The following is a 72,089-nucleotide window of genomic DNA, read 5'->3' as shown; positions in this document are numbered from 1 at the left end:
CTGCATCAGATGACCTGGCCTCCACAATCCCCCGACCTCAACCCAATTGAGATGGTTTGGGATGAGTCAGATGGCAGAGTGAAGGAAAAGCAGCCAACAAGTGCTCAGCATATGTGGTAACTCCTTTAAGACTGTTGGAAAAGCATTCCAGGTGAAGCTGGTTGAGAGAATGCCAAGAGTGTGCAAAGCTGTCATCAAGGCAAAGGGTGGCTATTTGAAGAATCTAAATATAAAATATATTTTGATTTGTTTAACACTTTTTTGGTTACTACATGATTCCATATGTGTTATTTCATAGTTTTGATGTCTGCACTATTATTCTATAATGTATAAAATAGTAAAAATAAAGAAAAACCCTTGAATGAGTAGGTGTTCTAAAACTTTTGACCGGTAGTGTACATAAAGACCATGCTTTTGACTATAGATAAGGGATATGAATGAATGGGTGAATGAATGGATGGGCGAATGAATGGATAAATGAAAAAAATTCAAAAAATTCTACAGCTGCACCATCGAGAGCATCCTGACTGGTTGCATCACCGCCTGGTATGGCAACTGCTTGGCCTCTGACCGCAAGGCACTACAGAGGGTAGTGCGTACGGCCCAGTACATCACTGGGGCAAAGCTCCCTGCCATTCAGGACCTCTATACCAGGCGGTGTCAGAGGAAGGCCCTCAAAATTGTCAAAGACTCCAGCCACCCTAGTCATAGACTGTTCTCTCTGCTACCGCACGGCAAGCGGTACCGGAGTGCGAAGTCTAGGTCCAAAAGACTTCTCAACAGCTTCTACCCCCAAGCCATAAGACTCCTGAACAGCTAATCATGGCTACCCGGACTATTTGCACTGCCCCCCCACCCCATCCTTTTTACGCTGCTGCTACTCTGTTAAGTATTTATGCATAGTCACTTTAACTCTACCCACATGTACATATTACCTCAACTACCTCAACTAGCCGGTGCCCCCGCACATTGACTCTGCAACGGTACCCCCCTGTATATATAGCCTCCCTACTGTCACTTTATTTTACTGTATATATAGCCTCCCTACTGTCACTTGATTTTACTTCTGCTCTTTTTTTCTCAACACTTTTTTTGTTGTTGTTTTATTCTTACTTTTTTTGTTTAAAATAAATGCACTGTTGGTTAAGGGCTGTAAGTAAGCATTTCACTGTAATGTCTGCACCTGTTGTATTCGGCGCATGTGACCAATAAAATTTGATTTGATTTGATTTGAATGGATGGATGTATAAATGAATGGATGGATGGATAAATGAATGAATGGGCGAATTAATGGATAAATGAATGGATGGATGGATAAATGAATGAATGAATGGATAAATGAATGAATGGATAAATGAATGAATGAATGGATGGATGGATGGATGGATGGATAAATGAATGAAGAAGTGTGACTACCTACCGGTCTCCTCCAGCGATGGGTTCCCCTACTATGGTGATCAACAGCCTGGGCATGATGCCAGCATGGAGAGGCAGTTCGTACGGCACCGGCTGAAACAGACGTTACATTTCATCATCAGATCAGGAATAATACAATAACAGGTCTAAACTTGTGTCTTATCAACATCTCTAATGTAAAAGTGCACATTTAGAGATACCACAGTACTTCACCCCAATTACTGCACTGGAAAAGCACCGTATAAATCCAATCAATTATTATTATTATTAGTTACCACGTCCAGAGTGGTCAGTAGCGACACTAAAACGTACCCCTCAGGCCAATATAATGCTATTGCAGTTTCTGGAAGATCAGCACCATTTTTACAGCCCTGCAGCACCTCCCTAGCCTGATCCACCATATTGATCACTGCATTCAATGTAAGCTCGTGAGATCAGGATGGTCAGACGAGGCTAGAAACCCCCCCCCCCAAAGAGCCACACCACGTGTACAGAGATGCTGCAGGGAAGACTAGGACAGAAGTGCACCAGGAAGCAAGCAAGCAGCAACGTGTTGTGTTTTAAAATCATGCATTTACTCACCAACATGACTCCTGGAGCGGCTGGTCCCCCGTATGGTCCCATGGGACCAGGACCAAAAGATCCAGGGTGGCCGGGCTGGGGAGGGAAAACTCCACCACCCCCAGCACTCCATGATCCAGGGGGGATTGGGGGGAAGGCCCCGCCAGGGAACCCAGGGAATGTGCCTCCTGCAGGGGGGAAGGCAGCTCCTGGACCTCCAGGCCCATACATCCCCCCACCAGGCTGGGCTCCTGGGTAAGCCACGTTGGGGTAGGGTCCTGGGGGTGCTCCAGGGCTAGTCTGGAAGGGTTCAGATGGGTACTGCATGGGGCCTCCAGGGAAATTACCGGGGGCTCCACCAGGGGGGAACTGCCCAGGGAACTGTCCAGGTGCTCCGGGTCCTGCTGGGTATTGTCCAGGTGCTCCGGGTCCTGCTGGGTACTGCCCAGGTGCTCCGGGCCCGGCTGGGTATTGTCCCGGTACCCCTGGTCCAGGCGGGAACCCACCAGGGGCAGAGGGAGCTCCAGGATACTGCCCTGGTGCTCCAGGACCAGAGGAGAACGGTCCTTGGCTTCCAGGGAACTGCCCCGGGGCCCCTGGACCAGACTGTGGGCCCCCAGGGAATCCCCCAGGAGCAGAGGGCTGTGTTGGGGCTCCAGGAGCTGCACCAGGCCATCCTGGGTTAGTGGGCGGCGGGGCGGCTGGGTTGGGGTTACTCGCTTTCTCAGCTTGGCCCGGGACATTGTCCGCTATGGCATCTGCCAGCTGCATGCCAGAAAAACAGGGAGATTCATTGGTACCATGATCTTCACCAACACATTAACCAGCTTAAATAAGGTATACATTGATGATAAACTTGATTGATAAAAAATTACTAACTCACCGAGAAATCCATGTCCTGAAAGGTAACGGGGGGAAAATAAAGTTGTTAGGCTATGGTAAGCTTCAGACCTATCACTTGACTTATAACAGTCTGAAGTAGTTAGCTAGCTAGCTATCACAAGCTACCTAGCTATAAGCTTTTTATTTAACTGGATTACAGGCTGGTTAGTGTTGTACACATGCAGAAAGCTAGAAGCTAGCTGTGTGGCTAGTGGCTTGATGTACAGTTACGTAGCTAAATAGCTAGCAAACATTAGCTAGCTAGCTAGCTAGTTTGCTAGCTAGCTGATTAGACATATTTATGATGTTCAAACGATCAAAGTACAATCAAGACATGGTTTAAAAGTATGGTAGCTAGGTTGTTCAACGTTACCTCGACAAAAGAGGGACGTCTTTCAACAAATTCTAAAGTTAAATACAATAACAATGTTCCCAGTTGAGAGATTATAAATACTGTACCAAACTCCTGAAATGAAGTGCAGTCTGCACTCTGCACACGCCTAGAATATGACGTAAACATTGGGCGGAACCGAATGGGTGCGTTCCAGAGTCATATGCATTTTCTTGAATTGAAACCAGTCGGCAGTTGAAGATTACCGCGGAGTAAAAATAAATACAATAAGTATATCTACCTTTTATCCCTCAACTTTCTATGAGTAAAACTCAACTGGTACAGTGTGACATGATGCGAAAATATGCCAAAGAAAGACTTTCAATTTGTGTGGGGCAGGATACTGTTTTGTGTGCTGGAGATCAAGAAGTGTCCGTGAGAGAAAGGCAGGTCGAGTTTGCCCAAATCAAGAGTAGTAGCCTACAGAAGGTGTCGTATGCTGAGGCTGTGAAGAGAGTAGGCTAGTAGAGGTACATGGGTCCAGGGTGAACACACCGACTGCGTCATTGCGCAAAATAGTATGCAGCATCATCTAGATATGTGTGCAACAAAAGTTCAACATTTACCTTCTGCTACCATTTCTGTCAACCCGTTGACGCATACAGTTTGACGCATACGTTCGATAAAACCAACGTATGCGCCACACAGAACGCACTGCAACCGCCTCCCGCAACGCAGTGCTGGAAGGCAAACGCAGCGTTCCATTGGAAATGAATGTACTTCTGGTGTACCCAAAACGCAATGACGCAGTCGGTGTGCGTAAGCCGTGGCCAATAGAGAGTGATAGGAATAACGTGTGTTCATAGCCATGGTTATCAACTGTACCGCAGAAATAGAACCTACATCACAGAAAATAGATGTTGTGGTGGCAGCTGCAGAGAAGTACTTGGGTGTACGAGACTTTACTGCAGATGAGTTAACAAGGTGTGTTGAATGACAGCGTTCCATAGTGATGTGCGGATTGACTCAGGACGGGGCGGGCGGGTTTAGGGTCATGAAATATTGTGTGGATGAAGGGCGGGTGGGTGGCGGGCAGGTTGAATAAAGGGAAAACAATACCTTAGAAAATCCATAAATGTATAATTATTGTACAATTTATATCGATCCACGGACGCTAAAGGGGCGATGTCGGAGTTTAATTCAATAAGAGAAAAGCTGCGAAATGGAGAGTTGAAAATAAAAAGAAGGGAGGTCCAGAAAAGTAATGTTTGGGAAAGTGGTTAAAGAGGATGATAGCAGTACCTGCTTTGTTATGTGTGATGATTATAAGGCACTACAAATGCGACAGACAAGATGGGGACTTCAAATAGGCATATGGCATATCAAGGGAACTGTAGACTACCTCCTACTGTTCAGATGGGTTAAATGGAAACTGAAATCTGGACACTGACTGTAGGTCTATAACCTCACACATAGCCTTAATATGAACTCCTGCAGAATGAAGTATTTCTTGCAGTAAAATGATACACCAAATGTTGGCTACATTTTGACTCGGGAACAGGAGTGGAGAAATATGATTTCTTTCTTTCAGCTTCTTGAGAGAATGCTAATGCACAGTTAGATACCATCTGTCGAGGTGCTATCATTATCAACGTCATAAAAGCTGATATTATTTCAACCACATAAAATATGCATCCAAGTCAAACTGAAATCTTATCAGAAACATATTGGGTTGTTTTCATAGCTTTCTATTTCCTTACAACCGGTCGAACTGATGTCATTTGGAAATTTTGCACAGAAAATCTTTCCCGTTTTATTTTGCTATTGCATTTTCTCCCCGGTCCCTAAACGTCTTTGCTCTGCGAAAGAAGCGGAGATGGAAGAGGAAAGAGAGAACCAACTTTACCATGGCAACTAGATTCAAGCGTTCATTCTATTGATTTATGACATTATTCTGGTTAGCAAGGGTTTATTTAGCCCTCAAGGGCAACATTTAATGCAGAAAAAAACTGCATGTGTCTAATTATAGACAAGTTGACTAACAAATACCCTACCAAAATGTCAGAAATTATAAGCAGAAACGTATCAGGCAAAAAAATTCCTGAACCCCCTGTCAAAAAATCCTTCAGCAGTCTCTTACTGAAGCCTACAGGCATGTTCTATATTCGCGGGTTAGGGTCGGGTGCGACCCTCAGATTTTCACTTTATCACAATCACTTCATGGCCAAAAGTATGTGGACACCTGCTCGTCGAACATCTAATTCCAAAATCATGTTGGTCTCCACTTTGCTGCTATAACAACCTCCACTCTTCTGGGAAGGCTTTCCACTAGATGTTGGAACATTGCTGCGGGGGACTTGCTTCCATTCAGCCACAAGAGCATTAGTGAGGTCGGGCACTGATGTTGGGCGGTTAGGCCTGGCTGAACTTTGTGCATGGTAGCATTGTCATGCTGAAACAGGAAAGGGCCTTTCCCAAACTGTTGCTACAAAGTTGGAAGCACAGAATTGTCTAGAATGTAGCGTTAAGATTTCCCTTCACTGGAACCAAGGGGTCTAGCCCGAACCAGGGTTAGTTGGTATAGTGGTGAGGTTTTAATGGGTGTAGGGTTAGTTGGTATAGTGGTGAGGTTTAAATGGGTGTAGGGTTAGTTGGTATAGTGGTGAGGTTTTAATGGGTGTAGGGTTAGTTGGTATAGTGGTGAGGTTTTAATGGGTGTAGGGTTAGTTGGTATAGTGGTGAGGTTTTAATGGGCGTAGGGTTAGTTGGTATAGTGGTGAGGTTTTAATGGGTGTAGGGTTAGTTGGTAGGGCAATTTTTCTTCCCTTTTCTCCGTCCTTTTTCCCTTCCCTTTTGTGTCACAAAGTGTAATGTATTCACACTCCAGAACAGGGCTAGATTAGGTAAATAGATGACTGCCTCACTCCAGTACAGTAGGTGGTGCTGTACGCACCTTTCAGTTGGTTGCGATCCGCCAATACAAAATTAAAGAAGAGGAAGAACAACAACAACAACAACAACAACAACATACTGTTCTGAAATTTTTTAGGTCAGGTGGTCAAAATGGCGGAAGCGGAGATGGAGCTTGGAGCTTGAACCGGTTGGTGGTGGAAATTAAGAATGGACTTTTTTCCAAATGTCGATGTGGGAAATTTTGGCTACTGTTTTTAATTCCCCCTTTGTATCTGGTAGAAGTAGCCTACATTTTCTGAGATTATGTACGCCCGATTTAGTGAATCCATTGAAAACCTCCAAGCTCATCATTAAGATCGAGGCCCTGGGTCTGAACCCCGCCCTGTGCAACTGGGTCCTGGACTTCCTGACGGGCCGCCCCCAAGGTGGTGAAGGTAGGAAACAACATCTCCACTTCGCTGATCCTCAACACTGGGGCCCCACAAGGGTGCGTGCTCAGCCCCCTCCTGTACTCCCTGTTCACCCATGACTGCGTGGCCAAGCACACCTCCAACTCAATCATCAAATCTGCAGATGACACAACAGTAGTAGGCTTGATTACCAACAATGACAAGACAGCCTACAGGGAGGAGGTGAGGGCTCTGGGAGTGTGGTGCCAGGAAAATAACCTCTCACTCAACATCAACAAAACAAAGGAGATGATCGTGGACTTCAGGAAACAGCAGAGGGTGCACCCCCCTATCCACATAGACGGGACCGCAGTGGAGAAGGTGGAAAGCTTCATGTTCCTTGGTGTACACATCACTGACAAACTGAAATGGTCCACCCACGCAGACAGTGTGAAGAAGGCGCAACAGAGCCTCAGGAGGCTGAAGAAATTTGGCTTGGAACCTAAAACCTTCACAAACTTTTACAGATGCACAATTGAGAGCATCCTGTTCGGCTGTATCACCGCCTGGTACGGCAACTGTACCGCCCACAACCGCAGGGCTCTCCAGAGGGTGGTGCGGTCTGCCGAACGCATTACCGGGGGCAAACTACCCGCCCTCCAGGGCACCTACAGCACCCGATGTCACAGGAAGGCCAAAAAGATCATCAAGGACATCAACCACCCGAGCCACTGCCTGTTCACCCTGCTATCATCCAGAAAGCGAGGTCAGTACAGGTGCATCAAAGCTGGGACCGAGATAATTAAAAACAGCTTATATCTCAAGGCCATCAGACTGTTAAATAGCCATCACTAGCACATTAGAGGCTGCTGCTGCCTATTGAAATCAATGGCCACTTTAAGAAATGGAACACTAGTCACTTTAATAATGTATACATATCTTGCATTACTAATCTCATATGTATATACTGTATTCTATACTATTCTACTGTATCTTAGTCTATGCCACTCTGTCATTGCTTGTCCATATACACTACCGTTCAAAAGTTGGGGGTTTCTTAGAAATGTCCTTGTTTTAGAAAGAAAAGCAATTTGTCCATTAAAATAACATCAAATTGATCAGAAATACAGTGTAGACATTGTTAATGTTGTAAATGGCTATTGTAGCTGGAAACTGCAGATTTTAATGGAATATCTACATAGGCGTACAGAGGCCCATTATATCAGCAACCATCAGTCCTGTGTTCCAATGGCACGTTGTGTTTGCTAATCCAAGTTTATCATTTTAAAAGGCTAATTGATAATTAGAAAACCATTTTGCAATTATGTTAGCACAGCTGAAAACTGTTGTGCTGATTAAAGAAGCAATAAAACAGGCCTTCTTGAGACTAGTTGAGTATCTGGAGCATCAGCAATTGTGGGTTTGATTACAGGCTCAAAAAGGCCAGAAACAAATAACTTTCTTCTGAAACTCGTCAGTCTATTCTTGTTCTGAGAAATGAAGGCTATTCCATGCGAGAAATTGCCAAGAAACAGAAGATCTCGTACAACGCTGTGTACTACTCCCTTCACAGAACAGCGCAAACTGGCTCTAACCAGAATATAAAGAGGAGTGGGAGGCCCCGGTGCACAACTGAGCAAGAGGACAAATACATTAGTGTCTAGTTTGAGAAACAGGCGCCTCACAGGTCCTCAACTGGCAGCTTCATTAAATAGTACCCGCAAAACACCAGTCTCAACATCAACAGTGAAGAGGCGACTCCGGGATGCTGACCTTCTAGGCAGAGTTGCAAAGAAAAAGCCATATCTCAGACTGGCCAATAAAAATAAAAGATGGGCAAAAGAACACAGACACTGGACAGAGGAAGATTGGAAAAACGTGTTATGGACAGACGAATCGAAGTTTGAGGTGTTCGGATCACAAAGAAGAACATTTGTGAGACGCAGACCAAATGAAAAGACGCTGAAGGAGTGCTTGATGCCATCTGTCAAGCATGGTGGAGGCAATGTGATGGTCTGGGGGTGCTTTGGGGGTGGTAGAGTGGGAGATTTGTACAGGGTAAAAGGGATCTTGAAGAAGGAAGGCTATCACTCCATTTTGCATTTTGCAACGCCATGCCATACCTTGTGGACGGCGCTTGATTGGAGCCAATTTCCTCCTACAACAGGACAATGACCCAAAGCACAGCTCCAAACTATGCAATAACTATTTAGGGAAGAAGCAGTCAGCTGGTATTCTGTCTATAATGGAGTGGCCAGCACAGTCACCGGATCTCAACCCTATTGAGCTGTTGTGGGAGCAGCTTGACCGTATGGTACGTAAGAAGTGCCCATCAAGCCAATCCAATTTGTGGGAGGTGCTTCAGGAAGCAGATTACCTCAACAAATTGACAACTAGAATGCCAAAGGTCTGCAAGGCTGTAATTGCTGCAAATGGAGGATTCTTTGACGAAAGCAAAGTCTGAAGGGCACAATTATTATTTCAATTAAAAATCCTTATTTCTAACCCAGTCAAAACTGTTCGCTGCTCTGGCACCACAATGGTGGAACAAGCTCCCCCACGACGCCAGGACAGCGGAGTCACTCACCACCTTCCGGAGACACTTGAAACCCCACCTCTTTAAGGAATACCTGGGATAGGATAAAGTAATCCTTCTACCCCGCCTTACCCCACCCAAATAAATAAATAAATAATAATAATAATTGTAAAGTGGTTGTCCCACTGGCTATCATAAGGTGAATGCACCAATTTGTAAGTCGCTCTGGATAAGAGCGTCTGCTAAATGACGAAAATGTAAAATGTAAATGTGTATACAGCCCCGAGCCGACTAGGTGAAAAATCTGTCGATGTGCCCTTGAGCAAGGCACTTAACCCTAATTGCTCCTGTAAGTCGCTCTGGATAAGAGCGTCTGCTAAATGACCAATATATATATATATATATATATATATATATATATAAATCATTGGTTGTCACTAGTTACCACAGCCACAAAGTCACAATTGGCTATATTGTAAAAGTTCATGAAAACAAAATTGTTTAAAACAAAATTGCTTTTTGGTGTTAATTTAAGGTTAGAGTTAGGCATAAACTTAGCAGTGTGGTTAAGGTTAGGTTTAAAATCAGATTTAGCCATTTGTGGCAGTTGTAACTAGTGACGACCGAAATAGTGTTCTGTACTGCCCTCCCCCGGTCCAGACAGAAACATTTAGTCTGCACTTCAGGGAAAATGGTAAGTTTTTGATGAGCTGGGGTGAAACATCTCACTCAATGTATTTTGATAAGGCTTATTTTCAAGTAGCAACCGTTTGATATCCACATTGTCCGTCTGTATAATCGCCTCTTTAATTCAAAAGGGGCTTCTTTTTTTGTAAAATGCTTTCAAATATGCAGTTGTTCCACCCAACTCATTGTGATGTGCTTCAACATGTCACGGTGTGGAGTATAGCAAGCTAACTAGCTGGCTAGCTGATAAACCCCAGGCATTGTCTGAGAAATGTAATTAACCTAATCGAAGAAGTTAGCTAATATCAGATTGTCAACGTGCTGTGCTCATTCTATGTGGCAGCCAGATTTCATAGCATGCAAGCCAGCTAGCTTTGCATTTCGTGTAGTTTGACTTTAGCTAGCTAGCTCGCTCAACTTGGCTTCAAGACAGATTAAACTCAGCATTGTCAGGGATGCGCATCTCTCATATTGTACAGTAATATATTTACTGTAGTTAAATCAGTACACGTCGTTACTTCCTGCCTGTGACAGCCAACTAAGCATTTACCGACGTCGGATGCGTCTTTTTTTTTGTCCTGTCCAGACCTGCCCTCTTTTTTTGTCTATTTTTTTGGTGCAGTCCTGACCGGCCTTGATTTCAACATCCAAGGATGTTGTTTTTTGGTGCAGTCCTGACCGGCCTTGATTTCAACATCCAAGGATGTTGTTTTTTGGTGTAGTCCGGACGGGCTTTTATTTGGCCCAAACACATAGACGTCTATGTTTGGTTAAGATTTGATCCGGCCTTGATTTAAACTTCCACAGATGTTGTTTTTTGGTCCGGTGTGTACCAGCCTCTATTTGGCACAAACATAGATGTCTATAATCGGTTCAGATCACATTTGAACCAATCATAGACATATATGTTTCACAAGTTTGGACAGCACAGCAGAGTACCATATATTACACCGTACAGTAGAGCACAGTAGACAGGTCTGGACAGTGTAACCATTTTACTCGCATATGCGCCTAAATATTTTCTAATTTAGGAGCACGAGTGCGCCTAGAAAAAGGAAGGATTTGAGCTTTAATACCTCAAATATTTTTCATTGTGTTCCTACAATAAAGGTCTGCGTAGAGCCCTGGTAGAGTAAAGAAAAGTCATGTATAATGTACTCTATTGTACCGTACTTTGCTCTACTGTACTCTATTCTACTGAACTAAACTATACACAACAGTACTCTACTGAATGAAAGTACTATCCTGTACCATACCGTACTCTACTGTATTAAACTGTGCCGCACTGTACTATGATGTTCAATCCTGTGAAACATAGCCTAGACATCTATGATTCGTTCAGATTTGGATCTAGTCCGGAACCAACCAAATGTGTATTTGTTTGGGGCGGCGCTCATTAGAATAATACCCAGCATGCTTTGAAAGTGTTTGTTTTTACATTTACAATTTGGTCATCCATCAGACACTTTTACCCAGAGCGTCTTACAGTCAGTGCAGTCAACTAAGGTAGATGAACAACAACATATTACAGTCATAGTAAGATTATTATTATTTTTTTTACTGTTACTGAGAATGTTTTTGTAGTTGAAGGGGTCTGTTGGTTTATTCTGTAGGTTGGGCTACTTTGAACATCATCGCTGCCAGTTTTAAAGCTTTTGACAGATGGGAGCAATAATAAATATATTGTGTCAATCTTCAGTTGGCTCCGCTTTCCTACATTAAGAGGCTTGAAAAATTATTATTGTGATATAATGCTTACTTTATTGAGAATGTATGTGCAGTTGAAATTTGGCCATAGAATCAATGACGGCAAAATACGTATTTTCAACGTCTGTAAATGACGGGTTTTCAACTTCGAATATCCGGGAAATACATATTTTCACCTTTCATTCAGCACCTAAAATGCACCTGATTTGAATGTCCGGAAAATACTTATTTTCAATGGTCTGGAAAATATGTATTTTCACCTTTCATTCAGCACCTAAAATGCACCTTAGGTGAACGTCTGGAAAATACAAAAAAAAAGGTGTATTTTCAGCGTAATTTTGCTTACTGGGAGTGGTCTGTCAAATCCAGAGCAGGCCATTGAACAAAAGAAGTGAACCAATCGAAAACAATGATTCAGGGCCCGGTTTCCCAAAAGCATCTTAAGGTTAAAGTTCATCGTTAGAACCATAGGATCCTATAATGCTTTTGGGAAACCGGGCCCTGGAATGTTACATAAATGAAGATGCATGCTTATTACATTTTTAAAAAAAATCATCCATGATCTTTCACAGATGTAACTGGTATGACCATGGCAGCAATTTTTCAGAAGTTGATGGAATTTGCAAGTTCAGTGATTATGACGTCAAATGTTTTGAGTTGTGAATGACCTCCTGACCTCCTGAATGACCTCCTGACCTCCTGAATGACCTCCTGACCTCCTGAATGACCTCCTGACCTCCTGAATGACCTCCTGACCTCCTGACCTCCTGAATGACCTCCTGACCTCCTGAATGACCTCCTGACCTCCTGAATGACCTCCTGAATGACCTCCTGACCTCCTGAATGGTTCTGTAGTGGCTACAATCAAAAGCTGTCAATCATGTGTCAAATATAAACTGCGTCCCAAATGGCACTCTATTCCTTATATACTCCCTATATAGTGCACGACTCCCTATATAGTGCACTACTCCTTATATAGTCCCTATATAGTACACGACTCCCTATATAGTACACGACTCCTTATATAGTGCACGACTCCTTATATAGTCCCTATATAGTGCACGACTCCTTATATAGTCCCTATATAGTGCACGACTCCTTATATAGTCCCTATATAGTGCACGACTCCTTATATAGTCCCTATATAGTACACGACTCCCTATATAGTACACGACTCCTTATATAGTCCCTATATAGTACACGACTCCCTATATAGTGCACGACTCCTTATATAGTCCCTATATAGTGCACGACTCCTTATATAGTCCCTATATAGTGCACGACTCCTTATATAGTCCCTATATAGTGCACGACTCCTTATATAGTCCCTATATAGTACACGACTCCCTATATAGTACACGACTCCTTATATAGTCCCTATATAGTACACGACTCCCTATATAGTGCACGACTCCCTATATAGTCCCTATATAGTGCACTACTCCCTATATAGTGCACGACTCCTTATATAGTCCCTATATAGTGCACGACTCCTTATATAGTCCCTATATAGTGCACTACTCCCTATATAGTCCCTATATAGTGCACGACTCCCTATATAGTGCACGACTCCCTATATAGTGCACGACTCCCTATATAGTGCACTACTCCCTATATAGTCCCTATATAGTGCACGACTCCTTATATAGTCCCTATATAGTGCACTACTCCCTATATAGTCCCTATATAGTACACGACTCCCTATATAGTCCCTATATAGTGCACGACTCCCTATATAGTGCACGACTCCCTATATAGTGCACGACTCCCTATATAGTGCACGACTCCCTATATAGTCCCTATATAGTGCACGACTCCTTATATAGTCCCTATATAGTGCACGACTCCCTATATAGTGCACGACTCCCTATATAGTGCACGACTCCTTATATAGTCCCTATATAGTGCACGACTCCTTATATAGTCCCTATATAGTGCACGACTCCCTATATAGTGCACGACTCCCTATATAGTGCACGACTCCTTATATAGTCCCTATATAGTACACAACTCCCTATATAGTCCCTATATAGTGCACGACTCCTTATATAGTCCCTATATAGTACACAACTCCCTATATAGTCCCTATATAGTGCACGACTCCTTATATAGTCCCTATATAGTACACAACTCCCTATATAGTCCCTATATAGTGCACGACTCCCTATATAGTGCACGACTCCCTATATAGTCCCTATATAGTGCACGACTCCTTATATAGTCCCTATATAGTGCACGACTCCTTATATAGTCCCTATATAGTACACAACTCCCTATATAGTCCCTATATAGTGCACGACTCCCTATATAGTGCACGACTCCCTATATAGTCCCTATATAGTGCACGACTCCTTATATAGTCCCTATATAGTGCACGACTCCCTATATAGTGCACGACTCCCTATATAGTGCACGACTCCTTATATAGTCCCTATATAGTGCACGACTCCTTATATAGTCCCTATATAGTGCACGACTCCCTATATAGTCCCTATATAGTGCACGACTCCCTATATAGTGCACGACTCCCTATATAGTGCACGACTCCTTATATAGTCCCTATATAGTGCACGACTCCCTATATAGTCCCTATATAGTGCACGACTCCCTATATAGTCCCTATATAGTGCACGACTCCCTATATAGTGCACAACTCCCTATATAGTGCACAACTCCCTATATAGTCCCTATATAGTGCACGACTCCCTATATAGTGCACAACTCCCTATATAGTCCCTATATAGTGCACGACTCCCTATATAGTGCACGACTCCCTATATAGTGCACGACTCCCTATATAGTGCACAACTCCCTATATAGTCCCTATATAGTGCACGACTCCCTATATAGTGCACGACTCCCTATATAGTGCACGACTCCCTATATAGTGCACGACTCCCTATATAGTCCCTATATAGTACACTACTCCCTATATACTCCCTATATAGTACACTACTCCCTATATAGTCCCTATATAGTGCACAACTCCCTATATAGTCCCTATATAGTGCACAACTCCCTATATAGTCCCTATATAGTGAACGACTCCCTATATAGTGCACGACTCCCTATATACTCCCTATATAGTACACGACTCCCTATATAGTGCACTACTCCCTATATAGTGCACGACTCCCTATATAGTGCACGACTCCCTATATAGTGCACGACTCCCTATATAGTGCACGACTCCCTATATAGTGCACTACTCCCTATATAGTGCACGACTCCCTATATAGTGAACGACTCCCTATATAGTGCACGACTCCCTATATAGTGAACGACTCCCTATATAGTCCCTATATAGTGCACGACTCCCTATATACTCCCTATATAGTGCACTACTCCCTATATAGTGCACGACTCCCTATATAGCGACTCCCTTTTACCGTTACTGAGAATGTTTTTGTAGTTGAAGGGGTCTGTTGGTTTATTCTGTAGGTTGGGCTACTTTGAACATCATCGCTGCCAGTTTTAAAGCTTTTGACAGATGGGAGCAATAATAAATATATTGTGTCAATCTTCAGTTGGCTCCGCTTTCCTACATTAAGAGGCTTGAAAAATTATTATTGTGATATAATGCTTACTTTATTGAGAATGTATGTGCAGTTGAAATTTGGCCATAGAATCAATGACGGCAAAATACGTATTTTCAACGTCTGTAAATGACGGGTTTTCAACTTCGATGTCCAGGAAATACATATTTTCACCTTTCATTCAGCACCTAAAATGCACCTTAGGTGAACGTCTGGAAAATACAAAAAAAAAGGTGTATTTTCAGCGTAATTTTGCTTACTGGGAGTGGTCTGTCAAATCCAGAGCAGGCCATTGAACAAAAGAAGTGAACCAATCGAAAACAATGATTCAGGGCCCGGTTTCCCAAAAGCATCTTAAGGTTAAAGTTCATCGTTAGAACCATAGGATCCTATAATGCTTTTGGGAAACCGGGCCCTGGAATGTTACATAAATGAAGATGCATGCTTATTACATTTTTTTAAAAAATCATCCATGATCTTTCACAGATGTAACTGGTATGACCATGGCAGCAATTTTTCAGAAGTTGATGGAATTTGCAAGTTCAGTGATTATGACGTCAAATGTTTTGAGTTGTGAATGACCTCCTGACCTCCTGAATGACCTCCTGACCTCCTGACCTCCTGAATGACCTCCTGACCTCCTGACCTCCTGAATGACCTCCTGACCTCCTGACCTCCTGACCTCCTGACCTCCTGACCTCCTGAATGGTTCTGTAGTGGCTACAATCAAAAGCTGTCAATCACGTGTCAAATATAAACTGTTCCAAATGGCACTCTATTCCCTATATAGTACACGACTCCCTATATAGTGCACGACTCCTTATATAGTGCACGACTCCTTATATAGTCCCTATATAGTACACGACTCCCTATATAGTGCACGACTCCTTATATAGTGCACGACTCCTTATATAGTGCACGACTCCTTATATAGTGCACGACTCCTTATATAGTCCCTATATAGTACACGACTCCCTATATAGTACACGACTCCTTATATAGTCCCTATATAGTACACGACTCCCTATATAGTGCACGACTCCTTATATAGTGCACGACTCCTTATATAGTGCACGACTCCTTATATAGTGCACGACTCCTTATATAGTCCCTATATAGTACACGACTCCCTATATAGTACACGACTCCTTATATAGTCCCTATATAGTACACGACTCCCTATATAGTGCACGACTCCTTATATAGTGCACGACTCCTTATATAGTCCCTATATAGTACACGACTCCCTATATAGTACACGACTCCTTATATAGTCCCTATATAGTACACGACTCCCTATATAGTGCACGACTCCTTATATAGTGCACGACTCCTTATATAGTGCACGACTCCTTATATAGTGCACGACTCCTTATATAGTCCCTATATAGTACACGACTCCCTATATAGTACACGACTCCTTATATAGTCCCTATATAGTACACTACTCCCTATATAGTGCACGACTCCTTATATAGTGCACGACTCCTTATATAGTCCCTATATAGTACACGACTCCCTATATAGTGCACGACTCCCTATATAGTGCACTACTCCCTATATAGTCCCTATATAGTGCACGACTCCTTATATAGTCCCTATATAGTGCACGACTCCTTATATAGTCCCTATATAGTGCACTACTCCCTATATAGTCCCTATATAGTGCACGACTCCCTATATAGTGCACGACTCCCTATATAGTGCACGACTCCCTATATAGTGCACTACTCCCTATATAGTCCCTATATAGTGCACGACTCCTTATATAGTCCCTATATAGTGCACTACTCCCTATATAGTCCCTATATAGTACACGACTCCCTATATAGTCCCTATATAGTGCACGACTCCCTATATAGTGCACGACTCCCTATATAGTGCACGACTCCCTATATAGTGCACGACTCCCTATATAGTCCCTATATAGTGCACGACTCCTTATATAGTCCCTATATAGTGCACGACTCCCTATATAGTGCACGACTCCCTATATAGTGCACGACTCCTTATATAGTCCCTATATAGTACACAACTCCCTATATAGTACACGACTCCCTATATACTCCCTATATAGTACACTACTCCCTATATAGTGCACGACTCCCTATATAGTCCCTATATAGTGCACTACTCCCTATATAGTGCACGACTCCTTATATAGTCCCTATATAGTGCACGACTCCTTATATAGTCCCTATATAGTACACAACTCCCTATATAGTCCCTATATAGTGCACGACTCCCTATATAGTGCACGACTCCCTATATAGTCCCTATATAGTGCACTACTCCCTATATAGTCCCTATATAGTGCACGACTCCCTATATAGTGCACGACTCCCTATATAGTGCACGACTCCCTATATAGTGCACGACTCCTTATATAGTCCCTATATAGTGCACGACTCCTTATATAGTCCCTATATAGTACACAACTCCCTATATAGTCCCTATATAGTGCACGACTCCCTATATAGTGCACGACTCCCTATATAGTCCCTATATAGTGCACGACTCCTTATATAGTCCCTATATAGTGCACGACTCCCTATTAAGTGCACGACTCCCTATATAGTGCACGACTCCTTATATAGTCCCTATATAGTGCACGACTCCTTATATAGTCCCTATATAGTGCACGACTCCCTATATAGTCCCTATATAGTGCACGACTCCCTATATAGTGCACGACTCCCTATATAGTGCACGACTCCTTATATAGTCCCTATATAGTGCACGACTCCCTATATAGTCCCTATATAGTGCACGACTCCCTATATAGTCCCTATATAGTGCACGACTCCCTATATAGTGCACAACTCCCTATATAGTGCACAACTCCCTATATAGTCCCTATATAGTGCACGACTCCCTATATAGTGCACAACTCCCTATATAGTGCACAACTCCCTATATAGTCCCTATATAGTGCACGACTCCCTATATAGTGCACGACTCCCTATATAGTGCACGACTCCCTATATAGTGCACGACTCCCTATATAGTGCACGACTCCCTATATAGTGCACGACTCCCTATATAGTGCACAACTCCCTATATACTCCCTATATAGTACACTACTCCCTATATAGTGCACGACTCCCTATATAGTCCCTATATAGTGCACAACTCCCTATATAGTCCCTATATAGTGCACAACTCCCTATATAGTCCCTATATAGTGAACGACTCCCTATATAGTGCACGACTCCCTATATACTCCCTATATAGTACACGACTCCCTATATAGTGCACTACTCCCTATATAGTGCACGACTCCCTATATAGTGCACGACTCCCTATATAGTGCACGACTCCCTATATAGTGCACTACTCCCTATATAGTGCACGACTCCCTATATAGTGAACGACTCCCTATATAGTCCCTATATAGTGCACGACTCCCTATATAGTGAACGACTCCCTATATAGTCCCTATATAGTGCACGACTCCCTATATACTCCCTATATAGTGCACTACTCCCTATATAGTGCACGACTCCCTATATAGTGCACGACTCCCTATATAGTCCCTATATAGTACACTACTCCCTATATAGTGAACGACTCCCTATATAGTCCCTATATAGTGCACGACTCCCTATATAGTGAACGACTCCCTATATAGTCCCTATATAGTGAACGACTCCCTATATACAGTGGGGAAAAAAAGTATTTAGTCAGCCACCAATTGTGCAAGTTCTCCCACTTAAAAAGATGAGAGAGGCCTGTAATTTTCATCATAGGTACACGTCAACTATGACAGACAAAATGAGGAAAAAAAATCCAGAAAATCACATTGTAGGATTTTTAATGAATTTATTTGCAAATTATGGTGGAAAATAAGTATTTGGTCAATAACAAAAGTTTCTCAATTCTTTGTTATATACCCTTTGTTGGCAATGACACAAGTCAACACGTTTTCTGTAAGTCTTCACAAGGTTTTCACACACTGTTGCTGGTATTTTGGCCCATTCCTCCATGCAGATCTCCTCTAGAGCAGTGATGTTTTGGGGCTGTCACTGGGCAACACAGACTTCCAACTCCCTCCAAAGATTTTCTATGGGGTTGAGATCTGGAGACTGGCTAGGCCACTCCAGGACCTTGAAATGCTTCTTACGAAGCCACTCCGTTGTTGCCCGGGCGGTGTGTTTGGGATCATTGTCATGCTGAAAGACCCAGCCACGTTTCATCTTCAATGCCCTTGCTGATGGAAGGAGGTTTTCACTCAAAATCTCACGATACATGGCCCCAATCATTCTTTCCTTTACACGGATCAGTCGTCCTGGTCCCTTTGCAGAAAAACAGCCCCAAAGCATGATGTTTCCACCCCCATGCTTCACAGTAGGTATGGTGTTCTTTGGATGCAACTCAGCATTCTTTGTCCTCCAAACACGACGAGTTGAGTTTTTACCAAAATGTTCTATTTTGGTTTCATCTGACCATATGACATTCTCCCAATCTTCTTCTGGATCATCCAAATGCACTCTAGCAAACTTCAGACGGGCCTGGACATGTACTGGTTTAAGCAGGGGGACAAGTCTGGCACTGCAGGATTTGAGTCCCTGGCGGCGTAGTGTGTTACTGATGGTAGGCTTTGTTACTTTGGTCCCAGCTCTCTGCAGGTCATTCACTAGGTCCCCCCGTGTGGTTCTGGGATTTTTGCTCACCGTTCTTGTGATCATTTTGACCCCACGGGGTGAGATCTTGCGTGGAGCCCCAGATCGAGGGAGATTATCAGTGGTCTTGTATGTCTTCCATTTCCTAATAATTGCTCCCACAGTTGATTTCTTCAAACCAAGCTGCTTACCTATTGCAGATTCAGTCTTCCCAGCCTGGTGCAGGTCTACAATTTTGTTTCTGGTGTCCTTTGACAGCTATTTGGTCTTGGCCATAGTGGAGTTTGGAGTGTGACTGTTTGAGGTTGTGGACAGGTGTCTTTTATACTGATAACAAGTTCAAACAGGTGCCATTAATACAGGTAACGAGTGGAGGACAGAGGAGCCTCTTAAAGAAGAAGTTACAGGTCTGTGAGAGCCAGAAATCTTGCTTGTTTGTAGGTGACCAAATACTTATTTTCCACCATAATTTGCAAATCAATTCATTAAAAATCCTACAATGTGATTTTCTGGATTTTTTTCTTCTCAATTTGTCTGTCATAGTTGACGTGTACCTATGATGAAAATTACAGGCCTCTCTCATCTTTTTAAGTGGGAGAACTTGCACAATTGGTGGCTGACTAAATACTTTTTTTCCCCCACTGTAGTCCCTATATAGTACACTACTCCTTATATAGTGCACGACTCCCTATATAGTGCACTACTTTTAACCAGGGCTCTATAATAGGGTGCCATTTGGAACACAGATCTACTCTGCTTTGAAAATAGGATTCTAATTCATAACAGTCATTTTTTCTTGGGCCCGTATTCATTAAACTTCTTAGAGTTGTGCGGATCTAGGATCAGGTCTCCCCCTGTACATGTAGTAATCTTAACCGAAAGGTTACTAGTTCGAATCCCATAGCCGTCAAGGTGAAAAATCTGTCGACGTGCCCTTGAGCAAGGCACTAAACTCTAATTGCTCCAAGGTCCCTGGCCGTGTCCCCACCCTCTGAGGGTGTCTCAGGGGGAGTTGGGATATGCAAAAAATACATTTCAATTTCACACATACGCATAATACACACTTGTACATATGCGAAACAGGACAAATATAAGCACCCACCAAATTATTATTATTATTTATTATCTAATAGGCAAAACTGGTCCTTGATCCGCACTCCAACTCTGAGAGGTTATGAATACAGGTCCAGATATATTTCCTTTATCTGTTAATTCCAGAGTGAATCATTGGTTGTCTGTGACGTTGATGGAGCCCTAGTTAAAAAGCTACAGGAGTTCCGCTTCCGGAAGGACACTAACAATGCTGCTATCATCAGTAAGTGTCCTCCTAATCATAAATAATTTAAAGTTGACAATGCTGCCGTCATCAGTAAGTATCCTCCTAATCATAAAGAATTTAAAGTTGACAATGTTGTTTTTTTGCTTCCACACACATGGGGCCTGAGATCCAGTCAGTGTTTGTAAAGGACCATTATGTTGATCCATGCTGGTTTGTCACACCCTCGTATTACCCTTGGGTTTGGCTACATAGATTGTTTCTGTTGTTCTCTTATAAATGAATCAAATTATACATCCTCTCATTGGATTGTTTATAAGAGGAACGTTTGTCTGAAGCTTTTGAAGGCCTCATATTTGTTTTTGTCTTTCTCAGTGAAGATTGACAAGGACAAACAGCTCGTCATCCTTGATGAAGAACATGAGGTACGTTGCCAGATTGGTTGTTGTATGACGACGTCAGTGTTTATAAAGTGTCTTATCCGCAGACCTCTTAGAGCGTCTTCTATGATGTAGCCTGAACCTACTGTGGGACAAGACATCTTTAACCTTGAATACCTTCTCTCTCATTTCTAGGATATTTCTCCTGATGATCTGAAGGATGAGCTGCCCGAAAGACAGCCAAGATATCCTTTGGTCAAAGAATAAAGACATGTATTTACAAGATGCTAGAATTTTTTTTCTCCACATTCTGGGCTGAATCCTAGTCCGAGCACAGTCAGATTGGGCGTCATCTGTGACTCTTATCATCTTTGTTTTAATCCTAAAAGTTCTCCTTAACCCCCTTCACGTTTGTGGTGTATAGCTACAAGTACCAACATAATGATGGACGAGTTTCTTACCCCCTCTGCTTCATTTTCTCTAGTCCAGTGGGTAAGATAAGATCCGGTCCTCAACATCCTTGTAGCAACACCTGTTGGGCCCATTTTTATAAAAAGAAAGATACATTCAGTCTGCCATTTTTAACTGACGAGGGTGCATGCTAACTGAGGTAAAATGGGATGTATTCATTAGTCGCAGACCAAAGCAAAAAACGGAAACCGATTATCGTTCACTCTAGGAACCAAAGATACAGAATGAAACGGGGAGGGACCTACCTGAATTTGTCCAATAGAAACTCTAGTTTTCGTTGCAAAACGGTTTCCGTTGAAAAAAGTTTTGAAAACAGACCAAACGTCTGCTACGGTCTGCGACTAATGAATACACCCTGATTAATGGATAGTAAAATACACTACATGACCAAAAGTATGTGGACACCTGCTCGTCAAACATCTCATTCCAAAATTATGGCCATTAATATGGAGTTGGTCCCCCCCTTTGCTGCTATAACAGCCTCCACTCTTCTGGGAAGGCTTTCCACTAGATGTTGGAACATTGCTGCGGGGGACTTGCTACCATTCAGCCACAAGAGCATTAGTGAGGTCGGGCACTGATGTTGGGCGATTAGGCCTGGCTCGCAGTTGGCGTTCCAATTCATCCCAAAGGTGTTCGATGGAGTTGAGGTCAGGGCTCTGTGCAGGCCAGTCAAGTTCTTCCACACCGATCTCGACAAACCATTTCTGTATAGTCCTCGCTTTGTGCACGGGGGCATTATCATGCTGAAACAGGAAAGGGCCTTCCCCAAACTGTTGCCACAAAGTTGGAAGCACAGAATTGTCTGGAATTTCATTGTATGCTGTAGCATTAAGATTTCCCTTCACTGGAACTAAGGGGCCTAGCCCGAACCATGAAAAACAGCCCCAGACCATTATTCATCCTCCACCAAACTTTACAGTTGGAACTATGCATTCGGGCAGGTAGCATTCTCCTGGGATCCGCCAAACCCAGATTCGTCTGTCAGATTGCCAGATGGTGAAGCGTGATTCATCACTCCAGAGAACGCGTTTCCACTGCTCCAGAGTCCAATGGCAGCGAGCTTTACACCACTCCAGCCGACGCTTGGCATTGCGCATGGTGATCTTAGGCTTGTGTGGGGCTGCTCGGCCATGGAAACCCATTTCATGACACTTCCGACAAACAGCTGACGTTGCTTCCAGAGGCAGTTTGGAACTCGGTAGTGAGTGTTGCAACCGAGGACAGACGATTTTTACGAGCTACGTGCTTCAGCACTCGCCGGTCCCGTTCTGTGAGCTTGTGTGGCCTACCACTTCGCGGCTGAGCCGTTGTTGCTCCTAGACGTTTCCACTTCACAATAACAGCACTTACAGTTGACCGGGGCAGATCTAGCAGGGCAGACATTTGACTAACTGACTTATTGGAAAGGTGGCATCCTATGACGGTGCCACGTTGAAAGTCACTGAGCTCTTCAGTATGGCCATTCTGCTGCCAATGTTTGTCTATGGAGATTGCATGGCTGTGTGCTCGATTTTATACACCTGTCAGTAACGGGTCGTGGCTGAAATAGCCGAATCCACTAATTTGAAGGTGTGTCCACATACTTTTGTATGTATAGTGTATGTTGTGTTACGTTGAAGTGATTTAAGACATGCCTATAGTGGGTTTTAGTTTGACCCACAGAGATGCATATTATCTCTATGTCCTAATTCTATTTCTATGTTTTTAACCACGTCTGTTTTTCTCAGGATGTAAACCAGAGCAGCAGATGATGTACGCTGGAAGCAAAAACAAGCTGGTGCAAACTGTTCAGTTGACTAAGGTTAGTGACCAAACTGTTTCTTTCATCTTTGGAGCTCATTTTTACCTGGATTTAGCTGTATTTATTACTAGTTTATTACCACGATATTACATCCTACAGTGTAGTACTCTATTAGTGTGTGATTACATAAAATTGGCTCCAAGATGTTGGCTTTATATCTTGTAAAAAGAGGCGTTATCAGTCTTCTATCTGCTCTCTCTCTCATTTCTTCCAGGTGTTTGAGATCAGAAACACAGAGGACCTGACAGAGGAATGGCTTAGAGAGAAGCTTGGGTTCTTCGGTTAAGACGAGGCCATCTAGTGGTGAATGGACTGAATGGTCAAGAGGAGGAACTAGACTGCATAGAGAGCCTGTGTTGTCTGTCACTTGGGGAGAAAACACCGTTTGCTTACGTTTCCCTCCTCTGTGCCGCTACTTATCCCCATACAGTCTCCCTCTCCCCAACAACATGTGCCAGTTTCCTGTGTCTATATAGAATAAATACTACCAGTCCTACTGAGGGGGACAGAGCATTCCGTCTACTATACAAGCAAAACAAGGGAAATTGAAAGGAATTGTCATGGCGACAATTGTTTTAGATTTAGAACTATGTTTGGTTATTACACAATTATGACTTGATTAGATTCTAACCACTTTTTTGTTTTTTAAGGTCAATTCTTTTTAAACCATTTCTACTGTAATCAAAAGAAAGGTTTTTTGATAGTAAGAGGGGAGCTATGATTTTGGGGACCTGTTTTTTTTTTTTAATCAAGTCATAAAGATATTACTTGTGAGAGGAGTGTGTGTATGTAGAAAACACTAGCATCTACTTTGATTCTTCCTGATACTTTTTCAAGATGGAAGTGTCACTAGGCTTGAAGCACTTTGACTCGCATCGCACAATCATAGCCATACGTTGAATTTGGATGTAAAATGTATCTTTGACTATCGTGGACTTCCTCTTTCTCGTTCTGCTTGGACATGTCAGTATAAAGAAATACGTTCATTTTTCACGTTATTACATTTAGATGGCACCGTATGACAACAAAGAATCTTAATCCAAATTACAATACAACAACAAAAAAGACAGGTAAAATATAATTCGCAGACTGATGGGTGTAGACATTCTCTTTACTGCAGTTTGGGGGGAAAGGGTTAAAGGAATTATGCATATTAATGCTGTTATTCAATAAGTAACAATTAAAAAACCAGCAGCTAACATCCTTGAGAGTCGCAGACCGTTTTTGTGACATAAAGGACAGTGAGATTTCTCTGTTCATCTTTGTTTAGAGGAGAAACGGTGTTATACTTTGCAGTGAGGTAATGTTGTGTTTCCAAATGGCACCCTATACCATACATCATGTAGTGCACTACTTTTGACCAGAACCCCTATGTGCCCTGGTCAAAAGTACTGCACTATATAGGGAATAGGGTGCCATTTGGGATGTAAAAAAAATTATTTTCTACGTGTCTTACCATCTGCTGAAATGTGCCATTTAAAAAAAGCATAATAAGACTTTAAACATCCAAACGGATGAACTGTACTGGAACATAGTCCTGTTTTTACTCTGAATCGGGCAATCAGCTGGTGTCAAATAGTGGTTTACTAACTTTTTAAAACTATTTGGTCCTTCTCGAAAAATGCGTAATAAGTTATTCTAAAGATAACTATAATGTGGTAAACTGCAGTACTACAAGTGCATATGTTTACGTCAGTGTGTCTTTGTCCGACAGTTTGCATTATGACAACAACAAAAACACCCCAACAAAGCCTTCAGCGGTGTGTCAGTTTGTACTGCTTGTTCTTTGTCTAAACAGGGAACGTATCCTCAACAATGAATTCAATATTGGCGTACTTTGATCGACGCAAGCAATAAAATATAGAGAACACGCACGGGGGTGTATTCAAAGGGAGAAGTTGCCGAGAATGTGTGTTTGGGTTAAACACCACAGTAGTTGGATATGATCAACATCTTGATGAGGGAATGATGGGTCGTGTTCTAAATGGCACCTTCTACTTTTGACCACAGTCCTATGGTCCCATAGTGCGCCATAGAGAGAATACGGTGCCGTTTGGAACGTATCCATAGAGATAATCATCCCTGGATAGAATTCTTCAACCTGCATTCATGCATAAGATACAGCTCTGCTAGGGAACTAGTAGAAACACGTGGACTATTTAGTGTCTTGGTGACTCTGAATTGATGTATTTCTCCTGTAATAGTTCTGTACTTTTCTGAGATCAAATTCTTTATTCTTCTTTTCTTAACAAAACAGCATTTCAAACATGTAACATATTCAGCTCCCTAATGGGGTCAGTGAAACTTGTGAAATATTTGTCTTTTTCCATGCTTTGTAACAGTTATCCCAATAAAACAAAAATGATGTTTAATGTTGTACACTTTAATATCAAACATCACCAAATACCATGCATTGAATGTCATTCAATATAAACTGATATAAATGTTTAAATCATATGTTCTTCAGAATGGGCAACATACACTGAGTGTACAAAACATTAAGGACACCTAATTAGCATTCAGCATTCAGGGCTCAAACCACCCAGTTTATAATTGTAATTACAGTGAGGGAAAAAAGTATTTGATCCCCTGCTGATTTTGTACGTTTGCCCACTAACAAAGAAATGATCAGTCTATAATTTTAATGGTAGGTTTATTTGAATAGTGAGAGACAGAATAACAACAAACAAATCCAGAAAAACGCATGTCAAAAATGTTATCAATTGATTTGCATTTTAATGAGGGAAATAAGTATTTGACCCCTCTGCAAAACATGACTTAGTACTTGGTGGCAAAACCCTTGTTGGCAATCACATTGTCAGACGTTTCTTGTAGTTGGCCACCAGGTTTGCACACATTTCAGGAGGGATTTTGTCCCACTCCTCTTTGCAGATCTTCTCCAAGTCATTAAGGTTTCGAGGCTGACGTTTGGCAACTCGAACCTTCAGCTCCCTCCACAGATTTTCTATGGGATTAAGGTCTGGAGACTGGCTAGGCCACTCCAGGACCTTAATGTGCTTCTTCTTGAGCCACTCCTTTGTTGCCTTGGCCGTGTGTTTTGGGTCATTGTCATGCTGGAATACCCATCCACGACCCATTTTCAATGCCCTGGCTGAGGGAAGGAGGTTCTCACCCAAGATTTGACGATACATGGCCCCGTCCATCGTCCCTTTGATGCGATGAAGTTGTCCTGTCCCCTTAGCAGAAAAACACCCCCAAAGCATAATGTTTCCACCTCCATGTTTTACGGTGGGATGGTGTTCTTGGGGTCATAGGCAGCATTTCTCCTCCTCCAAACACGGCGAGTTGAGTTGATGCCAAAGAGCTCCATTTTGGTCTCATCTGACCACAACACTTTCACCCAGTTCTCCTCTGAATCATTCAGATGTTCATTGGCAAACTTCAGACGGGCCTGTATATGTGCTTTCTTGAGCAGGGGGACCTTGCGGGTGCTGCAGGATTTCAGTCCTTCACGGCGTAGTGTGTTACCAATTGTTTTCTTGGTGACTATGGTCCCAGCTGCCTTGAGATCATTGACAAGATCCTCCCGTGTAGTTCTGGGCTGATTCCTCACCGTTCTCATGATCATTGCAACTCCACAAGGTGAGATCTTGCATGGAGCCCCAGGCTGAGGGAGATTGACAGTTATTTTGTGTTTCTTCCATTTGCGAATAATCGCACCAACTGCTTGGCGATGGTCTTGTAGCCCATTCCAGCCTTGTGTAGGTCTACAATCTTGTCCCTGACATCCTTGGAGAGCTCTTTGGTTTTGGCCAAGGTGGAGAGGTTGGAATCTGATTGATTGATTGTTCTGTGGACAGGTGTCTTTTATACAGGTAACAAACTGAGATTAGGAGCACTCCCTTTAAGAGTGTGCTCCTAATCTCAGCTCATTACCTGTATAAAAGACACCTGGGAGCCAGAAATCTTTCTGATTGAGAGGGGGTCAAATACTTATTTCCCTCATTAAAATGCAAATCAATTTATAACATTTTTGACATGCGTTTTTCTGGATTTTTTTGTTGTTATTCTGTCTCTCACTATTCAAATAAACCTACCATTAAAATTATAGACTGATCATTTCTTTGTCAGTGGGCAAGCGTACAAAATCAGCAGGGGATCAAATATTTTTTTCCCTCACTGTATAAACTGGGTTTGTTTGAGCCCTGACTGCTGATTGGCTGACAGCCATGGTATATCAGACCATAAACCACGGGTATGATAAAACATTTATTTTTACTGCTTTAATTATGTTGGTAACCAGTTTATAATAGCAATAAGGCACCTCTGGGGTATGTGGTATATGGCCAATATACCACGGCTAAGGGCTGTATCCAGGCACTCCGCGTTGCGTCGTGCTTAAGAACAGCCCTTGGGTGTGGTACAGTGCATTCGGAAAGTATTCAGCCCCCATGACTTTTTCCACATTTTGTTACGTTACAGCCTTCTTCTAAAATGGATTAAATACATTTTGTTCCTCATCAATCCACACAATTCCCCATAATGACAAAGCAAAAACAGGTTTTTAGAAATTTTTGCAAATGTATTACAAATACAAAACTGAAATACCTTATTTATATAAGTATTCAGACCCTTCGCTATGAGACTCGAAATTGAGCTCACTCCTGTTTCCATTGATCATCTTTGAGATGTTTCTACAGTCCACCTGTGGTAAATTCAATTGATTGGACATGATTTGGAAAGGCACACACCTGTCTATATAAAGGTCCCACAACAGTGCAAGTCAGAGCAAAAACCAAGCCATGAGGTCGAAGGAATTGTCCGTAGAGCTCCGAGACAGGATTGTGTCGAGGCACAGATCTGGGGAAGGGTACCAAAACATGTCTGCAGCATTGAAGGTCCCCAAGAACACAGTGGCCTCCATCATTCTTAAATGGAAGAAGTTTGGAACCACCAAGACTCTTCCTAGAGCTGGCCGCCCAGCAAAACTGAGCAATCGGGGGAGAAGGGCCTTGGTCTGGGAGGTGACCAAGAACCCGATGGTCACTCTGACAGAGCTCCAGAGTTCCTCTGTGGAGATGGGAGAACCTTCCAGAAGGACAACCATCTTTGCAGCACTCCACCAATCAGGCCTTTATGGTAGAGTGGCAAGAGGAAAGCCACTCCTCAGTAAAAGGCACATGACAGCCCGCTTGGAATTTGCCAAAAGGCACTCTACCAGGACTCTCAGACCATGAGAAACAAGATTCTCTGGTCTAAGGAAACCAAGATTGAACTCTTTGTCCTGAATGCCAAGTGTCACATCTGGAGCAAACCTGGCACCATCCCTACGGTGAAGCATGGTGGTGGCAGCATCATGCTGTGGGGATGTTTTTCAGTGGCAGGGACTGCCAAGACTAGACCACCCTCTGAGACTAGTCAAGATCGAGGGAAAGATGAACGGAGCAAAGTACAAAGAGATCCTTGATGAAAACCTGCTCCAGAGCGCTCAGGACCTCAGACTGGGGGCGAAGGTTCACCTTCCAACAGGACAACGACCCTAAGCACACAGCCAAGAGAACGCAGGAGTGGCTTTGGGACAAGTCGCTGAATGTCCTTGAGTGACACAGCCAGAGCCCGATCGAACATCTCTGGAGAGATCTGCAGAGAAAAATGGGAGAAACTCCCCGAATACAGGTGTGCCAAGCTTGTAGCGTCATTATGGGGTATTGTGTGTAGATTGATGAGATTTTATAATTTTTTTATCCATTTTAGAATAAGGTTGTAACAAAATGTGGAAAAAGTCAAGGGATATTGTGTCTTGAGTATAATTTGAAATGTTGACACAAGAAGAAGGGGAGGGGTGGGTGGCGAGGGTATAGGCGCATCTCGCTCCAGAATGCACTCAGCTCGCCAGAATGCACTCAGCTCTCCAGAATGCACTCAGCTCTCCAGAATGCACTCAGCTCTCCAGAATGCACTCAGCTCTCCAGAATGCACTCAGCTCTCCAGAATACCCTCAGCTCTCCAGAATGCACTCAGCTCTCCAGAATGCACTCAGCTCTCCAGAATGCACTCAGCTCTCCAGAATGTACTCAGCTGTCTCCCCTGCCAATTCTTCCTGCATTAAATTTTTCATTGTGTGAATTGCTTGCCCTTTGATCGTTTTTTGTTGTTGTATCAATTCCCCATTACATATGTCACCAGTAGTACATATGCAGTTAGTCCCCATCATTTGGTTACATTAATTTCTGTTAATGCATGTATTAATTACTGTCATTTACCGTTCTCACTCTCGGGAGTGGAAACGTTGTTTGCAGAGGTCACAACCTGCTACACTAGTGAGAAACACGTTTTGCTTAATTTCATACCATCATTTGTGAGTTTTGTCAATTGTTTGTATTGTCTTTGGTTTGCAGAGCTCCATGTGAGCAGTGAGCATCTGCCTGGACTGGTTTGTGTCCCTGTCCTGTTAATGTTGACGGACCGCGCCCCTGAGCATGTATAAAGGAGGCTACCTGGCTTGCTGCGTGCAAATGTAGGAAAGTGCCCATTTGGGGATGTCTGATTTCTGACCACCACAATAACAATAAACGGAGCTTCGCAGCAAGTAAACGAAGTCCGTTTTTTTTTTTTTTTACATCCATTGCAAATGATAGGCTAATAGTTTCTCACAGTATTTGAATAATCTTTCCAACACTCTCCCCCTCGATAATCGAAAATTTTATGCTCTGATGATCCCATATATCCAGTGGAAACGTCATAAAATGCCTGAACACTTTCCCCCGGCTGTCTGTCCAGAGCTCACTGGCGTGGGAAACTCTGAGGGCCATGATAGGCTAGTTGATACAATGTTACACCTCACTAGCGATATCTCTGTCCGCTACAGGCCAACCCAAGTTGATCAGGGGTCACATTATCTTGGGAAATGCAGTTCATATTTTTCTTCTTCGTCATGATCAGCTCAGAAATGGAGGAAAAGGCCTACAAACTTGAAATTGCTCATTATCGTGACAATTTAGCCCACCGAGTGAAACTCCCAGACAGCAGTCATGATGTTAGGAGACTAATTTCCGTTCATTATAAACTGGGTGGTTCGAGCCCTGAATGCTGATTGGCTGACAGCCATGGTATATCAGACCATATACCACAGGTATGACAAAATATTTATTTTTACTGTTCTAATTATGTTCCAGCTATGCTTTTCCCCCAGCTATGCTTTTCCCCCAGCTATGCTCTTCCCCCAGCTATGCTTTTCCCCCAGCTATGCTTTTCCCCCAACTACGCCCTTCCCCCAGCTACGCCCTTCCCCCAGCTACGCTCTTCCCCCAGCTACGCTCTTCCCCCAGCTACGCTCTTCCCCCAGCTACGCTCTTCCCCCAACTATGCTCTTCCCCCAGCTACGCTCTTCCCCCAGCTACGCTCTTCCCCCAACTATGCTCTTCCCCCAGCTACGCTCTTCCCCCAGCTACGCTCTTCCCCCAGCTACGCCCTTCCCCCAGCTACGCTTTTCCCCCAGCTACGCTCTTCCCCAGCTACGCTCTTCCCCCAGCTACGCTCTTCCCCCAGCTACGCTCTTCCCCCAGCTACGCTCTTCCCCCAGCTACGCTCTTCCCCCAGCTACGCTCTTCCCCCAGCTACGCTCTTCCCCCAGCTATGCTCTTCCCCCAGCTACGCTCTTCCCCCAGCTACGCTCTTCCCCAGCTACGCTCTTCCCCCAGCTACGCTCTTCCCCCAGCTACGCTCTTCCCCCAGCTACGCCCTTCCCCCAGCTACGCTCTTCCCCCAGCTACGCTCTTCCCCAGCTACGCTCTTCCCCAGCTACGCTCTTCCCCCAGCTACGCTCTTCCCCCAGCTACGCTCTTCCCCCAGCTACGCTCTTCCCCCAGCTATGCTCTTCCCCCAACTATGCTCTTCCCCCAGCTACGCTCTTCCCCCAGCTACGCTCTTCCCCCAGCTATGCTCTTCCCCAGCTACGCTCTTCCCCCAACTATGCTCTTCCCCCAGCTACGCTCTTCCCCCCTGTCTGTTCTCACCCTGCCTCTCTCCCTCTTCTGCCATCCAGTTATGCTGGTCTTCCGAGTCCTCCTCCTCTATTAAACGCCTCCTCGACTTAGCTACAATGCTCTTAGTTAAACCAGAGACGGTGTAGCTAGCTGACGTTAACCTAGTTTGCCTCATCAATAGCCTGCTTTAATAACATAAGCCCAAATAACTACCTACTTCAATTTCAATATTGAAATCATAGTTGATTAGCTAGCTAGTTGGTTGGTTAGCTAGTTTCTCCAATGAAAAACTATCGAACTTAGTGTAATATTCATGCGTCAACATGCTGAATTGTAATTGGTTGCATTCTACCCTCCATATACTTGGCTATAATTGGTTAAGACCACCCAGGTCGTGAGGTCATTGCAGTTGATCATGGCCGGAGACAGCTGATCAAACCAGCAAGGATATCAACAAAACTTTCCTAGACTTCATATGGAAAAATAAACAACACAAACTTAAGAAGTCTGTAATATCAAACGAAAGAACTGATGGTGGGTTTGAAGGGCTAGATTTCATTGATATCAACAGTACCTTTAAAGTAAACTGGATGCGTAGCTCTGAATCTATATGGTACATCATTCCCCGTCATACATGACTGTAAGTCGCTTTGGATAAAAGCGTCTGCTAAATGGCATATTATTATTATTATTATTATTATTATTATTATTATGTGTTTATGTAATTGGGTGGTCTTCAATTTTTTTGTGGAAGCGCAACTATTCTCAAGCAAAATTACCCATCAAACTGTCCAAATTTCATGAACAAGCCCTTTTAGTCTGGAAATGATGTTATGTCCACAACTTCTCCCCACACAAGGCACTTCTGTCGAACAACAAAGATATTGTTGTTAAAAAACAACTCTTTGTTCTTCCCTAAGTGGTTTGAAATAAATATTGTATTTGTGCTTTGATTTATTTGATAAAGAAGGAAATATACTCTCTTATAGAAAGTTCTTAGAAACATATAACTTCCCAATACATTATTAAAGAATGCAATTATATATGCAAAGCAATACTACATTCAGGACTTACTCAATTAATGAAATCTCATCTGTGTTTTGGAGAACATGTCAAGATAGATGCACAATTTATGTTAGAAGGTTGCCCCCTGCTGGATAGGAAATATAATAATTCATTCTTAAGATAACTTTTTAACTCCTAGAAAACAAGATCTCTCCTAGAGGGAAATTCTTCTGGAATGCATATATTACTGAAATGTAATGGAAGAACGCTTGGTTGCTCCCTCACAAATTTTGTATATCAAATAAAGTAAAATAAATTCACTTTAAAATCTCGCACAAAATATACCCTTGCAATAACTTGTTGTCTAAATTCATGGACTTAGAGGACATATGCCTTTTCTGTGATAAAGAAGGGGGAAACTATTATACACGTTTTTTTATGAGTGTGACTGTGAAGTTATTTTGGAGCGAGTTAAGTATTTAAATGTTTAATTTCACTAATAAGACCCATGTATTTACAATGAAAGATGTAATATGTTATTATTCAAATGCAAAAAACAAAACTACTGAATTTGTCGTTAATTTCTTCATTCTCTCTTGTAAATTGTATATAAACAAAAACAAATATTTGAAATCTGTCCCCAAATGCAATATATTTTTACTTGAAATCCAATATTTTATAAAATCTCTAGAATTAGTCAATAACAAAAAAAACACTGTATTCTTACGACTCCATCATAGGTTTGTCACCCCAACCTTATTTTATTTATTTTAGGTACTTTTGAATCGCAATTCATGTGGTGATTTTATTTATTTATTTTAATGTTGTTTTATGTTTCTTCAGAGAAAATATAAGTGTAGTGATGTTCTATGTTTTTTATTGTTATTGTAATTTGAAATGTAATAAAAATATATATACAGTTGAAGTCGGAAGTTTACATACACTTAGGTTGGCGTCATTAAAACTCGTTTTTCAACCACTCCACACATTTCTTGTTAACAAACTATAGTTTTGGCAAGTCGGTTAGGACATCTACTTTGTGCATGACACAAGTCATTTTTCCAACAATTGTTTACAGACAGATTATTTCACTTATAATTCACTGTATCACAATTCCAGTGGGTCAGAAGTTTACATACACTAAGTTGACTGTGCCTTTAAACAGCTTGGAAAATTCCAGAAAATGGCATGGCTTTAGAAGCTTCTGATAGGCTAATTGACATAATTTGAGTCAATTGGAGGTGTATCTGTGAATGTATTTCAAGGCCTACCTTCAAACTCAGTGCCTCTTTGCTTGACATCACGGGAAAATCAAAAGAAATCCGCCAAGACCTCAGAAAAAAATTGTAGACCTCCACAAGTCTGGTTCATCTTTGGGAGCAATTTCCAAACGCCTGAAGGTACCACAGTCATCTGTACAAACAATAGTATGCAAGTATAAACACCATGGGACCACGCAGCCGTCATACCGCTCAGGAAGGAGACGCGTTCTGTCTCCTAGAGATGAACGTACTTTGGTGGGAAAAGTGCAAATCAATCCCAGAACAACAGCAAAGGACCTTGTGAAGATGCTGGAGGAAACAGGTACAAAAGTATCTATATCCACAGTAAACCGAGTCCTATATCGACATAACCTGAAAGGCCGCTCAGCAAGGAAGAAGCCACTGCTCCAAAACCGCCATAAGAAAGCCAGACTACGGTTTGCAACTGCACATGGAGACAAAGATCGTACCTTTTGCTGACGGGCCGCCCCCAGGTGGTGAAGGTAGGAAACAACATCTCCACTATGCTGATCCTAAACACTGGGGCCCCACAAGGGTGCGTGCTCAACCCCCTCCTGTACTCCCTGTTCACCCATGACTGCGTGGCCAAGCACGCCTCCAACTCAATCATCAAGTTTGCAGACGACACAACAGTAGTAGACTTGATTACCAACAATGACGAGATCGCCTACAGGGAGGAGGTGAGGGCTCTGGGAGTGTGGTGCCAGGAAAATAACCTCTCACTCAACATCAAAAAAACAAAGGAGATGATCGTGGACTTCAGGAAACAGCAGAGGGTGCAGCCCCCTATCCACATCGACAGGACCACAGTGGAGAAGGTGGAAAGCTTCAAGTTCCTTGGCGTACACATCACCGACAAACTGAAATGGTCCACCCACGCAGACAGTGTGGTGAAGAAGGCGCAACAGAGCCTCTTCAACCTCAGGAGGCTGAAGAAATTCAGCTTAGCACCTAAAACCCTCACAAACTTTTACAGATGCACAATTGAGAGCATCCTGTCGGGCTGTATCACCGCCTGGTACGGCAACTGCACCGCCCACAACCACAGGGCTCTCCAGAGGGTGGTGCGGTCTGCCGAAAGCATTACCGGGGGAAAACTACCCGCCCTCCAAGACACATACAGCACCCGATGTCACAGGAAGGCCAAAAAGATCATCAATGACATCACCACACCACCCGAGCCACTGCCTGTTCACCCTGCTATCATCCAGAAGGCGAGGTCAGTACAGGTGCATCAAAGCTGGGACCGAGAGAATGAAAAACAGCTTCTATCTCAAGGCCATCAGACTGTTAAATATCCATCACTGGCCCATTAGAGGCTGCTGCTGCCTATTGAAATCACTGGCCACTTTAAGAAATGGAACACTAGTCACTTTAATAATGACATCTGCTAAACACGTGTATGTGACAAATAGCTCACAGTAAAAGGCACATACATGTACTTTCAAATGCAAATACAAGGAAAGTGACATGATGTTGGACTTTTACATTGTTGACACTGTGTCACCTGCAGCGCTGGGTCTTAAAGCATGTTTAGACATGGACCTCATCAAGCTAGTTTTATTAGTGACAGCACCAGTGGACACAGAGAATGTCATGGAGGAGTTTTCTGATGTTTTTACAGGAATAGGACCATTCCCAGGAGAATGTACCATTCACCTTGACCCAGACGCAACCCCTGTGGTCTACCCACCGAGAAAAATTCCCCCTTGCTCTCCGCGCCCGTCTGAGGAAAAGAGTTGGAGAGCATGTAGCAATCCGACATCGTCACCAAGGTTACAGAACCGACGGATTGGGTCAACGCGTTAGTGGTGGTGGAGAAACCACGCAGAGGAAAGCTCAGAGTATGTCTCGACCCAAGGGGACTTGAACAAGGCTATAAAAACGCCCCCATTACCCCTTACTGACGCTAGATGACATCACACACAAGCTAGCGGGGCGCACGCTACTTCAGCGTCATGGACGCCAGATCGTTGCCTGCTTTTGGGATTATCTCAACCCAAGACGAGTTTCAGCGAAAGATCGACGAGGTGTACGAAGGCCTCGACGGAGTCCTGGCAATTGTGGACGACATCCTTGTCAATGGTCGAACCAAAGAGGAACACGACAGAAAACCTCAACGCGATGCTGCAAAGGTCCCGCGAGAGAGGAGTCCGGCTCAACCCCGAGAAGAGCACAGTCGGCGCTACAGAGGTCAGCTACTTCGGAAATCGTCAACTGTGAATGGAATCAAGCCAGATCCACAGAAGATCTCAGCCATAAAGGAGATGGAACGACCAAAGAACCGTGCAGAGCTGGAAACAGTGCTTGGCATGGTCAACTACTTAGCCAAGTTCGCCCCCAGCCTCTCAAACGCCAACGCACCCCTGCGTCAGCTGCTAAATAAAGCAGTCCAGTGAGTTCCTATGGGACAAGCAACATGACATTGCTTTCCAGAAAGTGAAAGACTTGATCACGAGAGAATCAGTACCAATCTACGACCCCAACAAAGAGCTCAGACTCCAAGTGGTCGCGTCCAAGTATGGACTAGGTGCAGTGCTACTGCGAGAAGGAAAGCCCATCGGCTACATTTCCAAATTTCTCACAGATTGTGAAACCAACTACGCTCAAATCAAAAAGGAGCTGTACGCCATTCTGTTCGGATGTAAGCGTTTCCATCAGTGTGTCTATGGACGACAAGTCATTGTGGAGTCCGACCACAAGCCCCTCGAGTCAATCATGAGGAAACCGCTTGCCGCTGCCCCGCCAAGGCTACAGAGAATGATCCTTCAACTACAAAAATACGACTTCACATTCACTCACCGTCCAGCCAAAGACATCCCTGTCGCAGACACACTCTCCAGGAAGTTTCTTACCTACAAGACACAGCAGCCTCAGTGAAGGCATGGACATGCAGGTGCACACTATGTACAGCAACTTACCAGTTAGCAGAGGTGGGACAAAGTCATTGTTATGCAAGTCACAAGTAAGTCTCAAGTCTTTGCCCTCGAGTCCCGAGTCAAGTCGAGTCAAAGATGAGGCAAGTCCCAAGTCGAGTCAAAAGTCAAAGCCATCAAGTCTCAAGTCGAGTCCAAAGTCCTACCATTTTAGTTTCGAGTCATTTCAAGTCCTCTTACCACAGAAATAAAATGTATACAAATCATGTATGTCTGTAAGATTTGTATTTATTTAAACCTTTTTATACAATAACATTAATCAAATACAGCAAAAAACATAACATTTAATTTTCACAAAAAAAATGCTTGTATTTGAACAGCATATTGCACTAGAACAATGCAGAGAGAGAGAGAGAGAGAGAGAGAGAGAGAGAGAGAGAGAGAGAGAGAGAGAGAGAGAGAGAGAGAGAGAGAGAGAGAGAGAGAGAGAGAGAGAGAGAGAGAGAGAGAGAGAGAGAGAGAGAGAGAGAGAGAGAGAGAGAGAGAGAGAGAGAGAGAGAAAATGGTTTACGGGGAAGGACAAACACCAAAGCTCTGGAAGTAAAAACAGTGTGGGAACCTGCACTGCAAATGAACAGATCTTACTCCATGTGAAACTCCTACCACAGGAGAGAGAGAGCTGTGTGGACAGGTGATGAGCAGAGAGTGAGTGTGTGTGCGCGCATGCGTGCTGTGGACAGGTGGAGGGAGGCCCCTATACTGCATTGCATTTGCAAAAGATCAAATTGGCCAAAAGTCTGTCAGTCATTTGTGCACGATGGGGACGCAGAATGATGCCACCATGGCTGAAAACTCGCTCCACTGGAGCACTAGAAGCAGGCACTGCCAAGACTCGGATGGCTACTTGAAAGAGTGAAGGAAGAGTCTTACTGTTCAGTGCCCAGAACAAAAGGGCATTCTGTCCTTCTGCCATGTCAATGTAGTGACTTAGCTGTACTGCTGGTGGGGTCCCAACATCCCTTTTCTGCCTCTTATGGTATGCAGCAAACAGCCCTTCTCCTTCCATGTCCTCTAGTTCTTCTTCAGCAGGCACCGGCACAGGCTGCTCTGTCTCTGCAGCATCTTGCAGGATCAATTCTAAAAATAAAAATAAAAACGTGTCACAACAGCAGAAACAAAAGAGCCCTTATTTCTGATGTTGATGATACTGTTCAAGACTGAAATTTTTTATTATTGTTAAAGTCAGATTAATATCACATTAGATCCTATATCAGATTAAGATCAAATTATTGTACGTTGCATTTAAGTTGCATTGCAAGTCAATAATATTTACCTTTAACTCGTTGTGCCACCTCTGCCTTGATGTCACGGTTGACCAGCACATGGGGCTCAATCCACAGCAGACAAAAGGCTGGATCCAAGGCAGCTGTTTTCAGGTAGACTGTGTCTGAAAAGGGGGCAGTGATCCCTTCTTGAGACTGGGCCATTTTTACATTAATGAAGATCCCAAGAAATCTTTTTTTCAGGGATGCCTGCAGACCTCTGACCAGGCCACTCAGGAAACGAACTTGAGGCTTCAGCTTCTCAAGATGGTGATTGAGGGACAAGATGGATGGAACAACTGCACTGATTGTAATGACTTTCTCCCCCTGTGTCAAATCAGTTGCTTCTCCGAACGGTTTTAAGATGTCCACCAACTCCTTCAGCAGATTCCACTCTCGTGGTGTGAATGACAGTTCTTTATGCCCGGCCTTCTCAAGAACTGCGCAGAGCTTTTGCTGATCACAATGAAGGACTGCTTTTACCTGCCGCAGTGTGGAATTCCACCTCGTGCTCACTGCAGCAGGGATGCCTCTGTGCTCCCCAAATTCACCATCGAAGATGTCTTTAAACGTTGTGCTTGTGTGGAGCAGGGAGCTAAGTTTTGATAACTTGGAGAGAGAAGGACATGCCGCTTTTGTTTCTTTCAAACCGTCTCCCACAACCAGCTGCAATGTGTGTGCAAAACACTGCAGGCGCTGTTTCTTTGCCATAGCAGCATCGACGGTTTGCTGGTCTTCTTGGGTTAAGTCATGCCATAGCTCAGGATCATCAAGATTATCTCCAGCATCTTCATCTTCCTCCTGTTCGCTGGGGAAGCAGACTGTAAATGCCTTGCGCATGTTAGCAGCATTGTCACTAATTATATAGTCCAATTTAGCTTTGATGTTGTATTCATCACATATTGCCTCAAATTGGTCACAGATTCGCTCTGCTGTGTGAGAGCCTTTGAAGCGGTTGCAGGCCAAGAGATTAGTCTTTAGCTGTACCCTCTCTGCATCTCGCTCCATCCAGTGCACAGTGACACCAAGGAATCCCCTCATCTTTCGATCAGACCAAATGTCCCTCGAGACAGCTCCATGGGCTGATGTCACTAGCTGTCTGTTGTAAGTAGATAACTAGTTAGCCCCCAAAAGCATTCCTGACACTAGGCCAACATATCTCTATCTCTCCTGGAAGACCAATTAAAACCAACGTGGCAATGTTAGGGCCGGGTGGAAATGGCAGGTAAGGCTTCCATCTAGTAAGGCTGACGGGAGAGGACGTGTTTTTCTCTGGCTGGAGGTAAGTAGGTAAGTAGGTAAGTAGGGGTAAGCTACATGTAGTGTTGAGTAAAGCTTAACCATGTATTAGATCGTAGGTAGGTAGTTAGCTGTAGTTAGGTATTGTATTTATTGTAGGTTAGTATTGTTGTTATTGTAGCTTTCCGTGGGTAATTTGTGGGTTAGTTTCGAGGCATGAGGCTAGCTAGCTAGCGGGTAGCTATTGGTAACGATTAGCAACGCTGGAGAGCTGGTTCCAACGGTAATGTACTCCTACCCAACGTTTAACTTTTGCTTAACCATGTATTAGATCGTAGGTAGGTAGCTAGCTGTAGTTAGGTATTGAATTTATTGTAGGTTAGTATTGTGGTTGTAGTAGCTTTCCATAGGTAATTGTGGACTAGTATCGAGGCACGAGGCTAGCTAGCTAGCGGGTAGCTATTGGTAACGATTAGCAACGCTGGAGAGCTGGTTCCAACGTTTAATTATTATTATTATTATTATTATTATTATTTTTTTTTGCTGCGTTGTGAAGGGAACTCGACACGGACTTGAATTGTCTGTTTGGTGTGCTGACACACTCTTGGCAGTTTGTTGTGGCCAGGTGTTGATGCTAAGTTGTGTGTTAATGGATGCTAGCTTGCAGGTTGGCTACGGCGTCATAGCTAGGCTTCGTGGGTTGTTGTGGGTAGTTACTGTGTCTTGGCAGTGTCCTCGGCCGTGCCAGCTGTAGCACGAAGCTAGCTAGCTAGCCGTTCTTCAAACAGAGTCGACACAGTGGCCATTGCTAGCTACCCAACATGACCATTTGGCTGTACTGTAGTAGCTAACCACAATTTACTTGTCCTAGCTAGCCAACGTCTAATCATTGCTGCGTCATATAAGGAACTTGACACAGACACGAATGATCTGTTTAGTGTGATATCACAATATTGGTGGTTTGTTGTGACCAAGTGTTGGCGCTAAACGGTGTGTTATTGTTATTGGATGCTAGTCTGCTAGTTGGCTATGGAGTCATAGTTGGCTAGCTGAACAAAGTGGGTTGAGTCTACTCCTTTAAACATTGAACCGCTGTGGTTCACAACAATTCTGATTTCCAAAGGCGGAAGTTGGGAGAGTTTTTGTTCGGGTGGTTCAGTGAAACAATTTTAGTTTCCGAGCTAGAAGATTTGGTGAGGGAGGCCCTGCTCTCTCCACTCCCAGATGCTTAGCCCATTTCATTCCGATCTCCTCTGCATTTTTGTAGCCATTTGCTACAGCCTGTCAACTATGCCTCTGCCTATCCCTGTTCTCTCCTCTCTGCACAGGCTACACAAACGCACCACACCGCGTGGCTGCTGCCTCTCCAATTTGGTGGTCCCTGCACGCACCACCCACGTGGAGTTCCAGGTCGCAGGCAGCCTCTGGAACTGCCGTTCTGCTGCCAACAAAGCTGACTTCATCCCAGCCTATGCCAACCTCCAGTCCCTCGACTTCCTGGCGCTGACGGAAACATGGATCACCACTGAAAACACCGCTACTCCTACTGCTCTCTCCTCGTCTGACCATGTGTTCTCGCATACCCCGAGAGCATCTGGTCAGAGGGGTGGTGGTACAGGAATCCTCATCTCTCCCAAGTGGACATTCTCAATTTTTCCCCTAACCCATCTGTCTATCTCCTCATTTGAATTCCATGCTGTCACAGTCACTAGCCCATTTAAGCTTAATATCCTTGTCATCTATCGCCCTCCAGGTTCCCTTGGAGAGTTCATCAATGAGCTTGACGCCTTGATAAGTTCCTTCCCTGAGGATGGCTCACCCCTCACAGTTTTGGGGGATTTCAACCTCCCTATGTCCACATTTGACTCATTTCTCTCTGCCTCCTTCTTTCCACTCCTCTCCTCTTTTGACCTCACCCTCTCACCGTCCCCCCCTACTCACAAGGCAGGCAATACGCTTGACCTCATCTTCACTAGATGCTGCTCCTCTACTAATCTCACTGCAACTCCCCTCCAAGTCTCCGACCACTACTTTGTTTCCTTTTCTCTCTCACTCTCCTCCCACACTACTCACTCTGCCCCTACACAGATGGTAATGCGCCGCCGCAACCTTCGCTCTCTCTCTCCCACTACTCTCTCCTCTTCCATCCTATCATCTCTTCCCTCTGCTCAATCCTTCTCCCTCCAATCTCCTGATTCTGCCTCCTCAACCCTCCTCTCCTCCCTTTCTGCATCCTTTGACTCTCTGTGTCCCCTATCCTCACGGCCGGCTCGGTCCTCCCCTCCAGCTCCGTGGCTTGATGACTCATTGCGAGCTCACAGAACAGAGCTCCGGGCAGCGGAGCGGAAATGGAAGAAAACTAAATTCCCTGCCGACCTGGCATCTTTTCACTCCCTCCTCTCTACATTTTCTTCATCTGTTTCTGCTGCTAAGGCCACCTTCTACCACTCTAAATTCCAAGCATCTGCCTCTAACCCTAGGAAGCTCTTTGCCACATTTTCCTCCCTCCTGAATCCTCCCCCCCCCCTCCCCCCCTCCTCTCTCTCTGTGGATGACTTCGTCAACCACTTTGAAAAGAAGGTTGACGACATCCGATCCTTGTTTGTTAAGCCTAATGACACTGCTGGTCCTGCTCACACTGCCCTACCCTATGCTTTGACTTCTTTCTCCCCTCTCTCTCCAGATAAGATCCTGCGACTTGTGACTGCAGGCCGCCCAACAACCTGCCCGCTTGACCCCATCCCCTCCTCCCTTCTCCAGACCATCTCCGGTGACCTTCTCCCCTACCTCACCTCGCTGATCAACTCATCCTTGACCGCTGGCCATGTCCCTTCCGTCTTCAAGAGAGCGAGAGTTACTCCCCTTCTCAAAAAACCAACACTCGACCCCACTGATGTCAACAACTACAGACCAGTATCCCTTCTTTCTTTTCTTTCCAAAACTATTGAGCGTGCCGTCTTTAGCCAACTCTCTTGCTATCTCTTTCAGAATGACCTTCTTGATCCAAACCAATCAGGTTTCAGGACTGGTCATTCAACTGAGACTGCTCTTCTCTGTGTCACAGAGACTCTCCGCACTGCTAAAGCTAACTCTCTCTCCTCTGCTCTTGTCCTTCTAGATCTGTCTGCTGCCTTTGATACTGTGAACCATCAGATCCTCCTCTCCACCCTCTCCGAAATGGGCATCTCCGGCGCGGCTCACTCCTGGATTGCGTCCTACCTGACCGGTCGCTCCTACCAAGTGGCGTGGCGGGAAGCTGTCTCCGCACCACGTGCTCTCACCACTGGTGTCCCCCAGGGATCGGTTTTGGGCCCTCTCCTTTTCTCCCTATACACCAAGTCACTTGGCTCTGTCATATCCTCACATGGCCTTTCCTATCATTGCTACGCTGACGATACACAACTAATCTTCTCCTTTCCCCCTTCTGATCACCAGGTGGCGAATCGCATCTCTGCATGTCTGGCAGACATATCAGTATGGATGACGGATCACCACCTCAAGCTGAACCCTGGCAAGACGGAGCTGCTCTTCCTCCCCGGGAAGGACTGCCCGTTCCATGATCTCGCCATCACGGTAGACAACTCCGCTGTGTCCTCCTCCCAGAGTGCGAAGAGCCTAGGCGTGACCCTGGACAACACCCTGTCGTTCTCCGCCAACATCAAGGCGGTGACCCGCTCCTGCAGGTTCATGCTCTACAACATTCGGAGAGTGCGACCCTGCCTTACACAGGAAGCGGCGCAGGTCCTGGTCCAGGCACTTGTCATCTCCCGTCTGGACTACTGCAACTCGCTGTTGGCTGGGCTCCCTGCCTGTGCCATTAAACCCCTACAACTCATCCAGAATGCCGCAGCCCGTCTGGTGTTCAACCTTCCCAAGTTCTCTCACGTCACCCCCCTCCTCCGCACACTCCACTGGCTTCCAATTGAAGCTCGCATCCGCTACAAGACCATGGTGCTTGCCTTTGGAGCAGTGAGGGGAACGGCACCCCTGTACCTTCAGGCTCTGATCAGTCCCTACACCCAAACGAGGACATTGCGTTCATCCACCTCTGGCCTGCTGGCTCCCCTTCCTCTGCGGAAGCACAGCTCCCCCTCAGCCCAGTCAAAACTGTTCGCTGCTCTGGCACCCCAATGGTGGAACAAGCTCCCTCACAACGCCAGGACAGCGGAGTCACTCACCACCTTCCGGAGACATTTGAAACCCCACCTCTTTAAGGAATACCTGGGATAGGCTAAAGTATTCCTTCTAACCCCCCCCCCCCCCCCCCCAAATTGTAAAGTGGTTATCCCACTGGCTATAGGGTGAACGCACCAATTTGTGAGTCGCTCTGGCTAAGAGCGTCTGCTAAATGACGTTAATGTGCCCTTGAGCAAGGCACTTAACCCTAATTGCTCCTGTAAGTCGCTCTGGTTAAGAGCGTCTGCTAAATGACTAAAATGTAAATGTAAAAAAATATGTCCACAGTGACTGAAACATGGTCAGTGTTGCTCAATTGAGTTTTTAACTTTGACCGTCTCTCCTCAGCAAGGCTCTCTGTTTTTGTGGTCAGCGTTCGGCGACATACTGGGGTATACTTGCTGTCCAGCACAGCCAGAAAGTGACGAAAGCTCTTATTTTCCACAATAGACAGAGGGAAATTGCAATCAATAATCAAGTCAGACAGTATCGCATTGGAGATGGCCTTCTGCTGTGGGTGGGTCAGGCTGTAACGCCCTACACGAGTGTCAAGGAATTGTGAGATTGAAGGCTGTTGTGGTTCATCTACGATGATTTTGTTCATCTGGTATTCTTCATACCTGTAACAGAGAAGAATATGAAACAGATGTCAGAAAATCCTTTACAGCCACACATGTTGTATTTGAAACTACTCTTTACTCATATCAATGTTGTTGTGTTAATATTCATTGCCTATTGTACACTACGGTTTACGATAATACATTTCAGTGTCAGTGTATGCAATATTAAGAATATTTTCACTGCTTCAAAATTCATAAGAAAGCCCTTTCCCTCAAGAAACTGAAGTAATATGCTTTATAGCAGTGGTTTTCAAAGTGGGGACGGGGACCCTTGGGTGCCGCGAGGGGGTTCTAGGGGGGCCATGGCAAGTTGGCATGAAAAGTATAGAAAAACAAAATAATTGAATAAATTAAATAACTAAAGTAAACCAAATTAAACCAAAAATAAGCTAAACAATATTCCCATTAGTTAAGAACTGCACTATAATAATCTATTGCATCTCTGAACATTACTACTATAATCGTTATTATTTTATTATATACTGTATATATCCCAGTGGTGCGCTGCCTCACAGACCTACTGTAGACTACGGTAGCACTCTGTCCATGCGCTGTCTGCTGTTTGGGCATGATATGAAAAGGGAAGGCTAATGGTGGATCTACTGTGACTGTGTTATCATTTTCCTCTTTACAATGTATACGTCTTACTATGTTTCCTGTTGTACTTGGATGGGTTTAGGGATGCACCAACTACATCCGAGTTGTGAAAGGGGGTGCATTCATTGTTTAATTGTGATATTTTGTCTTCAGCGACAGTTCAGCTTAGTTGTGATTAACCAAAATTACATAAACGACCTCAATGAGGCAGCACACCAGCAACTCTGAAACTGAATTCTAAAACGCTTAACGTGAAAAACGCTTAACGTTGCTTAATGCTTAATATACTAAGACAGTAATATTATAAGACCAAACTCTGCAAATATCATATTAATAAAGCATACTATGTACAAAACATCAGATGAGCCCAGAATACATAGTAGCCTACATAAGACATGTTAAGCCTTTTCTTATAATGGTTTTCTATGGGAGGAAAACACTTAACGTGTTGTTAAACGTGTTTGCGTTCATATTCTGGCCTCATCTGATGTTTTGTACATTTAGTATACTTTATTAATATGATATTTATAGTTTGGTCTTTTAATATTACTGTCTCAGTATATTAAGACACGTTAAACCAATCAATCAATCAATCAATCAATTTTATTTTATATAGCCCTTCTTACATCAGCTAATATCTCGAAGTGCTGTACAGAAACCCAGCCTAAAACCCCAAACAGCTAGTAATGCAGGTGTAGAAGCACGGTGGCTAGGAAAAACTCCCTAGAAAGGCAAAACCTAGGAAGAAACCTAGAGAGGAACCAGGCTATGAGGGGTGGCCAGTCCTCTTCTGGCTGTGCCGGGTGGAGATTATAACAGAACCATGCCAAGATGTTCAAAAATGTTCATAAGTGACAAGCATGGTCAAATAATAATCAGGAATAAATCTCAGTTGGCTTTTCATAGCCGATCATTAGAGTTTAAAACAGCAGGTCTGGGACAGGTAGGGGTTCCATAACCGCAGGCAGAACAGTTTAAACTGGAATAGCAGCAAGGCCAGGCGGACTGGGGATAGCAAGGAGTCACCACGGCCGGTAGTCCCGACGTATGGTCCTAGGGCTCAGGTCTCTCAGTTGGCTTTTCATAGCCGATCATTTAGAGTTGAAAACAGCAGGTCTGGGACAGGTAGGGGTTTCGTAGCCGCAGGCAGAACAGTTGAAACTGGAATAGCAGCAAGGCCAGGCGGACTGGGGGCAGCAGGGTGTCATCATGCCCGGTAGTCCTGACGTATGGTCCTAGGGCTCAGGTTCTCAGAGAGAAAGAGAGAACGAGAGAATTAGAGAGAGCATACTTAAATTCACACAGGACACTGGATAAGACAGGAGAAGTACTCCAGGTATAACCAACTAACCCCAGCCCCCCGACACATAAACTACTGCAGCATAAATACTGGAGGCTGAGACAGGAGCGGTCCGGAGACACTGTGGCCCCATCCGAAGAAACCCCCGGACAGGGCCAAACAGGAAGGATATAACCCCACCCACTCCGCCAAAGCACAGCCCCCGCACCACTAGAGGGATATCCCCAACCACCAACTTACAATCCTGAGACAAGGCCGAGTATAGCCCACAGAGGTCTCCACCACAGCACAAACCAAGGGGGGGGGGGCGCCAACCCAGACAGGAAGATCACGTCAGTAACTCAACCCACTCAAGTGACGCACCCCTCCCAGGGACGGCATGAAAGAGCACCAGCAGGCCAGTGACTCAGCCCCTGCAACAGGGTTAGAGGCAGAGAACCCCAGTGGAGAGGGGAACCGGCCCGGCAGAGACAGCAAGGGCTGTTCGTTGCTCCAGCCTTTCCGTTCACCTTCACACTCCTGGGCCAGACTACACTCAATCATATGACCTACTGAAGAGATAAGTCTTCAGTAAAGACTTAAAGGTTGAGACCGAGTCTGCGTCTCTCACATGGGTAGGCAGACTGTTCCATAGAAATGGAGATCTATAGGAGAAAGCCCTGCCTCCCGCTGTTTGCTTAGAAATTCTAGGGACAATTAGGAGGCCTGCGTCTTGTGACCGTAGCGTACGTATTGGTATGTACGGCAGGACCAACTCGGAAAGATAGGTAGGAGCAAGCCCATGTAACGCTTTATAGGTTAACAGTAAAACCTTGAAATCAGCCCTTGCCTTAACAGGAAGCCAGTGTAGGGAAGCTAGCACTGGAGTAATATGATCAAATTTCTTGGTTCTAGTCAGGATTCTAGCAGCCGTATTTAGCACTAACTGAAGTTTATTTAGTGCTTTATCCGGGTAGCCGGAAAATAGAGCATTGCAGTAGTCTAATCTAGAAGTAACAAATGCATGGATTAATTTTTCTGCATCATTTTTGGACAGAAAATTTCTGATTTTTGCAATGTTACGTAGATGGAAAAAAGCTGTCCTTGAAACAGTCTTGATATGTTCGTCAAAAGAGAGATCAGGGTCAAGAGTAACGCCTAGGTCCTTCACAGTTTTATTTGAGACGACTTTACAACCATCAAGATGAATTGTCAGATTTAACAGAAGATCTCTTTGTTTCTTGGGACCTAGAACAAGCATCTCTGTTTTGTCCGAGTTTAAAAGTAAAAAGTTTTCAGCCATCCACTTCCTTATGTCTGAAACACAGGCTTCTAGCGAGGGCAATTTTGGGGCTTCACCATGCTTCATTGAAATGTACAGCTGTGTGTCATCCGCATAGCAGTGAAAGTTAACATTATGTTTTCGAATAACATCCCCAAGAGGTAAAATATATAGTGAAAACAATAGTGGTCCTAAAACGGAACCTTGAGGAACACCGAAATGTACAGTTGATTTGTCGGAGGACAGACCATTCACAGAGACAAACTGATATCTTTCCGACAGGTAGGATCTAAACCAGGCCAGAACTTGTCCGTGTAGACCAATTTGGGTTTCCAGTCTCTCCAAAAGAATGTGGTGATCGATGGTGTCAAAGGCAGCACTAAGGTCTAGTAGCACGAGGACAGATGCAGAGCCTCGGTCTGACGCCATTAAAAGGTCATTTACCACCTTCACAAGTGCAGTCTCAGTGCTATAAACCTTTTCTTATAATAGTTTTCTATGGGAGGAAAACGCAACGTGTTATTAAACGTGTTTGCGTTCATATTCTGGGCTCATCTGATGTTTTGTACATAGTATACTTTATTAATATGATATTTACAGAGTTTGGTCTTTTAATAACACTGTCTTAGTACATTAAAGAACGTTAAGCGTTTTTCACGAAAGCGTTTTAGAATGTCCATATAATAGCAGTTCAAAAATCCATATTTTTGTAAGCATGAACCAGCAAGGGAGACGTGCGTTTGTCTCGTTGATACAGTAAATATGCAGCAGCTAGCTAGTAAGTTACGGTACATCCGATAAGGTGCGTAGCATTCTTTCAAAACTTACCTTTCTTTGTGCAACTTCAGGTGTCGAACAAAGTTGGACGTTGTGGCAGCTCCGTCTGTAATCTTCGATCCGCATGTTTTGCAGATTGCAACTCGTTTTTTGTCGACTACCTCGTAATTTTTATAGCCAAACCAAACTATCTTCGGTATCATTTTGACAACTGGCGCGTTGTTGCTTGATGTGCTTCATTGGTTGTCTTGCAATGTGCCTGCTTAGATGCTGTCGAATCAAAACAACGTGGGACTACAGTGATTGGATAACGTGCAGGCAGCGCGCGCTCTCTGTATGCATACAGGTGGATGGTGCACATTTTTTTCACAGATGCAGATAAACGGAGAGCGGCGCGGCCGTGTGAAAATTTTTTCCCCCAGTTTTCATGGGAAGTAGCAAGTCTTCTCGAGTCATAAGGCGCAAGTCCAAGTGAAGTCACGAGTCATTGATGTTAAAGTCCAAGTCGAGTTGCAAGTCTTTGTACATTTTGTCGAGTCGAGTCTGAAGTCATCAAATTCATGACTCGAGTCTGACTCGAGTCCAAGTCACATGACTCGAGTCCACACCTCTGCCAGTTAGTGACACAAAAACTGAAGGAGATCTGAGCAGGAACAGAAAAAGACACACAACTCACAGCTGAGTCATACAGGATGGATGGCCTGAGGAAAGTCATACAGGATGGATGGCCTGAGGAAAGTCATACAGGATGGATGGCCTGAGGAAAGTCATACAGGATGGATGGCCTGAGGAAAGTCATACAGGATGGATGGCCTGAGGAAAGTCATACAGGATGGATGGCCTGAGGAAAGTCATACAGGATGGATGGCCTGAGGAAAGTCATACAGGATGGATGGCCTGAGGAAAGTCATACAGGATGGATGGCCTGAGGACAGTCATACAGGATGGATGGCCTAATGAAAGTCATACAGGATGGATGGCCTGAGGACAGTCATACAGGATGGATGGCCTAATGAAAGTCATATAGGATGGATGGCCTGAGGGAAGTCATACTGTGTTCTGTAGTTTCTTGCTTCGAGCGCAGCGCAGAGAAGGTTGACTGAGGTATATGGTTCACAATGGGCTAACAGTTAGCAAAGGGAAGTGGAAAGAAAAAATGATGAAGTGGATTCTGAATATAATGGCGGTAGAATCAAGGAGAATTGGAATATTGTCCAAAAGAATGGAAAACGGAACAAAGCAGAGTACAGTGATGAGAATGTCCCTTCTTATCTTGTAGGAGTACGGTTTGTTAATAAGGAACAACTGATCGGATTACTTATCTTGAGTAATCCATTTGAGATATCCAAACTGGTGGAGAGAGTGCTGGGTAGAGTGAAGGGCTGTGAGGATCACGAGAGGCGGGCTGGTTTTGATTTTTTTGTGCTTCTGCGGATCAGAAGAAACGTGTGTTGAGTCTCACCCGATTTGATAAGTTTTAAGTTTCGTGTGTGTCTCTTAGGAACAGCGCACCCCTCAAAGGGGTTATATCTGGCGTCTCGTCGGAAGTCAATGTTGAAAAGATGAAAAATATTCCTGGAGTGATTGATGCACGTCGGATGAATCGTGTGGTAAATGAAGAAAAAGTGAAGAGTTTATCAGTTCTTTCGTTTTTTGATATGGAGTCTCTCCCTACTCAAGTGCAGTTGGGGTATATTAACTACAGAGTCAGAGCATCTATCCCAAGACCAATGCAGTGTGATCACTGTAAAGCTTTTGGTCATGTTTCAAGTGTTTGCAGAAGGGAGAAGCCGAGATGTCCAAGTTGTGGAAAATATCATTTAATGTGTTATAAAAGTGATGAAAAAGTGTAAATGTTGCAATTGTGGTGGGAACCATGAAGCCACGTCTTTTGAATGCCCCGACAAGGGTGAAAGAAAATGAGGTGGCCAAAGTCAGGGTTGTACAGAGCATTTTCTATGCAGCAGTGGTTAAAAGGGTTTGAATGGTGGTGGATAGGCCTTCACTGCAGGCTGCAGGGGTTGCCTTTTACCAAGATGATCCTGCCATTTTAAAGGTTAAGAAGGTGGACTTTGTGGCCTTTATCGCAATGGTGATTAATGGCACTGCCAAGGTGGCGATTAGGTCCAGGAAGATAGAAATCATTGTGGATGAGGCGTAGCGGTTCCTGGGGGCTGAAAGATTTCTCAGCGAAGGAGTTACATGGAATATTGTCACAAGCCGTACCACCCTCTCAGGACATAGAGCCTGAGAAGAGAGATATGGAGAAGTAAAAGAAGGAAGAAATTGGAGTTTTGTTTGTTTTTTAGCAATGTACTATTTTTATTAGGGTGGAGTAAGTTAGGATCACTATTAAGTATAGATTTATTTTTTATTTTATTTATTTTGTGGTTTCAAACCGTCCAGTTGGTGGCGGCAATACAACTTTTGGGATGTAGTCCGCCATAAAACCCACAGAAGAAGGAGAAGAAGAAAACCCAGAAGAAGAAGTTTCTCGCTTCAGTCTGGGAGGCAACCGGTGACAGATTTCTGAGCTAACTATCGGCCAACAAGGCGACACAAAAATGGCGTTCACATTCGCGGCCTTTTGTTACATGCTTGCGCTATTGCTTACGGCCGCTCTAATTTTCTTCGCCATTTGGCATGTAAGTAGCTATATTGGTATCATGAATCAAACAGTATGACTTGAAAGATAATGATGTAGCTAGGTAATATAGATAACCGACGTTTCGCAATGAACCAGTTGCAAACAGACTTGTCATCCGCGTTAGCTAGCTTAACTAACCAAGAATGAATGGCACCACCCCATCCGTGTTGTTTGACCGAAAAGACCGAGTCATTTGTTCCCATTCGCTATCAAAATATCTGGCCTTCCTTTCTAGACAAACATTTCGTTAAACTCCGAATTTAAACGTTAGCCAGCTAGTTAGCTAACTAGACAGACATCCGGTAACGTTACCATTTAGCTAGCTCTGGTGTTATCCGTTTATACTAGCTAGGTAGCTAACTATACTGAACAAAAATATAAACGCAACAATTAACGATTTGAATGAGTGACAGTTCATATAAGGAAATCACTCAATTGAAATACTATTATTAGGCCCTAATCTATGGATTTTCACACGACCCAGCCGATCAGAATGAGTTTTTCCATACGAAGGGCTTTATTGTACCAGCCATTGTTGTAGTCAAGTTAGTACCTGAGGACATTGTAAAAAAAAACAACAGTAACTACTAAAGTATTTTGGGGATATGTATTCTCTACGAAAGACAACAGCTGTTCATGTTTCCCTCACTGCATATGGCCATTGGCTATGACATTTGCAATCTGCAGCCTTTTTGTTTTTGTTAAATGATACAGTTGTTATTTTTAGTATTTAAAAGAAATTTAAAAAAATGTTTAGGGGGTAGATCAGCTTTAACATTGCAGATAGATTGTAACTTCCATCAATGTAATTGTCTGCATCACTTCCAATCTCCCATATTTTTTTTGCATATACACTAACAGTCAAAAGTTGACACACCTACTCATTCAAGGTTTTTTCTATATTTTTACTATTTTCTACATTGTAGCATAATAGTGAAGAGTGCTAGCTGTGCCACTAGAGATCCTGGTTCGTATCCAGGCTCTGTCGTAGCCGGCCGCGACCGGGAGACCCATGGGGCGGCGCACAATTGGCCCAGCGTCGTCCAGGGTAGGGGAGGGAATGGCCGGCAGGGGATGTAGCTCAGTTGGTAGAGCATGGCGTTTGCAACGCCAGGGTTGTGGGTTCGATAAAATAATGTATGTGCTAACTGTAAGTCGCTCTGGATAAGAGCGTCTGCTAAATGAATAAAAAAAAATAGAAAAATCAAAACTATGAAATAACACATGGAATCATGTAGTAACCAAAATATATTTTATATTTGAGATACTTCAAAGTAGCCACCCTTTGCCTTGATGACAGCTTTGCACACTCTTGGCATTCTCTCAACCAGCTTCATGAGGTAGTCACCTGGAATGCATTTCAATTAACAGGCGTGCCTTGTGTAAAGTTCATTTGTGGAATTTCTTTCCTCCTTAATGCGTTTGAGCCAATCAGTTGTGTTGTGACAAGATACAGAAGATAGCCCTATTTGGTAAAATACCAAGTCCATATTATGGCAAGAACAGCTCAAAGAAGCAAAGAGAAACGACAGTCCATCATTACTTTAAGACATGAAGGTCAATCAATACGGAAAATTTCTTCAAATGCAGTTGCAAAAATCATGAAGCGCTATGATGAAACTGGTTCTCATAAGGACCGCCACAGGAATGGAAGACCCAGATTTACCTCTGCTTCAGAGGATAAGTTCATTAGAGTTACCAGCCTCGGAAATTGTAGCCCAAATAAATGCTTCAGAGTTGAAGTCACAGACACATCTCAACATCAACTGTTCAGTGGAGACTGTGAATCAGGCCTTCATGGACGAATTGCTGCAAAGATATGAAGAGACCTGCTTTGGCCAAGAAACACGAGCAATAGACATTAGACCGGTGGAAATGTGTCCTTTGGTCTGGAGTCCAAATTGGGGATTTTTGGTTCCAACCGCCGTGTCTTTGTGAGATGCGGTGTGGGTGAACGGATCTCCGCATGTGTAGTTCCCACCGTAAAGCATGGAGGAGGAGGTGTTATGGTGTGAGGGTGCTTTGCTGGTGACACTGTCTGTGATTTATTTAGAATTCAAGGTACACTTAACCAGCATGGCTACCACAGCATTCCGCAGTGATACGCCATCCCATCTGGTTTGGGCTTAGTGGGACTATCATTTATTTTTCAACAGGACAATGACCCAACAAAGGGCTATTTTACCTAGTTGGAGTAAACTAGTGAAAACAATGCTTAGGCCTCTACTTCCAGCTTATACATACTATATACATTTTATGTAGTTCTATTTTGTTTGTTTTTACTCCTGAACTTCCTCTACCCTTTGTCATACAAGAATGGGGAAGAAGTAATTTACTTACACATGCATACATTCTCTCTTTCTCTCCAGATAATTGCATTTGATGAACTGAAGACCGATTACAAGAATCCCATAGACCAATGTAACACATTAAATCCGGTAAGTAAAGACTTAATGGTTGCAGGTGACGTCTTTCTCCTTGCTGCTTTGACTGCATGCTGATCTGCTTTCTATAATATGTGTAGTCAGGATGGATGAGGATGCGGCCTAGTAGTCAGGATGGATGAGGTTACGGCCTAGTAGTCAGGATGGATGAGGTTACGGCCTAGTAGTCAGGATGGATGAGGTTACGGCCTAGTAGTCAGGATGGATGAGGATACAGCCTAGTAGTCAGGATGGATGAGGATACGGCCTAGTAGTCAGGATGGATGAGGTTACGGCCTAGTAGTCAGGATGGATGAGGATACGGCCTAGTAGTCAGGATGGATGAGGATACGGCCTAGTAGTCAGGATGGATGAGGATACGGCCTAGTAGTCAGGATGGATGAGGATACGGCCTAGTAGTCAGGATGGATGAGGATACGGCCTAGTAGTCAGGATGGATGAGGATACGGCCTAGTAGTCAGGATGGATGAGGATACGGCCTAGTAGTCAGGATGGATGAGGATACGGCCTAGTAGTCAGGATGGATGAGGATACGGCCTAGTAGTCAGGATGGATGAGGATACGGCCTAGTAGTCAGGATGGATGAGGATACGGCCTAGTAGTCAGGATGGATGAGGATACGGCCTAGTAGTCAGGATGGATGAGGATACGGCCTAGTAGTCAGGATGGATGAGGATACGGCCTAGTAGTCAGGATGGATGAGGATACGGCCTATTAGTCAGGATGGATGAGGATACGGCCTATTAGTCAGGATGGATGAGGATACGGCCTAGTAGTCAGGATGGATGAGGATACGGCCTATTAGTCAGGATGGGTGAGGATACGGCCTATTAGTCAGGATGGGTGAGGATACGGCCTAGTAGTCAGGATGGGTGAGGATACGGCCTAGTAGTCAGGATGGGTGAGGATACGGCCTATTAGTCAGGATGGGTGAGGATACGGCCTAGTAGTCAGGATGGGTGAGGATACGGCCTAGTAGTCAGGATGGGTGAGGATACGGCCTAGTAGTCAGGATGGGTGAGGATACGGCCTAGTAGTCAGGATGGGTGAGGATACGGCCTAGTAGTCAGGATGGGTGAGGATACGGCCTAGTAGTCAGGATGGGTGAGGATACGGCCTAGTAGTCAGGATGGGTGAGGATACGGCCTAGTAGTCAGGATGGGTGAGGATACGGCCTAGTAGTCAGGATGGGTGAGGATACGGCCTAGTAGTCAGGATGGGTGAGGATACGGCCTAGTAGTCAGGATGGGTGAGGATACGGCCTAGTAGTCAGGATGGGTGAGGATACGGCCTAGTAGTCAGGATGGATGAGGATACGGCCTAGTAGTCAGGATGGATGAGGATACGGCCTAGTAGTCAGGATGGATGAGGATACGGCCTAGTAGTCAGGATGGATGAGGATACGGCCTAGTAGTCAGGATGGATGAGGATACGGCCTAGTAGTCAGGATGGATGAGGATACGGCCTAGTAGTCAGGATGGATGAGGATACATCCTAGTAGTCAGGATGGATGAGGATACGGCCTAGTAGTCAGGATGGATGAGGATACGGCCTAGTAGTCAGGATGGATGAGGATACGGCCTAGTAGTCAGGATGGATGAGGTTACGGCCTAGTAGTCAGGATGGATGAGGATACGGCCTAGTAGTCAGGATGGATGAGGTTACGGCCTAGTAGTCAGGATGGATGAGGTTACGGCCTAGTAGTCAGGATGGATGAGGATACGGCCTAGTAGTCAGGATGGATGAGGATACGGCCTAGTAGTCAGGATGGATGAGGATACATCCTAGTAGTCAGGATGGATGAGGATACATCCTAGTAGTCAGGATGGATGAGGATACGGCCTAGTAGTCAGGATGGATGAGGATACGGCCTAGTAGTCAGGATGGATGAGGTTACGGCCTAGTAGTCAGGATGGATGAGGTTACGGCCTAGTAGTCAGGATGGATGAGGTTACGGCCTAGTAGTCAGGATGGATGAGGTTACGGCCTAGTAGTCAGGATGGATGAGGTTACGGCCTAGTAGTCAGGATGGATGAGGATACGGCCTAGTAGTCAGGATGGATGAGGATACGGCCTAGTAGTCATGATGGATGAGGATACGGCCTAGTAGTCAGGATGGATGAGGATACGGCCTAGTAGTCAGGATGGATGAGGATACGGCCTAGTAGTCAGGATGGATGAGGATACGGCCTAGTAGTCAGGATGGATGAGGATACGGCCTAGTAGTCAGGATGGATGAGGATACGGCCTAGTAGTCAGGATGGATGAGGATACGGCCTAGTAGTCAGGATGGATGAGGTTACGGCCTAGTAGTCACACTAAGGATGGATTTCTCTGCTGCACTGTTATGATGAATTATAACCTGACTGTTATTAATCTATAGTGATCTTGTCAGTTGTCAAAATCTAATCATTTTTTTTCTAATCTGCTTTTTTTTATCTACCATTTGTAACGGCATAAAGACAGTTGAAAAGGTCAAAAAGATTAAAAGAGTCAAAATTGCATTGAAGGTTTGTACCAATCTTCGATATAAAATGGCCGTTTCGGTCTCCAGTCTGTCATTCTGCACGGGGGGAGTGTTTGCAAACGTCTTTTCAGTCAACGAATGGTGCCGTCATTGGACTAATTTACAGCAGGGTTATTGATTCAAGCCTCACCTTTCTGTGCTTATTGGTATAGAAATGACTGGGCATTACCGACCAGGCTCTATGCAGTTTTATAGGATGTCTCGTCCAAGACCTTTAGACCTCGACCCAGTCTAACATTGACTAACATTCTCAAGAGTTGAGTCCAATGAGGAAGTTAAGTTAAAATGTCAGATTACATTTCTCTTTTCATGATCTTTCTTACGTAACCCAACGACTACATGCCTGAAATGGAAAAACGGTTATGTGCACAACGTCTCAATGTCACTACGTTGCATTGCTTCCTGTGTGTTCCTTGTGTATCGCCCATTTCCCCCATGAGAGATAGACCCTTTAACATTTTGTAGAGTACAGTAGCTTATAGGGTAGACTTAGTTTCAACCAGTTGTAACCAGACTGCTAATGTTTCCGTGTATGTAGAGGGCTCTCGACTTCATTTGCTTTCAGTTTTTCATTTCGTACTCTCTTTTGAAACATCCAAAGTGTAATGAAAGGGGTGAAGATAAAACATTTTAAAGAGGAACCTCTTTTGGTTCAAGCTGGGCTGAAAAGTGTTTGGGTACCCTCTTATTCCAAACATTAAGGGAGCGTCCCATAGAGCTCTGGTCAAAAGTAGTGCACTATATATAGGGAATAGGGTGCTATTTGGGATGGAGGCTAAGCGGGGGTGGTCTTGGTCAGTAGGCAGTATAGCTAGTTATTTATATTACACAGGAAGCTGGTTCATCAAAAACATTTGGGTTGTGAAGAGACACACGGACGTAGGTATCAACACGTGCAGAATGTTAACTGAAAAGACTTGCAAATGCTCAGAACATGCATGACAACCTACCCTTTTGTTTGTATATAGTGTTGTGATGAGCGTACACTTGTAATATCCCTAATGTAAACATTTAACGATTTATTTATGCACTAATAGTTACCCGCCATACCTAGGGTTTACTATAAAGACTATTATATAATACCGTCTTTTCCCAAGGAGAGATTTTATTAAGTAAACATTTTTGAAGTAGGGCCTAGATTTGAGTTGTGAGAATAATACACTAGGCTTCCTATAATACAATACTTAAAGAGTGTTCTAGTCTCTGACAGTTAATCGTGGGATTTTGTGAGGACAGACGGGAGGCTCTTTTTAAACCAGGAGTTTATGGGATTAAATGACACATTTAACTGTGGGTCTCAGGACTGGTTAATCCGTGTTTTTGTGTTCCCGTCGCCTGGACTATTCAACCGTAGTGTTGTACCACAACCCTACTGCCTTTTCTACGGCTTAAAAGGCAGCCGGTGTAAGAATCAATTTTAAGGTAACAAAATAATGTAATGCTGTAAAACGTTGAGTATTTTCTCTCAAATTGCTTTCTAGACTAGTGTTTTTTTAAGAGTCGTTTGCAAACACGACTGTAGATTTGACTTTGGCTCAACCTTTTTATATTAACACCTGGGGTTCGGAACAGAGAATCTTAACACCCTCCAAGCTCAGCATTTTTTTTTTTTAGAGATCACTGATTGGATAGTGAAGACATTAGGAGGAGTTACCTTTACATAAAAGCATCGATTAATCTAGGCATAGTGCACCTCCCAAATGGCACCCTGTGCACTATGTATTACACTACCTTTGTCCAGGACGATTTAGACCAGAGACCTATGGGCCCTGGTTAAAAGTAGGGAACTACATAGGGAGTAGGGTGCCATTTTGAGACACAATCCTACTTTTTATTTCTGTTCAAGATGGGCGTAGCACACTTGCAGTTTTTGTAAATTTACGGTTTAACCTTGGTTTGCCAAATTTGCCCTAAATGGTTTGGGTCAATGTTCAGTTCTCTGCTATGGACATCATATTTGGGTGCATCCCAGCTGGCACCCTATTCCCTATATAGTGCACTATATTATTATTATTATTATTATTATTATTATTATTATAGTGTTTTGAATAAGGGAATAGGCTGCAACGTCACCGTGGAAACAACACACCGGTTAATGGGTTACACAGCCTGCAAGCATGTAGGCCGATTTTGTTTTCAATAACTGTTAATAAGCCTATTCGATTCCATGCAGGCTTTCGTTCATTAGACATACACAGGCCATGTAAAGTGTAAACGTGTGCGGCTGGCCAAGGTTTGAGTAGCCTACAAAATAAACGTAGTCTATCTTTGCAGCCTATATTTGATTCTAAGGAAGTCCCTCCCTATGGTACTCGTAACTTGAATGCGCCTCGAAAGGAATATTTATCTCGCATAGAACGCACAACCAAGCCGACGAGGTAAATGGATCAGCTATTCTACTATGGGGGTTTTCAGATTTTTCTATTCATTACTTGTTTTGTTTGCAGAGAAAGTAAATGGTTATTTTTTTTTGGGGGGGGGGGGGGGGGGGGGGGGGGGGGGGGGGGGGGGGGGGGGGGCGCGGCTGCAATGATTTTGCCTTCGCACAGCGCCACGGCTAAATGACTTCAGCGGAAACACTGGTGCACTACTTTTGAGCAGGGCTCATAGGGGAATAGGGCTCCATTTGGGAAGCAGACATGCATCGTGCTCTAGTCTAGTGTAACGTGACATCTGGCTTTCACATGTTTCAGTGTAGCAGTGCTGAAACCCACCACGTCCTCCACCTACCTCCCCCCATCCTCTCCATCTGTGGGCTGTGGTGGGTCATCACCCCTCTTGATTGAATGCATGTCTTCCATGTAGTGATCCCATCTGGGCCCCACCCCCCCACCTCAACACAAGCCTACACCGGATGACGTCACAGTAGCCCTGTCCTGCCCTACTACGGGACAGACGGAATCAGAGGGCCCGTCCCAAATGGCACCCTGTTCCCTACGTAGTGCACTACTTTACATCAGAGCCCTATGGGCCCCTGGTCAAAAGTAGTGCACTTTTATAAGGTGACATTTGGGATGCAGACACAGACTGCTCTTCACACACCGCATGGTCTCCCCCCTGCCTCAGTGCGTTTGACCCTTGACCTCTAACCCGGTCTGTGGTAACCAGGAAGTGGGACGGAACGGTACCACTGTGTTGCAACACGTGCTGACGTTGGAATAGGATGATCCATTGCACACTGTTTACTAGGGCTGATCAGTCCCAAATGGCACCCTGTTTACTATATAGTGCACTACTTTTGACCAGGACCCGTAGGGCTCTGATGTAAAGTAGTGCACTATATAGTGAATACATTTACAACATTTAGCAGGTGACGGAGACTAGTTGTGGCTGTGTGATTTCCCCCGAGCCCTCCCGGTGTCATTTCTCTGGTCAAACCTATGAAATGATGTGTTGCCCATCGTATGTCTCTTGACGGTGCATGACGATGGAGTGAGTCGTGGCATGTATCCCAAATGGCACCCTATTCCCTATATAGTGCACTACTTTTGGCCAGGCTCTGGTCAAAAGTAGTGCACTATATAGGGAATAGGGTGCCATTTGGGACGCATTCACGGCATAGCTACAGCCCTGTAATAGTCTGCTGCCCTGGCTGCTGCTAATGTTATAGAAGCTGCCGTCTAGTAGTGGTTATAGAAGCTGCCGTCTAGTAGTGTTATAGAAGCTGCCGTCTAGTAGTAGTTATAGAAGCTGCCGTCTAGTAGGGTTATAGAAGCTGCCGTCTAGTAGTGGTTATAGAAGCTGCCGTCTAGTAGTGGTTATAGAAGCTGCCGTCTAGTAGTGGTTATAGAAGCTGCCGTCTAGTAGTGGTTATAGAAGCTGCCGTCTAGTAGTGGTTATAGAAGCTGCCGTCTAGTAGTAGTGGTTATAGAAGCTGCCGTCTAGTAGTAGTGGTTATAGAAGCTGCCGTCTAGTAGTGGTTATAGAAGCTGCCGTCTAGTAGTGGTTATAGAAGCTGCCGTCTAGTAGTGGTTATAGAAGCTGCCGTCTAGTAGTGTTATAGAAGCTGCCGTCTAGTAGTGGTTATAGAAGCTGCCGTCTAGTAGTGGTTAGAGAAGCTGCCGTCTAGTAGTGGTTATAGAAGCTGCCGTCTAGTAGTGGTTATAGAAGCTGCCGTCTAGTAGTGGTTATAGAAGCTGCCGTCTAGTAGTGGTTATAGAAGCTGCCGTCTAGTAGTGGTTATAGAAGCTGCCGTCTAGTAGTGGTTATAGAAGCTGCCGTCTAGTAGTGGTTATAGAAGCTGCCGTCTTGAACTGTCGCATGTCAAAGGAATGTCTTAACAGTTTAGGTCTAAATTGTTCTGTTAGTCCCAATGTCTATTTCATTCATTTTCATGGTATCCTCTGTACTTTAACATTTTGTTGTACAAAGGCAACGATCATTCTATGACCAACACAACATGCAAGTCTTGCATACATTTTGAGAAGTCTCTAATTTTATATTGTATTCTACTGTATCTGTTTCCTGCATAGCAGTCAGTACATTTCATTATACCCTGGGACATTTCCGTTGAGTCAATTTTAGTTTAGTACATTTCAGTGTATTTTTTTCTTGTGAGGTCTGAGGCAGCCGTCAGGTGACATCTTGTTGAAATGACTCCCTCGGTATAAGGCTGCTGATGTGTCTGTTTTACATGCTCCTCCCAGCTGGTGCTCCCGGAGTATCTCATCCATGTGTTCTTCTGCGTGATGTTCCTGTGTGCTGCGGAGTGGCTCACCCTGGGCCTCAACATGCCACTGCTGGCCTACCACGTCTGGAGGTACGTTCAAGGGGTTTTATTTGTCACTTTAAACTATAAACTCATGCCATTTTGTTTCCCCCAGTGAAAACGGTACAGTAAACAAACGCTTACACACTCACACATGCATTCTCTGTTCACATTCTAACCCTTATATATTTCTGCTGCAACGTTGACCTTCCAATGGCAATTTTCATGATTTGTTGAAAACAATATAATGAATCTCAGCCTGGATGACTGATTAAAAAAAAAAAAAAATGTAATTGACTTAACCATGCTGACTACAGCTAAAGGTATCATGTTTTCAATCAGGTTTGTGAGCAAATGTGTCCTGTTTCTTATAAATAAGCATAAATGTTTCAATGTTTTTGTAGGTTTACAAGTAAATGTTTGTTTCTTTGCAGGCACATACTCTTCACTTTTAACAGATTCAAACCCTGTGGACCTTTTTAAATAGTTCTGCTGCTATGTATCAACACGTTTCCTGGTTAATCATTTGTTGAAACACACGTGCTGACTTCCATGTCATGTGTCTCTGCAGGTATATGAGCAGGCCGGTGATGAGTGGTCCAGGACTCTATGATCCGACTACAATCATGAACGCTGACGTCCTGGCCTACTGTCAAAAGGAGGGCTGGTGCAAACTGGCCTTCTACCTCCTCTCCTTCTTCTACTATCTCTATGGGTATGGTATTATCTCTACCTCCTCTCCTTCTACTATCTCTATGGGTATGGTATTATCTCTACCTCCTCTCCTTCTACTATCTCTATGGGTATGTTATTATCTCTGGGTATGTAGTAATAACTGATCTGCCTTAAAGGCTGAGTTTTGTTTTTGGGCTCATGTGAATGTGAATGAATGTTACACCGTTTCAATAACGTGTTTCCTCCTAAAGTGTTCTTTTATTTACAGGATGATCTACGTGTTGGTGAGCTCTTAGACAGGTCAGAGAAGAAGAGAGGAAAGGACTGCATGTAGGAGATAAAACACTGGTTTTAGTGGCCGGAGGAGAAGCTGAAGTGGGACCTGCAGCGAAGACCAACCATTCACCACTCAGTGATTTTCAAGATGGCTGCAGTTTCAAGAGGCAGGATTGACTCGACCCCAACGCAGTGCAGAGCGCCATTACTATACTGAAACATTTCTCCCTTTTTTTTTTTTCTTTTTCTTTAATGAATATCGTCTGTCCTCTCGTTCATCGTTCTACAGTCCCAACACTAAATGTTTGAGAGGAAGAACGACAGACTTGGGACTCTTATTCATTTCTATTATCTTGTCATTATTTGAAGCTTTTAAACATTTGAATTTAAATAATGTTTGACTTTTTCTCTTCTTTTTTTTTTGCCCCTCCCTACTTTTGACTGTTTACAAATTAGAACAGATTCAGAGCTGTCTACTTATTATGAACTAACACTTAATTTACTATTAGGACATTTTGGATGTGAATTAGATGCCAGGCTTTTAAAATGTATTTTAAGGTATGCAATGGGGGTTATCGTAATTACATAGATAAATCATTTTCTTGCCCAGACACATTGAAAACTTGAACTTACCTAAAATGGGTTTAAAGGGTTGAATACATGATTAGTAATATCTTGATCACCTGATGGAAAAATGTGTTGCACAGACGGGGACAATCAGTAGGGTTGTCGTAAACTATTTGATACTTTCTGAACTTTCGTTAGACTTTTATAGCCCTTTAGTCATACATACTCGCTTTAAGGGGTGTTTTTTCCTTTTCAGTAGATGCTAATAGGCTATTTGTGTGAAGCTACAGAAATCCTAAGAAGAGATTTCCGTAATGTGATCATGAAACGTTGCTTACGAGGAATATCTGTTATCATTGAACCTGTTATGAGCTCAAAGAAAAACAACCAACAACTCCATAATGTCCCGTTAGTTCCCCCCCCCCCCCCCATCTTTATTGCATTGTTTTTTTTTTAACGAAAATATTTGGTTTAAATTGTACACGTGCCCCTCCAGCATGATTTTATTTATTTATTCTAGATAGAGAATGTTAATCATCTCCCCAGATGTTTCACTCCAGTTTACATTACGACCTAAAATGGATGTTGCTGGAGCAGTGATGTTTTTATTTTCTCCGACTACTTGCAGATTTATCAGGATTTTATCAGATTGTCCTTTTTTTGTTTTATATTTCCAAATGCAAGATTGTGGGACGACCAAAATATCAAGAATGTTGTTGTCCCCAAGTGTTTTCTGTATTTGCCAGTTTTCCCACCCTGTAAAATCATCAGGGTGGTTGGCATGTTTGTTATACGTGTGTTTGGCTTTAATGTCAATGTGTTCATAGTAGAGTAGCTCATTTTCACCCAGTCACAACTAGTGAATGAAAAACTTGAGTTGTGAATCCAAATAAACCTACCCCACTATACTCTCTACCAGATTGGTTTCATTTTCCAATGACGCAGCTAGGGCTAACATAGTAATGTTGTGTTTTTATATAGAGCTGTTGAAGCTCACGCCCCCCAGAACACAAGTCCTCCTGGATAGAAACACCACTTTATTAATACATTTCAGTCATTTAGCAGACGCTCTTATCCAGAGCAACTTACAGTTGTGAGCGCATACATTTTCGTACTACAAAGGATCAAGGAGTTAGCCAGCTAACTGAAATAACTTTAGTTTATATATATTTTTTAATGAGCTTGAAATAGGCATGGTCTAACAACTTATAAACACATTGAAGTTTAGCTTAATGAACCAGAAATCAGTTATTTCTGGTTTATCAAAGTTAGCTGGCTAATTCATTGATCCTGCTTTGTAGTATACCCCTTTGGAATCCTTAATGGTGAAACTGCAACACTTTTCCCATCTGACGCGCAATAGAACAGCAGAATATATATATATACAGCAAAAAAAAAACTGCGACGCCATTTTATAAAAGGGTACCCCCACCCCTTTTTTATTTTTCATATTGCGAAACTCCTAGCATACCAAATGCCTCAGTAGCGAAATGTGTTAATTTTTTTTGCATTGGCCTATTTATTTCTGCAACACACTGATTTATACTTTTTACAGATGTAGGATCTTAAATTTGTGCCAGTTTGCCGCAACAGGAAATGTGGAATATAATTAATGGACATTTTTGTAGGGGTTGATACATTTTTCGTAAGGGAAAATCAAGTCTGAAATTTCAAATTGGTATTTACAAACTTCAGAAGTCTTTTTAAACCTCATACGCCAAAAGTTAAAATGTTTCCTGCATTGCGGGAACGTGCTCCTGCAACAGGGTGATCAAATTAAGATCCTACATCAGTATGACTTTTTACTGCTCTCTGCTGCACATATCAGCCAACCAGGCTGAATATTGATGATGTAGGCTAAATCAACCCGGACTCAGGGTAAGACGTAACATAGTAAATGTAAATATTTATTTCTCAATTTAGTATAATATGGTACGTTTCGTATTGTATGTATTAATTTGTGGGTGCCCATCCATTTCGTATGATATGTTACGAATTCAAATTTGTTGTGGCTAACATTAGCTACGCTAAGGGATAAAGTTAAGGTTTAGAGTATTGGTTAGCTACCATGCTAAGTAGTTGCAAAGTAGCTAAGCGACTTAGTCATGTGCGCATACATTTTTTTACGTGTGGGTAGTCCCGGGGATCGAACCCACTACCCTGGCGTTACAGGCGCCATGCTCTACCACTTGAGCTACAGAGGACCACAAGTTACAAAGTTTATAATGAGCTAAAATGCTAAAGTTGTCCGTAATGAGATTCGAACACACAACCTTTTGGTTGCTAGCCATTCGCATTTCTGCCTTAAGTAACCATACTAATAACATAGCACACAGGCCACAATCAACAGCCTCATCAAGAAGAAGATGTCGCGCTGCATGAGGCAAATGGTGGTCACAGAAAACGATTCGTGCTTAATTCGGCTAAACCCAGGCATCCGTAACAACTGGAGAGAAAAAGGGAAGAGAGGAAGTTAACTACTGTCTAAAAAAGGAACAGGAAAGGGCAGGTGGTGCACCCTGAGCCCGTAAATCTCCAGCAGGCTGGGGACACGGTACTTATGGAGCTCTCCTCTAGTACAGAACACAAACATCCTCCACTTCCTGGTTCTGCAGCTCACCTGGAGGGAAAAAAAGAAGAAAGAATGTTCTGTATGTCCCTAATAGCACCCTATTCCCTATATAGTGCATTACTTTTGACCAGGGCCCATTGGGAAAAGGGTGCCATTTGGGATGTACACATAATGTCAAAAAGCTGCTTCAGAACAATTCCACAGTTTCAAAAATGAAGCTAAATAGGCTAAATCTTTTGACTACATTATTACAATCACATAGGCCTAGACAGCACCGAAAAAATAGTATTTTCCTCTCTACTGGAACTATGAAAGCGATTGGCCCACCCCACAATGATAAAGGTGTTACAGTCATTCCACAAGCCATCCAGTCTCATCATAGCCTCTCAGGGGAATTAGCCTACTATCATTAGACTATTATGAGACTTTATTCACAGAAATAGGTCAACCTAACAACAGCTCTCTACATTTCTTCTGACATCTTTGAATTTGCATTCTGGCAAAGGACATACTCCAAGAAACTGGGAGCACTCCGCTATGGACAAGGGCAATCTGTAAGGCAGAAAGGTGGATCAATGTTAAGATACATAGATAACCTACTCGATCAGTGTGTGTGAGAGACCAGGCCAGTGACCTTTTGCAACCCTTTGACTTGGCTGTATGAGATACATTTTTAATTGGTGGCACTGGTGTGAGCTGCACATTCTACCTGGTCACCTCAGTCAAAACGTCCTATGTTTTTGGCGGTTAAAACCAAGAATTTGTTAAACAGTAAAGTGCATTATCCTCATGACTCCTGCAATACAAGTGTCTGCTCTGCCACTGCCTGTTTCGCTGGGTCCGGCTGCTGTAATGAGCAAGCCTCTCACACCGGCCATGTACCCTATACAAGCGGCACTCGCCTAGGCACGTCCTCATGTGGGTGCTAACAAGCAAGCTAGCTAGCTAGGTAGTGCTAACAAGCAAGCTAGCTAGCTAGGTAGTGCTAACAAGCAAGCTAGCTAGCTAGGTGGTGCTAACAAGCAAGCAAGCTAGCTAGCTAGGTGGTGCTAACAAGCAAGCTAGCTAGCTAGGTGGTGCTAACAAGCAAGCTAGCTAGCTAGGTGGTGCTAACAAGCAAGCTAGCTAGCTAGGTGGCGCTAACAAGCAAGCTAGCTAGCTAGGTGGTGCTAACAAGCAAGCTAGCTAGCTAGGTGGTACTAACAAGCAAGCTAGCTAGCTAGGTAGTGCTAACAAGCAAGCTGGCTAGCTAGGTAGTGCTAACAAGCAAGCTAGCTAGCTAGGTAGTGCTAACAAGCAAGCTAGCTATCAACAGCCATTGGTCAGCCAATCAAAGCTATGGTGAGCTTCGATTGGTCACTCGCGTCGCGATGTCTTTGAATAAATGTGAGCTTTTCCCAACTTTAGTCAGTTCGGCTACCTCGCCCATGCTGTAAACATGTGCTTAACAAGTCACATAATAAGTTGCATGGACTCACTGTGTACAATAATAGTGTTTAACATGATTTTTGAATGACTACCTCATCTCTGTACCCAACACATACAATTATCTGTAAGGTCCCTCAGTCGAGCAGTGAATTCCAAACACAGATTCAACTACAAAGACCAGGGAGGTTTTCCAATGCCTCACAAAGAAGGGCACCTATTGGTAAACAGTTGTTTTTTTTTAAAGCAGACATTGAATATCCCTTTGAGCATGGTGAAGTTATTAATTACACGTTTGGATGTTGTATCAATACACCCAGTCACTACAAAGATACAGACTGAGTTTTTCAGGATAAAAAATAAAAGAAATGGAATGGAGCTAAGCACAGGCAAAATCCTAGAGGAAAACCTGGTTCATTCTGCTTTCCACCAGACACTGGGCAAGGAATTCACCTTTCAGCAGGACAATAACCTAAAACACAAGGCCAATTCTACACTGGAGTTGCTTACCAAGAAGACAGTGAATGATCCTGAGTGACCGAGTTACAGTTTTGATTTAAATCTACTTGAAAATCTATGGCAAAGCCTGAAAATGGTTTTCTAGCAATGATCAACAACCAACGTCACAGAGCTTGACATTTTTTATAAAGAATAATGGGCAAATGTTGCACAATCCAGGTGTGGAAAGATCTTAGAGACTTACCCAGAAAGACTCAGCTGTAATTGCTGCAAAAGGTGATTCTACATTTACATTACATTTTAGTCATTTAGCAGACGCTCTTATCCAGAGCGACTTACAGTTAGTGAATACATATTTTTTTATACTGGCCCCCCGTGGGAATCGAACCCACAACCCTGGCGTTGCAAACGCCATGCTCTATCAACTGAGCTACATCCCTGCCGGCCATTCCCTCCCCTACCCTGGTCGAAATGTGCGCCGCCCATGAGTCTCCCGGTCGCGGCCGGCTGCGACAGAGCCTGGATTCGAACCAGGATCTCTAGTGGCACAGTTAGCACTGCGATGCAGTGCCTTAGACCACTGCGCCACTCAGGAGACTACAAAGTATTGACTCAGGGGTGTGAATACTTATGTAAATTATATATGTTACTCTACTGCCACAGAGCTCTGACATCATGTATAGAATGTTACTGTACTGCCACTGAGCTCTGATATCATGTATAGCATGTTACTGTACTGCCACTGATCTCTGACATCATGTATAGCATGTTACTGTACTGCCACTGATCTCTGACATCATGTATAGCATGTTACTGTACTGCCACAGAGCTCTGACATCATGTATAGCATGTTACTGTACTGCCACAGAGCTCTGACGTCATGTATAGCATGTTACTGTACTGCCACAGAGCTCTGACGTCATGTATAGCATGTTACTGTACTGCCACATAGCTCTGACATCATGTATAGCATGTTACTGTACTGCCACTGAGCTCTGACGTCATGTATAGCATGTTACTGTACTGCCACAGAGCTCTGACATCATGTATAGCATGTTACTGTACTGCCACATAGCTCTGACATCATGTATAGCATGTTACTGTACAGCCACTGATCTCTGACGTCATGTATAGCATGTTACTGTACTGCCACTGATCTCTGATATCATGTATAGCATGTTACTGTACTGCCATTGACCTCTGACATCATGTATAGCATGTTACTGTACAGCCACTACGTTACAATGTAGGTGCTTATCAGTGTCCAAATCTGCAATTTTCAACCCATATATATGGTTACAAGAGTAAAGGGCTACCCATTAGCTAGCTACTGTAATGACGGAACAAGTGCTGTTTCAAGTTCGGGGCAATTGAGATCTCCTGTAAGCGCTCTCCTATCTGTGTTAAAAGGGGCAATCTGCAGTTGCTACGTCAATTTTTGGACGTATAATTTAATGATATGTACCCATTGATTCTTGAAGAATATAACTTATAAATGCACCATGAGCTTAGTTCAATTGTGGTACCCCGTCAGAACCCCAAATATAAACTTGTTTTACTCCAATGTTTGTAAACAAAGTAAATGTAAACAAACAATCTATAGCCTCAAAACATGGTTCAAACTATCATTTTGATATCCTGGATGGTCATCCCATAGCTCTGTTCCGTCTATGAATTTGAGAGTGGTTACATTTCTCCAGCCCCATGGGGATGACGCTTTGTTATTGTTTCAACTGCTGATTGCTGCTTTAAAAAGGGAGAACTGTGTTTGAGAGAACCTTAACATCCTCACCCCCCCTGTAATTAAAAATGGTCACGTCATCTGCATACGCAGACAGTGCTATCGTGGGACCCTTCATAACCCCTGGCACAGAGAAACCACAGTCACCCCTAAGCCTGAAGAAAACAAAATTGTCACCCCAGCACTGAAATTAGTACCATGACTGAGTATATGCTGCCCCCTCCCACCACATACCCCAGTCAACCTCATTAGCCTCATCACTATGTATCTCCTGTAGAAAAACTACAATAAGCCTTGTGTTTTATTACTTCTAATACCCAAGCCCTCTTATTCCAGTCCCTTCCCCCATTAATATTGAGAGAACCTAGCCTTAGTACCTCCATATAGAAAAGAGAAAGGAAAAACTGAAGAAACCACAGAGAAACCAGACAAAGAGAAAAAAAAAGCACACTATGAGGCATGATAATCATCATTGTTTTAATTTTCTCTTAACCTTACCACGTTTCCCACTACCTTTTGCTGCCATGACAGCAGTAACACATTTCCTCAAGCGGAAACGCTTCTTCACACTCAACTGGTCTAACCCCACCGTCATCTGTAACACCACAGCTGACCTCACAAACTTATCAACATCAAAAAAAAAAATATGCCAATTTAACATATTTCCCAAAAGTCTGGCCCAGGAACCCATTTACCTCAGCTAGATTGTAAATTGAGTCATCGCTAGCTGCTATCATATCAACAGGGATATCAGAAATGTCAATTTCCTTCACCTGATCCTCCTCAACTGAAGCCATAGACCCCTGACTCCCCTCTGCCACATCCCTCTCAACACTCCCCACTTGCACCCCATCACTCGTACCGGGCATCTCCTCCACTACCTGGGAGACTAGCCCCACCTGAATACCCTCCTGTACCCCATCACTCGTACTGGCTCCCCAGATCCATCCTTACCTCCTACAACAATATTTTTCTGCTGCACATCAGACGCTATGTTCCTCTCTGGTACAAGCTGCAACTCAGTACCCTCAACACAAACAACTTGTTCCTCAGCAACAGGTGCTTGTGGCTGCTCTACCACTGTCAGCCCACCTCTTCCTACATCAGTGGGCCCAGGCGTTACGAGGACCACCTGCGTCCCGCCCTCCGCCTTCTCCCTTTTCCCTTTTCGGGCAAGCATGTCGCTTATGGCCAACATCCCCACACTCAAAGCACCGTTGACTACCCGTACTATCATAAGCCATATACAGTCTGTTGTCATACTTGACTTTAAACGATAACTCCAAAGTCTGCTCCGGTGAGTCCATAAACATAAACACCTGTCGCCGAAACGACATAACCTGTTTCAGAGCCAGGTGTTTGCAACTCAGCGGGACGATTTTAATTGAACTTGAAAACTTCCCAAACCGCAATAACTCGCGCTCCAATAGCTCACTGGAAATAAACAGCGGTACATTCGAGATCCTAACCCTGGTTGACGGAGAAAAAAGCGGCGTAACTTGAATAAACATTCCTTTAAGAAGTACGCCATGCTCAACTATCCGATCGACAAGACGCTCTTCTTTAAGAAAAACCACCACCGCTTTATTCATCCGCGACGCATAAGCAACAATTTTCATATCCTACCTTCTCTCCTACCGCGACCAGAAACTCCTCCACAGTGACAGTAGCTTCAGTAACACACCTGAAGCCGTGCCGAAGTGACCGGGACGGCGTCCCCATGTGGGTCGCCACCCCCACCAAAACCTGGGCAATTCCAACAAGAAATACAATATACCTCATTCTACCACTAAAAGAAAACACAGGCAATCAAACTCCAGACACCACTCACACTATTCCCAGCATACACCAAACACTTCCAGCATGCAGAGAGAGAGAAGAGAGACAGACAAAGGGAGAGAGAGAGGGGGGAGAGAGGGAGAGAGTGGGAGAGGGAGATAGAGGGGGGAGGGAGACAGAGAGAGAGATTCAGAGAGAAAATAGAGAAATGTTTATTGATCTCCAGTTAAATAAAGGAGAGAGCGTCTGTGTTGCCAGGTACTTGAAAAGGTGCAGACCCCAGCCTTCCATCGGCTATAGGCGGAGGCTATAGGAAGAGCATGCTCGAAGAAGCACAGGGCAAAGTTATATTTCTAAGAAATGTACTTCCTTCACGAGTTGTTGCGCTGCTGGGATGGTGTAAAACTAGGCCAAGAGTGTGCAAAGCAGTCATCAAGGCAAATGGTGGCTACTTTGAAGAATCTCAAATATAACTTTTTTTGGTTACTACATGATTCCATATGTGTTATTTCATAGTTTTGATGTCTTCACTATTATTCTACAATGTAGAAAATAGTAAAAAATAAAGAAAAACCATTGAATGAGTAGGTGTGTCCAAACTTTTGACTGCTACTGTATATGTATGGACCTGATTATATAAAGCAATCTATAACCCCCGCTTTAGTCCGCAATGCTTTATGCTAGAAGCAAGCTGTAAAATGCCGGGGAAAGACGTGACACCGATGCATATGGGATATCTTTGGTTTGTCTCTATGACGTTCAGAGGCTGCGCTACAACCTTCTATAGCCGAGGAGACAGAAAATGTACTTTGCTTGGGAAGTAATGTGTGATTGTCACTATCAATTGACATTCAACATTTCGATAGGCTATTAAACAACTTACTAACTATAAAATCAGTCAAGCGCAAGCCAGGTAGCCTAAGAAAGAACGAAAATGAATTATATTGAACAAAAATATAAAACACAACACGCAACAATTTCAAAGATTTTACTGAGCAACAGTTCATATAAGGAAATCAGTCAATTGAAATAAATAAATTAGGCCCTAATCTTTGGATTTCACATGACTGGGAATACAGAAATGCATCTGTTGGTCACAGATACCTTTAAAAAAAGGTAGGGGCGTGGATCAGAAAACCAGTCAGTATCTGGTGTGACCACCATTTGCCTCATGAAGCGTGACATCTCCTTCGCGTAAAGTTTATCAGGCTGTTGATTGTGGAATGTTGTCCCACTCCTCTTACATTTACATTTTAGTCATTTAGCAGACGCTCTTATCCAGAGCGACTTACAGTTAGTGAGTGCATACATGAATGTTTTTTTTTTTTTTCATACTGGCCCCGCATGGGAATCGAACCCACAACCCTGGCGTTGCAAACGCCATGCTCTACCAACTGAGCTACATCCCTGCCGGCCATTCCCTCCCCTACCCTGGACAATGCTGGGCCAATTGTGCGCCGCCCCATGGGTCTCCCGGTCGCGGCCGGCTATGACAGAGCCTGGATACGAACCAGGATCTCTAGTGGCACAGTTAGCACTGTGATGCAGTGCCTTAGACCACTGCGCCACTCGGGAGGTCTATATGGCTGTGTGAAGTTGCTGGATATGAAACATGCTGTCGTACACGTCCATCCAGAGCATCCCAAACATGCTCAATGGGTGACGTCTGGTGAGTATGCAGGCCATGGAAAAACTCAGACATTTTCAGCTTCCAGGAATTGTGTACAGATCCTTGCGACACCAGGGCCTTGCATTATCATGCTGAAACATGAGGTGATGGCGGCGGATGAATGGCACGACAATGGGCCCCAGGATCTCGTCACGGTATCTCTGTGCATTCAAATTCCCATAGATAAAATGCAATTGTGTTCATTGTCCGCCTCTTATGCCTGCCCATACCATAACCCCACCACCACCAGGGGGCAATCTGTTCACAACGTTGACATCAGCGAACCGCTCGCCCACACCACGCCATACACGTGGTCTGTGGTTGTGAGGCCGGTTGGACGTACTGCCAAATTCTCTAAAACGACGTTGAAGGTGGCTTATGGTAGAGAAATTAACATTAAGTTCTCTGGCAACAGCTCTGGTGGACATTCTTGCAGTCAGCATGCCAATTCCATGCTCCCTCAAAACTTGAGACATCTGTGGCATTGTGTTGTGTGACAAAACTGCACATTTTTACAGTGGACTTTTATTGTCCCCAGCACAAGGTGCACCTGTGTAATGATCATGCTGTTTAATCAGCTTCTTGATATGCCACACCTGTTAGGTGGATGGATTATCTTGGCAAAGGAGAAATGCTCACTAACAGGGATGTAACTGTAACCGGTGTGAAATGGCTAGCTAGTTAGCG

General features: G+C 43.9%; 3 protein-coding genes across 4 annotated transcripts in view; 2 read left to right on the top strand and 1 right to left on the bottom strand.

Moving 5' to 3' along the window:
* Window positions 1-3,347, bottom strand: part of lgals3a (lectin, galactoside binding soluble 3a) — a 6,684-nt gene extending 3,337 nt beyond the window's left edge. The window contains exons 1-4 of one of the 2 annotated variants that reach the window (XM_084144421.1): window positions 3,319-3,347; window positions 2,861-2,875; window positions 1,999-2,742; window positions 1,421-1,509 (exon numbers count right to left, since the gene is read on the bottom strand). In XM_084144421.1, the coding sequence (XP_084000547.1) occupies window positions 1,421-1,509; window positions 1,999-2,742; window positions 2,861-2,872 (845 nt within the window). In that variant the 5' untranslated portion in view covers window positions 2,873-2,875; window positions 3,319-3,347. Of the gene's footprint in view, window positions 1-1,420; window positions 1,510-1,998; window positions 2,743-2,860; window positions 2,876-3,232 lie in introns of both variants that reach the window. The other variant, XM_084144420.1, reaches the window with a different exon arrangement.
* A 6,345-nt stretch (window positions 3,348-9,692) lies between these two features.
* LOC311102934 (glia maturation factor beta-like) lies at window positions 9,693-25,881 on the top strand. The gene is made up of 7 exons (XM_084144426.1): window positions 9,693-9,722; window positions 20,799-20,895; window positions 21,232-21,281; window positions 21,432-21,481; window positions 21,646-21,728; window positions 23,438-23,511; window positions 23,726-25,881. The coding sequence occupies exons 1-7, from the start codon at window positions 9,720-9,722 to the stop codon at window positions 23,795-23,797; spliced, it is 429 nt and encodes a 142-aa protein (XP_084000552.1). The 5' UTR covers window positions 9,693-9,719; the 3' UTR covers window positions 23,798-25,881.
* A 24,512-nt stretch (window positions 25,882-50,393) lies between these two features.
* LOC311102933 (protein cornichon homolog 1) lies at window positions 50,394-62,672 on the top strand. Its single transcript, XM_084144425.1, has 5 exons — window positions 50,394-50,558; window positions 52,930-52,998; window positions 60,178-60,290; window positions 60,811-60,954; window positions 61,183-62,672. Exons 1-5 carry the CDS (start codon window positions 50,478-50,480, stop codon window positions 61,208-61,210), a joined length of 435 nt encoding a protein of 144 aa, XP_084000551.1. The 5' UTR covers window positions 50,394-50,477; the 3' UTR covers window positions 61,211-62,672.
* The last annotated feature ends 9,417 nt before the right edge of the window (window positions 62,673-72,089 follow it).

The sequence above is a fragment of the Coregonus lavaretus genome, assembly GCF_964263955.1.
Source record: "Coregonus lavaretus genome assembly, chromosome: 27".
NCBI classification, from domain to species: Eukaryota; Metazoa; Chordata; class Actinopteri; order Salmoniformes; family Salmonidae; genus Coregonus; species Coregonus lavaretus.
This window is presented reverse-complemented; position numbering and strand designations above follow the sequence as displayed.

What these genes read in the sequence shown, in the direction of transcription:
- LOC311102934 (XM_084144426.1), top strand. An exon ending in TCCTTGATGAAGAACATGAG is followed by an intron (nt 21,282 to 21,431) that starts GTACGTTGCCAG and finishes TCTCATTTCTAG; the next exon opens with GATATTTCTCCTGATGATCT. An exon ending in CATTTTCTCTAGTCCAGTGG is followed by an intron (nt 21,729 to 23,437) that starts GTAAGATAAGAT and finishes TGTTTTTCTCAG; the next exon opens with GATGTAAACCAGAGCAGCAG.
- LOC311102933 (XM_084144425.1), top strand. Translation starts at nt 50,478, where the DNA reads ATGGCGTTCACATTCGCGGCCTTTTGTTACATGCTTGCGCTATTGCTT. An exon ending in AATGTAACACATTAAATCCG is followed by an intron (nt 52,999 to 60,177) that starts GTAAGTAAAGAC and finishes TGCTCCTCCCAG; the next exon opens with CTGGTGCTCCCGGAGTATCT. An exon ending in CTGGCCTACCACGTCTGGAG is followed by an intron (nt 60,291 to 60,810) that starts GTACGTTCAAGG and finishes GTGTCTCTGCAG; the next exon opens with GTATATGAGCAGGCCGGTGA.